The sequence below is a fragment of the Globicephala melas genome, chromosome 11, assembly GCF_963455315.2.
Source record: "Globicephala melas chromosome 11, mGloMel1.2, whole genome shotgun sequence".
Taxonomy (NCBI): domain Eukaryota; kingdom Metazoa; phylum Chordata; class Mammalia; order Artiodactyla; family Delphinidae; genus Globicephala; species Globicephala melas.
Window position 1 is genome coordinate 31,286 of NC_083324.2, and position 70,319 is coordinate 101,604.

At 54.4% G+C, this 70,319-nt stretch overlaps 1 protein-coding gene across 16 annotated transcripts; it reads right to left on the reverse strand.

Annotated features, from left to right (window-relative positions):
• Positions 1-626: 626 nt before the first annotated feature.
• Positions 627-55,146, reverse strand: CFAP100 (cilia and flagella associated protein 100). 16 transcript variants are annotated; one of them, XM_060308152.1, is made up of 17 exons: positions 55,058-55,146; positions 54,112-54,219; positions 45,919-45,996; positions 33,860-33,960; positions 31,903-32,089; positions 30,289-30,356; positions 30,053-30,216; positions 29,784-29,864; positions 29,221-29,402; positions 28,746-28,978; positions 26,466-26,743; positions 12,858-12,993; positions 11,531-11,736; positions 8,624-10,534; positions 7,117-7,240; positions 3,245-3,491; positions 627-2,574 (listed from the first exon to the last, which is right to left on the reverse strand). In XM_060308152.1, exons 2-14 carry the CDS (start codon positions 54,158-54,160, stop codon positions 9,913-9,915), a joined length of 2,385 nt encoding a protein of 794 aa, XP_060164135.1. In that variant the 5' UTR covers positions 54,161-54,219; positions 55,058-55,146; the 3' UTR covers positions 627-2,574; positions 3,245-3,491; positions 7,117-7,240; positions 8,624-9,912. The 16 variants fall into 16 exon arrangements, with proteins under 16 accessions (XP_060164135.1, XP_060164133.1, XP_060164134.1 ...); XM_060308156.1 differs by lacking the exons at positions 627-2,574; positions 3,245-3,491 and having other exon boundaries at positions 6,610-7,240; positions 26,466-26,617; positions 26,695-26,718; positions 28,832-28,869; positions 28,946-28,978; XM_060308155.1 differs by lacking the exons at positions 627-2,574; positions 3,245-3,491 and having other exon boundaries at positions 6,610-7,240; positions 26,466-26,617; positions 26,695-26,743; positions 28,746-28,869; positions 28,946-28,978.
• Positions 55,147-70,319: the final 15,173 nt, after the last annotated feature.

Here is a 70,319-nt window from a genome sequence, read left to right on the forward strand (position 1 = left end):
GGGCTGCGTTGTTTAGGGACGCGCGCTTGGGCGTAAGCTATGAGGACAAGTCACTGACACTACATCGGGAGAGCAGCTACCTCACGGCGGGGGGGAGGCTGGGACGAGGGAAGGGCACACCTGGGTGTCCACTCGTCAGGTTCTGTTTCTTGATGTTTATGATTATTCTTTACGTGTATATAACCTAATCCTTAATATGTACTTACAGCTTATCATTTTGGTTTATTAAAAGAGGGGTCTCCCCAACAAAGTAGAAGGACACCTGCTTCTCCCAGGGAAGAAAAGGAATAGTTTCTACCAGTGAAATCTCGATACCATGGCTGCTTCAACCATCAAGCCTGACAGCAACTCCCGTGAGAGGGGCACCGCGGCCACGACACTCAGAAGGAGGCTCTGGGGCCTCAATCCTGGGTCACTGCCTCTGCGGAGCCCACGGCACCTGGTCAGAGTTCTCAGTCATTCTGTGCGCGACCCTTTTGCCTTGGTTGCTCTGGCACAGCTCGGCCGGCACCATCGCTGGGAGAGAAAGAAGAACGTGCAGAGGAGGGAACCGGGCTTCAAGATGTCCCACCTCCTTCTACGGAGATGATGCCACAGTCCCTAAGAGAGGACAGCAAGGCCACGGAATCCAGCCTCTCTGCCTGAGGCCTGGCCACACTAGCGCCCCACGCTTCTGATGCCACAGGGAGAATTTCACAAGGTGCCCTCAAACCACCTGGTTGGACACACGGGGCTTTCAGACACGCAGGTCCTGTCCGACCCCGCACCTCTGGGGTCACATTCTGGAGGTGGGCCTGCAAGCCTCCAGGTTTTCGCTTTTGGTAACAGCTTTATTGAGACTGAATTTCTTTACCACACAGTTAGTTCACCCACCTTAAGTATTAAGCTCAGTGGTGCTTTGCATATTCACAGGGCTGTGCAGCCACCAGCACAATGCATTTGACAACATTTCCATCATCTCCCCAACCCCCACTCTTCAGAGGTCACCCCTCATTTCCCACAGCCCCGGCATCCCCGGTCCACGTTCTGTCTCTGTGGGCTTGCCTGTGCTGGATGTCTCATGTACGTGGAATCCCTAATTGTCTTTTCCTGTCTGGCCTCTCTCACTGGGCATCATGTTTTCGAGGTTCATCCTCATCATAGCCTCTGTCAGTGCTTCACTGCTTTTCTGTGGCTGAGTCACCCTTAGCCTCTCTGCTTTTAACTCTATAATTAATTGTGTCGCCCTGCCTGCACCACACAGGGCTGATGAGGATTTCACCTTCCATCATTCTTGGGCTGTAAGCTGAACTTTGAACCAACACCAAGGGATCTTGTGCAGAGGCTGACAGCCCAGCCCCACACGGTGCACGGTCGCCGTGTGTGACCAGAGCCCAGGAGGAAGGGTGAGATGGGCCTGCCTGTTTACGGGACCAGCGTCCTACGGTCTCATGGGAAAAGAACTCGCTCGTCAGCGTCTCGTGAGAGCTGCTCCCCACCGTGCCAAGCGGGCAAGACAGACTGGTCAGGGACCACGGTGCTGCCTTCAGTTCAGGCCCACTCCTACTAACTGTCCAGTTGGAAAGTGTTGAGGTTCCAGGGGAGGGTCCTTCCTGCTTCTTCCAGCTTCTTGGGGCTCCAGGCATCCCTGGGCTTATGGCTGCATCCCTCTCATCTCCGCCTTCATCTTCATGGGGCTTCCCCTCTGTGTCTGTGTCTCCGCTCATCTTATAAGGACGCAGTTACACAGGATTGGGACCACCCTAAGGCCCCTGTCTCACCTAGTTACATGACCAGGCCCTACTTCCAAATGAGGCCCTGGCCTGAGCCCCTGGGGTCAGGGCATGGACGTCTCTTTCCCTGGGGGGTACACAATCCCCCTTCAGTCTGAGGCAACAGTAATGTTGCCCAGGAAACAAGCAAGCCCCTTACCTAAGCCAGCGCCTCGAAGAGGTCTGAGCCCGCCTGGTCTCTTGGAAACTGACTGGGCAGGAGAGTGTGGCTCAGGACCCGAGTGTGAAGGACACCAGGAAGCACCCGTGTGAGGCTCCCCTTCACAGCGGCAGCGCTGGACCAGCTGATGAGGTCCAGCAGGGCAACCCCGAGCTCCTTAGAGGACTCGACCCACGTGGACTGGGGGCGACAGGCAGCAGTGAGTGGGCGTGTGATGAAGTGTATGTGACGGGCCTGCAGTGAGCAGGTGAGCTCATCTGCGTGTGTGACATCAGGCACACGTGATGGGTCAGCAGTGAGCACACATGTCTGAGATCAGGTGCGGTGCACACTCACGTGATCAGGTTCGCGTGGCGTCTTAGCGGGCAGGGCACCACAGGGCTGCAGTGCTGCCACGGGCTCGAGCCACAGACCCTGCCTGGTGTGGAGCATCCCTCCCCCACCACGTGCCCCAGCAGCTCCTATGTCCGCAACTGCGCAGTGGCTGCACCCGCTCAGAGTACTTCCCCTGGGCAAGTACTTCTTGAAGAGGGTCACCTCCGTGGTGACGGCGACCTTCCTCTTCTGCTGCTTCAGCGGTGGCACCCCTGCCAGTTCATGCTTTCACCAAGGCATCCGGCCGCAGAGGGCTGGTCGCTGCACCTGAGACCAAAGAGAAGGACTTGAGGGGCTGTGCTTTCTCCCACCAGGAGTCCCAGATCCAAGGGGACCAGCGGGGGCATGTCAGACACACAGGGCCGGACATTCTCGTTCATCTTCCCCCAACACGGTGGGCGAAAGGACAGCCACGTGGGACCTCAGGCTACGTGGGACCTCAGACTATGTAGGACAAGGCATGTGTCGAGGACCAGTGAGTGTCCGTTGTTGCAGCACGTCCATCCTCCCTCGGGCCGGCCTCTCTCCCCCACAGGCTGGGTCTATTAACACAGGGGACCCTGGAAGGGGGTTTGCTGTGTGGCTGGTTCACTGAAGCTGGGTGTCTGTGGGCACGTGGGCCCATCTGCAGTCCCGGTAAAGACATTGTTCTCTCCGGGGAAATGAGGTGGACACTCAGTCCCCGCTCTGTGGATGGTCTAGTCCTCTGGGTGTCTTCTCTCTTCTTGGGGCTCACTGGGGCTTTATCCTCACTCCATGGGGTACAGGAGGGGAGGGATGCCCACGCCCTGGGCTCCTGGGGAGGACCTCTCTGGCCCACATGTTCCCAGGCCTCGTTCACTCCTGCTTGACACCCCCTCCAGGGACTCGGCATGAGGACCTGCCCTGTGAAACGGGGCACCTGCATCAACAGAGGCGGATCATCCACCGGACATACGACAGGAGCGAGCGGGACAGCAAGGCAGCCCGACGCCCAGCTCGGGTGGGGAGGCGGCTGCGTGTCCTCCATCTTCAGCACCCAGACGTGTGTGTAGAGATGCTCGTGCAGATACCGAGGGGCTCTTTCCTCCGATGCCTCGTGTCTCATCATCTGGCAGGTGTGGGGGTCCTGGGGTGACCGTGACAACATGCCAAAAGCCGGGGGTGTCACAACAGCAGAGATTTCTCTCTCGCAGCTCTGGACGCTGGAAGTACACAATGAAGGTGTGGTTGGTTCCTTCTGGAAATTCAGGGAATCTGCCCTGGCCTCTCCAGGCTTCTCTGGTCTCCAGAAATCTTTGGCGCCCCTGGACTTGGGCCTGCATCATCCCCATCTCTGCCTCCATCGTCACGTGGCTTCTCCTCTGTGTCTGTGTCCAGATTTCCCTCTTCTTATAAGGACACCACCTGCTGGATTTAGGGCTCTCCCTAATCCAGCATGACCTCATCTTAACCACATCTGCAAAGACCCTGTTTCAGAAACAAGGCCTGATTCTGGGGTCAGAATGGATATAAGTTTGGGTGGGGGGGACACTACTGAACCCACAGCAGCGGGTGAGGTGTTAGAGGATGGAGGGAACAAGGAGTGCCCACCGAACTGACAGGGCACCGTGAGCCCGAAAACCAAGGCAGGTGGCTGCTTTGGGACCTGACTGCTCAGACCCCTGTGTGACCTCTGTGTGACCTCTGCGTGACCTCTGCGTGACCTCTGCAGGCCGACCTCAGCGGGAGCACGTTGTGTCAGGAGTCTCAGGAGGAACCTCAGGAGGCCTTGGAGGCCAAATCTGTTGGGGGAGGACGGAAGGGCTCAACTCCAACCACCGTGGGGAAAGTGAGCAGGGCAGCGGGTGTCCCACGTGGACGCGGCAGTGTTATCAGCTCGCCTAAGAAAATACCCTATCACGGCTCCTGTGCGTTATGTAAAACTCACGCTTCTACCATGAGGTTCTCAAGGAACTGGAGGTGCTCCGGTCTCCCTCTGCAGCCGCGCCCGTGTTCCAGCAGCGACCACGGACTGACGGCAGCGCCGTCCCTGGTAGGCCCCAGCCTCGGGCTGAGAGGAGTCAGGCCACAGGCCCCGGCGTCCAGGGCTGCGGTCAGTCAGTCACCAGTGCACGGCCACCGGCCTCACGAGGCTGTTTACACTTGATGATAAAGCCGGCCAGCCCTCCCAGAGGATTCTGTCCTGTGCTGCGGGGATGCGTGTACACGTGGGCTGAGCCCTGGGTCCGCCTCTGGACCGTCCCGGCGTGGGGTCGTTCACGCCCTCCTTTACACTCCACGGGACCCACATGGTCACCCGGGAACCACGTGGGCAAGCAGGCGGGATCTTTCAGCAGACATGCGAGTCCCCTGTGACGTCAAGTTGTCGATGTGATGAACGATGGGGTTTTTTAAATTGTGGTAAGAAGCCTTCTCAGCCCCCAAAGGAGAACCCATCCCCATCCCCATGAGCAGTCACTTCCCATTTCTCTTCCCCTCCCCCAGCACCTGGCACCACTAGCCCACTTTCTGTCTCTGTGGATTTGCCTGTTCTGGGTGTTTCCTATAAATGGAATCATACAGTTTGTGGTTGTTCTAGGCTGCGTGTTTGCGTCCCTCCAAAATTCACATGTTGAAATCCTAACCCCCAAGGTGATGGTATCAGGAGATGGTGCCTTGAGGAGGTGATAAGGTCATGAGAGTGGAGACCCCATGAATGGAATTAGTGGGGTTTTTAAAATAAATTTATTTACTTTTTATTTATTTTTGGCTGCACTGGGTCTTCGTTGCTGTGCAGTGAGCGGGGGCTACTCTTTGTTGCAGCGCGCGAGCTTCTCATCGCGGTGGCTTCTCTTGTTGCGGAGAACAGGCTCTAGGTGCACGGGCTCAGTAGTTGTGGCATAAGGGCTTCAGTAGTTGTGGCTCACGGGCTCTAGAGAGCAGGCTCAGTAGTTGTGGCGCACGGGCTTAGTTGCTCCGCGGCACGTGGGATCTTCCCAGACCAGGGCTCGAACCCGTGTCCCCTGCACTGGCAGGCGGATTCTTAACCACCGCACCACCAGGGAAGTCCAGAATTAGTGTTCTTATAAAAGAGGCCCCAGAGAGCTCCCTCTGCCCTTCCTCCACGTGAAGACACAGTGAGAAGTCACCGTCTGCAGCCGAGAATGAGCTTCGCCAGAACCTGGCCATCCTGACACCCTGATCTCAGACTTCTGTCCTCCAGAGCTGTAGGAAATACGTTTCTGTTGTGGAAGCCCCCAGCCTGGTGTTTTGCTATGGCAGCCCGAGCAGACTAAGAGAGTGTCCTTCTGTGCCTGGCTTCTCTCCCTGAGCATCGTTTTCAAGGCTCATCAGCATGGTAGTAGAAATTCCTTTTCATGGCTGAGTAATATTCCATTGTGTGGATGGACCACATTGTGTGTATCTGTTCTCCTGTTGATGGTCTGTTACCTGTCGATGGTCGTTTGGGTGGTTTCCATCTTTTAGGTGTTGTGAATCATGCTGCTATGAAGATGCGTGCACAGGTGTTCGTGTGGATGTGTTCCCCTTTCTCTTGGGTGTATACGTAGGAGTGGAATTGCTGGGTCACGCGGTGACTCCGTGTTTGACGCTGAGGAACTGCCAGCCTGGTGGCACCATTTCACATTCCCCCCAGGGCTGTCTGAAGCTTCCACTTTCTCCCCTGTTATTGTCTGTCTTTTCGATTCTAGCACCTTAGTGGGAATGAACTGCTCTGTCATGAGGGTTCTGTCAGCCCGTCAGACCCTCACCCCTTTTATATCAAGTACTTTGGAACACTCCCCTCACCTTCTGAAATCAGATGCAGAGGTAACATAATCTCTCTACACATATAATTTAAGTATAATTATGTATATTGTGTATGTATGCAGCTATAGTTACAACAGAGAGGAGAATTCAAGATAAATACATTTAAATAAAATAATACGTAATTTAGTAGGTGAGTGTTTGGCTTCAACTACACTAAGTAATCAGATGCTTGCTTAAAGTTTTCTTCAGTTTAGATTTAAGAAAAGGCAGATAACATTCAACTCAACTTTTATATTTAACATTTTTAAATGAGGACAAATAGGAAACTCTCTACAGAATTTGAATGACTGTGCTGACGGTAATACTGTTGGGGAGGGGGACCTTTTTCCCTCTCTCCCTCCTGAGTTCCTGTGGTTGGACTAATAATAAAATTCACACAAGACAGATCAACCGGAGAAAAAGAAACAAATTTAATTCCTGCACACAGAGGTCTCATAGAAATGGGGCCCAAGAAGTAGTCAAAGCAGGCAAAAAAAAAAAAAAAAAAAATTATCATTCCTGCAAGGAGATGGAAGGATGTCAAATGAAACAGGACCCAAAGGGAAAGGATCAATGGCCAAAGCAGGAATAAACAGCAACCAAAAACTCTAGTGCTGGGTTATAACCAAGAGCTTAAAACACCTACCCAGGTGTCCACACTGGGAGAAATAAGTGATTGCATAGGTTTCTTCTTTAAAATCAGATTGAATAAAAATCTCCTATGCAGAAGAATCCACGTATTTGATGCAGACACTCAGCCATCCACCAAGGAGGTGAAGGTAACTCCCTTCTGCAGAAGTGTGGGTTGCCCAAGCTAAGTTCATCCAAGAGAAGACACACAGTATGGACACAGGGAAGCAAGTGACTTCACTGTGGGAAACGCTGACGCATAATAACTTAGCCAGGAGTCCCAGTAAGAGGAACAGTGACAAGCTGCCTTGAGGTCTGTTGCCTTAACATAAAGTGATGAGAAAGCACCTGACCTCTGTGACCTGCCTCCTCAAGACACATAACCCGTCTAATCACAAGAAAAACACCAACCTGATCAGTCTTCCTCCACACTGTCAAGGTCACAGAAACAAGGTGAGTCTGAGAAACTGTCAAAGCCCAGAAGAGACTAAACAGACATGACGACTACATGTCACGTGGTGCCCTGGATGGGATACTGGAACGGAAAAGGTAGAATAAAGGGAAACTGAATAAAATATGGATTTCCGTTCATAATAAAGTATCAGTGTTTGTTCACTAAATGTGACAATTCTGTAGAATAAGAGAAACATACTGCATCAGACTAAAGATCTAGAGGAAACTGGTGATTTCTTAGCGAAAACACACATTCACAAAATGGACCCTAAAATAACAACATACAAGCGTCCCATTTGTGACCCAGAGCCCACTTCCCTCCTGATTCTCCTCTCAATGTTCTGGGGTTTCCCTTTCCTGGACAGGGAAGGGACAGGGACAGAGCTGTTTGGCTGCTCCTCTAAGATCTGACCCGCCCCCGTGTCTTCATGTTCCCCACCCATCCCCACCCAATGAGGACAGGCTGCCAGAGGGAGTCTCAGGACTTATTCAACAGCCACTGTTTGCACCCACGCTCTGCGCAAGCCAGCCTTCACGCCTTATGACTCACTCGATACCATTCAGGTATGCCTACGTGCACCCTCACCGTGTGCATTTAAAAACCGCTGTTTACAGAGGATGTGTGCAAATAACCAACTTCTCAGATACACTCACTCTGCAAAATCCAATTTTTACTCTTTAGAAAGAAAACTTTTTAATTCAACATTCAATCCAGGCACACTCAATGTCTGCAGTAAATACTCTATGTATATGCATTCCACTCCATCCAACAGACAGGTCTTGCCCGATCACTCTGGGCCAATCAACCATGTCTCACATACAGATGGACCTGGGGTGATCCCACACCTCACCCAGAGTGAAACTGGATTGACCACAGACCTCACGTCAAGGGGGAACTGGGCTTGTCCCACGTATCACCTGCAGGTGGAGCTGGAGCTGATGCGACACCTCTCCCCAGGGTAGAACTGGGGTCCATCCCACACCTCAAGTGAAGGTGGAACTGCAGTTGATTCCACACCTCACCTCAGGTAGAACTGAGGTTTAACTCATCTCACCCCACGGAGAACTCTGGTTGACCTCACATCTCGCCTCAGGTGGAACTGGGGTTGATTTCACACCTCAACTCCAGATGGTGCTGGGGTTGATGCAAAACCTCACCTCCAAGTGAGCTGGAGTTAATCCCACACCGCACCACATGGCAGAGCTGCAGCGGATCCAGCTCCCCTCAGGGTGGAATCTGGGTTGACTCAACACCTCATTCAGTGGGGAGCTAGGGTTGATTGACACCTCATATCAGTGTGGAACTGGGGTTGGTTCCACATGTCAAACAGGGTGCAGCTGGGGGTGATCCTACGTCTCATATCAGGGGAGAAACGGGGTGGATCCCATATCTCACCTCACAGAGAGAGGGGACTGATCCCACACCTCACCTCAAGGTGGAAACGGAGTTGATCCCACATCTCACCTCAGGTTAGAACTGGATTTGACGCCACACGTCACCTCCGGATCGAATCGTAGTTGATCCCACACCGCACCTCAGGGTTGAAGTGGGGTTGATCCCACACCGCACCTCAAGTAGAACAGGGGTTCATCCCACACCTCCGTCCAGGGTGGAGCTCGTGTGGATCCCACACCTCAACTCAGGTTCAACCTGGGCTGTTTCCACACCTCACCATGGTGAAAAGCTGGGGCCGATCCCACACCTCCCCCAGTTAGGGTGGTACAGTGTGCGACCCAACACCTCACCTCAGGATGGAGCTGTAGGGGGTCCCCCACCTCACCCTAGTTGATTCCACGCCTTACCTCGGGTAGAACGGGGTTTAACCTCACCATACGCATCCCACGTAGAACTCGGGTTATTCTCACACCTCAGCTCCGTGGGGACTAGGGGCGATCCCACATCTCACCTCAGGTTGGAGCTAAGGTTTATCCCACATTTCACAACAGGGTAGAGATAGGGTTGATGCCAAATCTCACCTCAGGGTGGAACTGGGGTTGGTCTCACATCTCGTCTCAGGTAGTTCTGCGTTTTATCCCACACCTCACCTCAGGGTGGAACCGGGTTGGATCCTACACCTCGTCTCAGGATGCAGCTGGGGTTTATCCCAGCCCTCACCTTAGGAAGGAACTCTCTGTCTCAGCAGCTAATTGAATTGACATGCAAAATGGCCTCCTCTCTCATTTGCTGATTTAGATGACGAACGAGGGGAGACTGACATTTTGCTAGAGCGTCTGCCTCCTGAAACAGGCCTCGAGGTACCAGAGCGACATAGCTTTTATTTCGCGTGAGACTGAAGGGACAGCGTGGGAGCGGGGGGCATGGTGCCAGTGCTGGCGTGTCCTGGGGCGTCAGCCCCGCCGCCTCTGCTTCTCCTTAGGCAGCAGGTGGCCCGTGGGCTATGTGAAGAAGAACAGCCATTCCACCTGGTCCTTGTCCACCAGCTCGTGCCTGGGCGCCTCCTTGCTCTGCAGGGCAGGTGGCCGCGAGCGGCACACCAGCCTCCTGCCCCTCTGTGGGGACGGGCACGCCATGAGCCTGCGCCCTGACCGCAGAGCCCCAGCGCTGAGGTCTGGACACCTGGCCCGAGTGCACCAGGAGCCCAGGGCCCATGCCAGCCTCTCTGGTCACTCGTGGTCAGCAGGCGGGCCGGGGCCACTGTGAGCGCTGCGGGGGAGGAAGTCTAACCAGCCTGGACCGGACCTGCCCCCCGGGATGAGCCAGGCGTCGGGAGAGAAGGGGGGAAACCTGGAAACTCAGGGGAAACGCCAGGCTGAAGGGCCCGTCTCTCCTGCCGCGAGGATTACGGGAGACCCCGCAGTGTCCTCGTTTGTCCTTGGGGCCGTGTGGATGCTCAGGCCTGCTTTAGGGACCACGCATCCTGACGCCGGGGCCGGAGGCCAGAGGCCACTCCAGCCCACTTGCTGTGGTGGAGGACGCAGCTGTTGGGGGGCCCTTACTGAGGGATGATGACCTTGGCCTGTGGTCTGGCTGAAACATAGGTGGGACCCTGGGGTGGGGGCTGAGCTGTGGGCGCCAGCGCTCTGGGCGGAGGGCCCGCAGCCGGGCAGGGCTGGGAGGGCTCCCAGAGGAAGCAGGTCCCGAGGGGCAGGTGGGGCGGCGGGCCTGGAACGGGAGAACTTGCTCCACCCTGACCCCGCTCTGCTGGCCCATCTGCCCCCGAGGACCTCAGCAAGAGCATCTGCAAAAGGGGGCGAGCCGGGGGGGCTGCAGGCCATCACCCCTCCCGGGCCCCGGCGCCTCCCCAGGGCCACCTCGCCCACCTTCTTCTTGACCTCGGCCTGGGCCCGGGCCCGGGCCCGCTGTACACGTTCCTCCTGCAGTTGCTTCTGCAGCATTAGCTTCTCTTCCCGGAGTCTCGGGGGCAGGAAGAGAGGGGTTCATGACCAGAGGCCCAGGGAAGGCCACCGAGTCACCAGCTCCCTCCCACACGGCCCTCAGGCCACAGCCCTCCATCTTCTGAGAAAACTGTCCACTCCTCTCCACCTCCCTGCCAGGGGGCAGGGCCTGGCTTCTGACCCTTGCTCCGTGCAGGTCGCGGCACTGGGCTCATGCCCCCGGGAGACCCGACTTCCTAGCTCGTCATCCCTGGTCACCGATCCACTCCCCCATCGCCGCCCTTGAAGGCCCAGGCCCCAGCAAGCTCTAGGGTCCCGTGTCGTCCTCTGTACTTGTGGCCGTCAAACCTCTGTCCAGTGCCCGCTCCAGCAGGGCCCACGGACACACAAGAAGAGCCCTTGTGCATGTGGCAGAGACATGGCTGCTTGCAGGTGACCGTGTCTCGGGGCTCTGCTAGGACCGAATGAACCAGGTGGCCAGGGACTGGCCTGCACCCCACTGGGCCTGTGGGGAGCTCCACGGGCCTCCCTTTGGAGCCGGGCGTCCCCTGCTGACCTAGGCTCCCTTCAGCTGCTCCCGAGCGGGCGCCTTCCCCCTCCACCGCCCCCCACCCCGGGCTCTGGCAGTGCAGCTCCTCTCCCCCTCCAGTCCAGCCAGCACAGTGCCTGCCACCGTCCCTTGTCTCCGGAGGCGAGGCCGGCTGGCCGCACCCTCACTTTGGCTCCCAGGCTCCCTGACGCCACCACACGCCCCACTCCCAAACAGGGACTTTCTCCGTCGGGCTGAGTGTGCCGTCCCGTCTGGACCCCCAGACGCCCCCAGACGCCCGCAGATGCCGGCTCCCCTCCCTCAGCATGCAGCACCAGGTCCTGCCGCTGGTTCGGGAGCTCCGCGGGCAGGGCCGCATCCGACCTCTGTCCTCAGTGCCAGCCCAGAGCCGGGGCAGGGGTGTGAGGGTCCCTCGCCCCCGGGCCCTCCCGCTGAGAGACAGCTGCACGACCAGCGGCACCTCACCTCAAATGGCGCTCCTTCTCCTTGGCTTTCTCGGCCTGCTCGACCCTCACCTGGGGCACCCGCTCCAGGTTCTCGAGCAGCTCGTTCAGCTGGTGCTCGATGGTGGCCAGCATCTTCACGGTGCCCAGGCTGGACTCCTGCTGGCTGCCGACACAGTGCTGGTACACGTCCAGCACCTTGCGGTTCAGGCTCTCCAGCAGCTTGTCCTGCGAGGTGGGAGGCCTCCCTCCAGTGTGGCCACGCGGGCCTGGGCCGGCCCCTTGCCCCAGCCTGCCAGACCTCTCACTGCGGCTTCTTTGACCTCCCAGGGCCCTGCCCAGCAGGCAGTGGGGCTCGGGAAGTGGGGGGAGGGGGCACAACTGGACGCCTGGACTTCTCTTGGCCAGAGTGCCTGACCCCTTGGCCCTCTTGTGGTCAGCCAGATCCTGGGTCCCGGCACCTACTGGGGCTCACGTCTGGGCCTCGGGGTGCCCACTGAGGCCCAGCCCCTATTCCAGGAGCCCGCCTTGTCCTGGCCCCGCGCTGACCTCAGCTCCCCCCAGGACCACGTTCTGTGACCTGCTTTCTGTGTAGCCCTGGGCAGGTGGACTCCCCTCTCTCAGCCTGTCCTGGCATTCAGAAAACTCAACGACCGCTGTCCCACGGGGTGGTTACAAGAGGAGCAGCAGGCACAGGCCAGGCACAGGGCACAGCCAGCGCCCACTAGTCTGCAGGAGGCACGGACGCCTGGCCTGCTCTCGGGGCATCCCAGGTACCTGGCCCGGTGCCTGGCGCACAGTAGGCATTCAACGGGAATTTGAATGAACTGGGAAGTCAGGTGCACACCCTGGGCCCCGGGCATGCTGTCAGGAGGGGTGTGCCCGGTCCCAGGACACATCCCTGGCCTCTGTGCCCTCAGAACTCTCCCCCCCGCCAAGCCTGGCTGGGGACGTGCCTGCCCTGCTCCTGGCAGGGTCACTTCCAGACACACTGTGTGTGTTTAAGAAGCTGATGTAGTCATTGAAGGAAGCAAGGGATAGAGGAGGTATGTCGGGGAGCTGCCTGTTCACAGGGCGTGAATACATGGCTGGTTCCGCTTTGAGGCCAACGGCCTTGTCCAGTGGTGCCCCTGGGTCAGGCCCAGAGCCTGGACGCTGGCAAGGGGCCACGGCAGCCCCAGAGCACCGCGTCCCCGGGGCTTCGCTCTCCCACCATCCGAGCTCTGAGCACTGAGCCCCGTCCCAGCAGGTGCCCATGAACGCCCCCACCCTCCCACCCTGGCCTGTGGCCACATGCCCTCTGCCCACCACCGCCCACGGGCAGCCATCTGTCCATCCAGAGGCCCTACCTCCTGATCACCCTTGTACTCGCCGAAATGGAATATGCGAGCTTTGAGCTCCAGCTCCGCGGCTGTCTCCTCCTCCCTGGCGACGGACATCATCAGCGTGCTGATCCACTGCTTCAGTTGGCTGACCTCCCGCTCCCTGGATGGGGGACCAGCACCTCTCTGAGCCTGCTGGCCTCTGCCGCATGCTGAGGGCTGGGTGAGGCCCAGGGTCAGAGGCGCTGGTGAGATGCAGGAGGAAAATGTAAGATCTTTAACAATCCACACTAAAAAAAACAAAGAAAGCAAAAACCAGCCTCACTGAGGCAGGTAATTCACCATAAAATTCTTCACAAGTGCACAATTCAGTTGTTTTTAGTAGAGTTGCAAAGGCGTACAACCGTCACCATAATCTAATTTTAGAACATTTTCACCACCTGGGGAGAAACCCAGGCGGTCACTCCCACTCTTCCGTCCCCCCTACTTTGCCTCCTGGATATCTCAGTAACGTGGAGCCACACGACATTTGTCCCTCTGTGTCTGGCTCTTTCGTTCAGAACCATGTTTTCAGGTCTGTCTGTGTTGTAGCGCGTACCAGAGCTTCACTCCTTCCTGTGACCGCTGTGGTCCATCTATGACTCTGCAGTAGTGCGCTGTGTGCAGAGCCCACACTTTGCTGATGGCTTCTTCACCACTGGACACCTGGGTACTGCCCACCTTTAGGCTCTTGGGAATAATGCTGCTATGGACATTGACAGGACAGGGCTTGGTGAGGACACGTTTTCAATTCTCTTAGGAATAGGACAGCAACGATCAACTCTTACATGAAATAATATACTGAGAAGTTTTTTAAATCTTTCACAATCATGGCAGACACTGACCATTGTATGTTGGGGTTTCTGGAGCAGGAATCCTGGCTCTTAGGGTGGTCGTGGGGCCGTCCTGTACGGGCGGCCGCATGCAAGTCCTGGCCAGGGTAAGCAGGACATCGGCCCCTCAGCCAGCAGTGCCGGGAGGCCTAGAGGTGTCCCTTACCCCTACGGTGATTTAGTGGCTCTGCACATTGGTTGATGGAACCTACTGACATTTTCTCCTTTACAGGCCAAGTGCCACGGGCTGCTGCTCCTTTGCCCACTGGGGGCCACCGGTCCGTCACACGCACCGCCACAGGGTTACGGGCCTCAGCCACCCGGTGCCCCCCCGGGCTGCAGCCCCATGGCTGTGGGGCTGAGGCCAGAAGCCTGAGCATGAGGGATCCTGACCTGGTCTGGCCAGCTCTCCTGGGCTCTCAGAGGCAGATGGTCTGACAGGCCACACGCAGCTCCCACATACCCTCCCCCCGGGCCCTTGTGGGGTGCACGCAGGTTGCCCGGGACAACAACAGAGGCCGGACACCCCTCCAACCCTGAGTGCCCACCAAAAGGGCGGGTGCGTTCGGGGTCAGTGATGCATCTCCTAAGGGTACGTGATTGCACTCGGTTCTAGCCTGTTTTGTAAAGCTTCCTCTACGTCCAGCGCCTGGACCCATGAGTGACCCTAGAGCCGGCACCTCTGCTACGTGGACCAGGTTGGGGGCCGGGGGGTAATTTTGATGTCCTATTTCTTCTCCAGGTAATTGGGATAAAAAGGTACCTTTTCCCCACTGGTTCTCTTTAAATGTCAAGTTGTTGGGTCACAGGCTTTTCTCTTCCACCAGATCCCACTGGTAAAGGAGAAAAGCCTCAGGAAATGCAGGGCATGAGGGACACACTGCTCAGTGTCGGTCCTTTCAGACCAGCGTGCACATCACCGGCACATCTGTCAGAAACGCAGGGTCCGGGCTCCACCTAGGACCTGCCCAACTAGAGACTTCACTTACCAAGATCCCCGGGAACCCTCCTACAGTGTGGGAGGGAATGCAAGCTTCTGCAGCCACTGTGGAGAGCAGTGTGGAGGCTCCTCAGAAAGCTAAAATAGAGCTACCATAGGATCCAGCAGTCCCACTCCTGGGCATATATCCAGACAACAGTCTAGTCCAAAGAGACACACGCATCCCCATTTTCAGAGCAGCACTGTTCACAACAGCCAAGACATGGAAACAACCTAAGTGTCCATGGACAGACGAATGGATAAAGAAGATGTGTTGCATATATACAAGAGAATACTACTCGGCCATAAAAAAGAATGTAATAGGACTTCCCTGGCGGTCCAGTGGTTAAGACTCCGTGCTTCCAATGCAGGGGGCACGGGTTCAACCCCTGGTTGGGGAACGAAGATCCCACATGCCACAGGGTGCAGCCAGAAAGTAAAAAAAAAAAAAAAAGAATAAAAGAATGCCATTTGCAGCAACATGGATGCAACTAGAGATTGTCCAACAAAGTACAGTAAGTCAGAAACAGAAAGACAAATATATGACATCATTTATATGTGCAATCTAAAATATGACACAAATGATCGTGTCTATGAAACAGAAACAGACGACAGACAGAGATAAAAGACTTGTGGTTGTCCAGGGGGAGGAGGTTGAGGGAGGGATGGAGTGGGAGTGTGGGGTTAGCGGATCTAAGCTATTATATACAGAATGGATAAACACCAAGGTCCTGCTGTAGAGCACAGGGAACTATGTTCAGTATCCTGTGATAAGCCATAATGGAAAGAAATATTTAAAAAATATATATATATATATATATGTTTGTGTGCCAGAATCACCTTGCTGTGAAGCAGAAATTAACACAACGTTGTAAATCAACTATACTTCAATTTAAAAAAATACTAAAATTAAAAAAAAAAAAGCAAGATCCCTCGGGGAATCCAACGCACAGCACCTGAGGAGCATTTTGCCACCGGAAAAGTGATCACACAGGGAGGGAACCTATGGGTTGAAAGGGACTTAGAGATACAACTGATTGCAGAGTATTGGTCTCATTTGGACTCTAATTCAAATTAATGATTGAAAAACTCCGTTTATGGATTTTGAATATTCAATATTAAGGATTTCTTTTTTTAATGCTATGATGGTATTGTGGTTAATTTGAAGAGGCCTCATCTTTTTAGAAGTACCTATTGAAACAGTTAAAGATTAAATGATACAATGCCTGGAATTTGCTTCAAAATAATATGGGAGGGACTTCCCTGGTGGCACAGTGGTTAAGAATCTGTCTGCCGATGCAGGGGACATGGGTTTGAGCCCTGGTCTGGGAAGATCCCACATGCCGTGGAGCAACTAAGCCCATGCACCACAACTACTGCACCTGCGCTCTACAGCCCATGAGCCAGAACTACTGAGCCCACGTGCCACAACTACTGAAGCCCACACGCCTAGAGCCCATGCTCCGCAACGAGAAGCCACCGCAATGAGAAGCCCATGCACCCCAATGAGAAGCCCATGCACCACAATAAAGAGTAACCCCTGCTCACTGCAACTAGAGAAAGCCTGCACGCAGCAACGAAGACCTAATACAGCCAAAAATAAATATATAAATAAATAAATTTATAAAAATAATATGGGACATAGGGAAGTGGGTGGGTTCTAGGTGAAGGGAGATTGGCTACAAGTTGATCACTGGTGAAGCTGGTGATGGGATCCTGGAGACTCATTATACCATCCTCTCTACTTCTGAAGATTTTTTTTTTTTTTGATGTGGACCACTTTTAAAGTCTTTATTGAATTTGTTAAAATATCGCTTCTGTTTTACGTTTTGGTTTTTTGGCCCCGAGGCGTGTGGGATCTTAATTCCCTGACCGGGGATCGAACCCACACCCCCTGCACTAGAAGGCGAAGTCTCAACCACTGGACCTCCAGGGAAGTCCCACCTCTCTACTTTTGTATATGTTTATGTGTTTGAAATTTTCTTAAGAGCCACTGGGCTGAACTGGAGAAGTTATAATAGGTTTTTCAGACAGTAACAAGAAAGAGAATCCCTTCATAAATACCTGGGGACATATACTCAGAAAGTTTGCTGAACTGGTATTAAAGCGACAGAGAGACAGAGAGAAAAGCGAGCAGAACCAAATGTGAATAAAGGTCATTCAAAGACCAAGCAAAAGAGAAGGAGTTACCATTTTCCTGCAGAAATAGCAGCAAAAAGAACAAAAATAACATATTTTGAAGTCGGGGAAGATGGTAGAGTAGGAAGCCCCAGGAGTCTACCTCCCCATCCAGACCACTGTTGCACTGGCAGAACTGTGATGGAGCTCTTCTGTAACTCTGGAGTCTGTTGAGGCTTGCAGTTTCTAAGGGAAGACTCTGATGTAAAACTGTGTTCATTTCTGTCCATTTCAGCACTGAGCACAGTAACAGCTACCTATCCCCCACCTCCATCCCTGTGGCAGCATCCACAAGGGAAAGTCTCAGAAAAGACCTGAGACCTTAAGTTTACACCTCAGGCTGATTCTCAGCACAAAGATAGCGTACAACAATCAAAACAACCAAAACCAACAAACAATGGCAGCAATAAACAGAAAACCCTGGGGAAGAGACAGAATGTGATTTCCAGAGTTAACACATTATTAAACTCAAATATTCAGGGTTTACCAAAAATTCACAAGGCACACATAGAAATGAGAAAGTATGGCCCATTGACAGGAAAAACAAACAAACTGTTCCTTAAAAAAACATGATGGCAGGTATACTACCAAGACTTTTAAAAAACTGTGTTAAAAGATGCTCAAAGAGGGGCTTCCCTGGTGGCGCTGTGGTTGAGCGTCCGCCTGCCGATGCAGGGGACACGGGTTCGTGCCCCGGTCCGGGAAGATCCCACATGCCGCGGAGCGGCTAGTCCCATGAGCCATGGCCACTGAGCCTGCACTTCCAGAGCCTGTGCTCCACAACAGGAGAGGCCACAACAGTGAGAGGCCCGCGTACCACAAAAAAAAAAAAAAAAAGATGCTCAAAGAACTAAAAGAAGATGTGGAGAAGGTTGAGAAAATGATGTGTGAACAAAATGGAAATACGCACAAAGAAGTAGAAAACTTAACAAGAAATCAGAAAAGAAAACCCGGAGCTAAAAAACACAATCATTGAAATAAATAATTCACTAGAGGGATTGAAAGGCAAACTTGAGCAGGGAGAAAAAACAATCAGTGATCTTGAAAAGAGGACAATGGAAACGATGGAGGCTGAGGAACAGAAAAGAAAAGACTGAAGAAAAGCAAACAAAGCCTAAGGAACCTGTAGGACAACATCAAGAGGACCAGTATACGCATTGTGGGCGAGAAGAGAGAGAAAGCGGCGGAGAATGTATCTGAAGAAATAATGGCTGAAAAGTTTGCAAACTGGATGAATATAGACATCCAGGAAACTCAAGGAACTCCAAGTATGAGGAAGTCAAAGAGACCTACACTGAGACACATTATAACAAACGATCACAGGGTAATCGAAAGCCAAAGAATCTTGAAAGCAGCAAGAGAGAAGCGAATCCCCACATCCAAAGGACCTTCAATAAGCTTTTCAGCACATTTCTCATTAGAAACTGTGCAGGCCAGAAGACAGAGGCCAATATACTCAAAGTGTTCAAAGGAAAAAAACAAAAGAGTCAACCATGAATCCTACATCTGGCAAAAGGGTCCTTTAAAAGTGGAGAAATCGAGACATTCCCAGATGAACAAACGCTGAGGGACTTGGTGACCACTAGAGCTGTCCTGCAAGAAAGGCCCAGAGGAGTCCTGCCAGGTGAAAGGAAAGGTTACTGATAGTAACTTGAAGCCACGTGGACAAATAAAAATCTCAATAAAGGTAAATACATCAGCAAGTACAAAAGCCAGTATTACGGTAACAGAGGCTTGCTAAAAAAAAAAAAAAGAAGAAGAGATCCTTCTCACCCCTCAAACTTGAGAGCCGTGCTCACCTAGACCCTGGCATTAGGATTCTGGAGGAAACGAATGACACACGCTTGGCTCTGGTTCCTTTACAGGACCTGGGTTTTGTTTGTCTTCCTCGTCTGCTCCAGCATCGTAGCTTTTTCTTCTCGGTCTTATCCCTGTGGAGGTGTCCAGTGTGAGCTCCTGTCCCTGCACCTGGGCCTTGGGTTCAGTCCAGGGCGGTTTTCACCTGCCAGCGCACTGGCTTCTGCCTCTCCTGCCTTCCGTCTGTTGGCACCTGGAATTCCTCCCACTCGTCACCTGCAGGCGTAGCCCTGGGCCCTGCCCTTTCTCCTGCAGTGCCACCTTGTTCTTCTCCTTGGAGCTCTGGTAGCTGTCCCAGCCTACTGCCCACTTTGCCCGCCTGACTGCCGGCCGTGTTCAGTCCTTATCACGCCCTTAACCCCGGTGGGCTTTCCTGTGCCCCGATGGTTCTTTCCCCGGCGGGGCTGAAGCCTCTCCAGAGAGGAGTTAAGACGTTCTCCTAATTCTCACAGCGTCTACGTTTACTAGGACTTCTCAAACTCATCCCCTTCGTGAATGTTTTCTCTCCTGTTTCCGATGACAGTTTTCGTTGGCTTCTCTGTAGAGCTGGGAGTCAGTGCAAGTCCAGTCCCGGGACCTAAGGTGAGTTGTGTCGCTTTAATCGAGTGTCGGGATGGAGCCTGGGCTGGAGGCTGACATGCGGGCTGGTGTCTACTGGGCCGTGGAGGCTCGTTTCCATGACTGAGCGGCAGTCGTGGGCTGCAGGTGCCTCGCGTGGCTGCCAAGACTCAGCCTACACGGCGTGTGGCCTCAGCCGAGGCCGGCACGGGCCAGTACTTCCTGCTGGGTGTGGCTGGCCTTGGCCCGGTGGCCCCAGCTACTGCAGGGCTGACCCTCACCTCCAGCGATGGTGTCTGGGGTTCTGCTGGATTCCTTCCTGCATATTCTCTGACTTCCTGGTTGGGCTGGTCCTTCTTGGAGGCAGGTTTGCGCGGTTTCCAGGAAGGGACGGAGGCTTTCTCTTTCCTGCTCCTGTGGTCACTATGGCACAGCTGGGAGGGGCTCGGGTTCCCTCTGGCTTGAGCACCTCCGCTTGGCTCCTCTCTGGTCCCATCACCTCTGCCCTGTCTGGAGACACAGAACTGACCCTGGCGCTCAGGCTCTGTCCTTACCTCAGCCTGTCCTGTGTCTCTTGTGTGTCTCAGGCCCATCTTCCTGGTCTGGGCTCTCCTTGACCCTGAATGGAGGGCCCAGGGAGTGAGCGTCTCAAGCAACTCACAGCAGGGAAAGGGCTGGGACCTGAGGGAGGGAGCCAGGGAGCCAGCGTGCGATTCAAGGAGGTGTTCGTTCGCCCTCAGGGTCACATGCGACTCCTCACATGCGGTGCCCTTGACAGAGAATATATGATGCCCTGTCGGCTCGTCCTGCAACCTTACGCGCCCAGTCAATGTACAGGGGCGACTGGCCAAGTCAGCCTTAAAAGGTCCTGAATTCACCAAATAATATTTTGTGGTTGCGGTTTAATTTACGTATCAGAAATGTACCATTTTGTGTATACGGCGGGGCTAGACAAACGTACATGCTGTGTAAGGACCAGCATAATCGAGGCACAGGGCCTTTTCACACCCCCAAACTTCCTCGTGCCCCTCGGTCTCCTCCCTCCCCTTCCCCCACCAAAGGCACCTGATGGGCTGAAGTCTCCATTCACTTCGGCTTCTCAAAGATGCTCACACCCTGAACGCAGGCTGAACTCATCGACTTGCTCTCACCAGTGCAACGTGGACAGCACGTCCCTTCTGTGACCAGGTTACAGAGGATCCTGACTTCCGTCTTGCTAGGAGACCCTCTCCGCTGGCTTTCCGGCTTGCACACAAGCTGCCCTATCCAGGAGCCCACGTGGCAGGGACTGAGGGTGGCCTCTGGCCTAGAACCAGCCAGGACCCAAATCCTGACAACAGCCGCGTGCACGAGCTCGGAGCTCAGAGCCTTGGGACGATTGCAGCCCAGCCTCCACCTGGACAGCAGTCCCCGTGAGGCCCCGGAGCAGAGAAGCCAGCCCAGCCGTGCACAGGTCCCTGACCCAGAGAAAGCCTGACATAATACATGTGTGTTAGACTGAGCCACCGGGTTTTGGGGTAATTTGCGACGCAGCAATGGATCACACACACAGTTGGTTCTAGCCTCCCGATTAATAAGACAGTCGGTGTTCTCTGGTGCCTGGCTTCTCTCCCTCACCCGCATCACTGGCTGGCGTGATAGTCTGTTCCTTCTTACTGCTCAGTAGATTTGTACGGCGCGTAACGGCCCCCTTTACATGTCCGCGCCCTAACCCCACGAACCTGTGAATACGTTACATTACCTGGCAAGGGGGAACCAGGGCTGCAGTTGGAATTAGGGCTGTTAGCCAGCTAACCCTGAGATAGAGAGATGGTCCTGGATTATCTGGTTGGACGCATTGTAATCACAAGGGTCCTTGTAAACGGAAGACAGAGGCAGGAAAGAGAGTCAAGCAATGTGAGGGGAGGAGGCCTCCGCTGGCACTGCTGGCTTCCAAATGCAAGGGCAAGGTGGCCTCTGGAAGCTGGAAAAGGGCTCTGCCTCAGGGCCTCTGCCGACACCCTGATTTTAACCCAGCAAGACCCGTGTCGCCATTCTGGCCTCCAGAACTGTGAGAGGATAGCTCTGGTTGCTCTAAGCCCCTCGGTTTGCACTAATTTGTCACAGCAGCGGTGGACACCCAACGAGAGTGCTGTGGGCAGGCCGCACTGTCCATCCGCTCGCCTGCTGGTGACATGGCGTGAGCCCAGCCCTGGCGGCTCTGCCTGGCTCCACTGTGGCACTCCTGAGAGTTTCAGGACACTGTCTCTAACACGGCCACCTTGCTTCCACTGTGGGAATACACTGCTCATTTGCTGTTGTATATATTTTTTGAATACAGACTTCATATTTTAGAGCAGTTTTAGGTTCACAGCAAAACCGAGTGCAAGGTACAGAGATTTCCCGAATTTCCCCTGCCCCCCACCTCCCCCACTATTGACATTCCGCGCCAGGGTGGTCCGCTTACCACAACTGATGAACGCACATGGGCCCATCATTATCACCCAGAATCCACAGTTAACACTGGGGTTCACTCTCGGTGGTGTACATTCTATGGATGTGGGCTTTACCCATCATTGTGGTGTCACATACAGTATCGTCACTGCCCTAAAAATCCTGGGTTCTCCCTATTCATCCCTCCGCCCCCCAACTCCTGGCAACCACTGATCTTTTTTGTGTGTGTGTGGTACGCGGGCCTCCCACTGCTGTGGCCTCTCCCGTTGCGGAGCACAGGCTCCAGACGCGCAGGCTCAGCAGCCATGGCTCACGGGCCCAGCCGCTCCGCGGCATGTGGGATCTTCCCGGACCGGGGCACGAACCCGCGCCCCCTGCATCGGCAGGCGGACTCTCAACCACTGCACCACCAGGGAAGCCCAACCACTGATCTTTTCACTGTCTCCATAGTTTTGCCTTTTCCAGACTGTCATACAGTTGGAATCATACGGTTTTGTAGCCTCTTCAGATTGGCTTCTCTCACTTCGTCATATGCAGTTGAGTTTCTTCCATGTCTTTTCACGGCTCAACAGTTCATTTCTTTTTAACACCAAATAACATTCCACCGTCTGGTTGTATCTCCTGAAGGCCATCTTGGTTGCTCTCGGGTTTTGAATAAATTATGACTACAGCTGCTATAAGCATCTATGTGCAGGTTTTGATGTAGACCTAGGATCTTAACGCCTTGGGTAAACACCAAGGCGTATGACTGCTGAATCCTAAGGTAAGAGTACGTTTGGTTTCGTTAGAAACTGCCCAACTGTCCTCCAAAGTGGCTGCACCTCCATCGATGATGAGCGTTCCTGTTGCTCCACCACCTCACCAGCACCTGCTGCTGTCAGTGCTCTGAGTTTGGTCATTCTGATGGGTGTGTAATGGTAGTCCGGGGTTTTTTTGTTTTTTTGTTTGTTTGTTTTTGGCCACGCCTCACAGCTTGTGGGATCCTAGTTCGCTGAACAGGGATAGAACTCCAGCCCTCGGCAGTGAAAGCTGGGAGTCTTAACCGCTGGACCGCCATGGAATTCCCTCTCGTTGTTGTCTTAATTTGCATTTCCCTGAGGACCTATGACTCCGAGCATCTTTTCATGTGCTTTTTTGCCATCTGACTATTTTTTTGATGAGGTGACAGTTCAGATCTTTGGCCCATTTTTTTAATCAGGTTGTTTATTCCTTATTGTGAAATTTTAACAATATTAAAATTTTAACAATTTTTTAACAATATTAAATTTTTAACAATGTATATTTTGGACAACAGCCCTTTATCATACATTTTGTACATATCTTCTCCCAGTCTCTGGCTTACCTTCTCATTCTCTTGACATTGCTTTTCATAAAGCTGAATTTTATATTTTTAATGAAGTCCACCTTATCAATTCTTTCTTTCACAGACCGTCTTCTTTGGCGTTGTGTCTGAAAAGTCATCACCGTACCCAAGGTCATCTAGGTTTTCTCCTATATTTTCTTCTAGTTTTATAGTTTTGCATTTTAGATGTGCGTCTGTGATCCATTTTTGAGTTAGTTTTTGTGAAGGGTGTAAAGTCTGTGTCTAGATTCCTATTTTTTTTTTCCATGTGGACATCCAGCTGTTCCAGCAGCATTTGTTGAAAAGACTGTTTGTTCCATCGTACGACCTTTGCCCCTCTGGGAAAAATCAGTTGATCACATTTACGTGGGTTTATTTCTGGGTTCTCTATTCTGTCCCATTGATCTCTATGTCTTTTCTCTTGCCAATTAAGTCTTGGAGTCAGGTAGTGTCATTCCTCTAACTTCGATCTTCTCCTTCAATACTGAGCCGGCTCTTCTAGGTCGTTTGCCTCCACATAAATTTTAGAATCAGTTTTTCAATATCCATAAAAAAAACTTGCTGAGATCTCGGTGGAGAGTGCACTGAATCTGTAAATCAAGCTGGGAAGCACCGATACTTTGACATATTTGAGTCTTCCTACCCATAAACATGGCTTGCTTTATCAGAATTTTGTGGCTTTCCTCATATAGATCTTGTACATATTTTGTTAGCTATATAAGCATTTCATTTGGGGGGACGCTAATACATCTTCAGTTTCAAATTCCACTTGTTCATTGCGAATGTATAGGAAGGTGATTGACTTTTGTATATTAACCTTGTATTCTGTAACCTTGCTATAATAGTTTACTAGTTCCAGGAGGTTTTTTTTGTTGATTCTTTCATTTCTTCTACACAGATGACCATGTGTTCCGTGAACAAAGAAAGTTTTATTTCTTCCTTCCCAGCCTGTATACCTCTTACTTCCTTTTCTTGCCTTGTTGCATTAGCTAGGACTTCTAGTACGATGTTGAAAAGGAGTGGTGACACAGGACATCCTTGTCTTGTTCCTAATCTTAGCAAGAAAGCTTTAAGTATGACGTTAGCTGTAGGGCTTTTGCAGACATCTTATATCAAGTTTAGGAAATTCTCCTCTATTCCTAGTTTATTGAGGGTTTTTATGATGAATGAGTATTAGATTTTCTCAAATGCTTTTTCTGCATCCATTGATATGATCATGTGCTTTTTTCTTATTTAGCTTATTGATGTGGTGGATTACATTAATTGATTTTCAAATGTTAAACTAGCCTTGCATACCTGGGAAAAATCTCACTTCATCGTGGTGTATAATTCTTTTTATACGTTGTTGAATCCAATTTGCTAACATTTTGTTGAGGATTTTTACATCTCTCTGTTCACGAGAGATACTGTACTTTTCTTGTAATGTCTTTGTCTGGTTTTGTTACTAGGTAGGTTAACGCTGAATGCTGGTCTTAGAGAAGGAGTTAGGAAGTATTCCCTCTGTTTCTATCATCTGGAAGAGACTGTAGAAAACTGTTATCTCTTCCTTAAATGTTTGGTAGAATTCACCAGTAAATCCATCTGGCCCCGGTAACTTGTGTTTTGGAAGGTTTTTTTGTTTTTTTAAATTTTTATTTATTTATTTTTGGTTGTGTTGGGTCTTTGTTGCTGCACATTGGCTTTCTCTAGTTGCAGCGAGTGGGGGCCACTCTTTGTTGCAGTGCACAGGCTTCTCATCGCGGTGGCTTCCCTTGTTGTGGAGCACGGGCTCTAGACGTGTGGGCCTCAGCAGTTGTGGCACACAGGCTCAGTAGTTGTGGCATGCGGGCTCAGTAGCTGTGGCTCGCAGGCTCTACAGCACAGGCTCAACAGTTGTGGCACACAGGCTCAGTTGCTCTGCGGCATGTGGGATCTTCCCAGACCAGGGCTCAAACCTGTGTCCCCTGCACCGGCAGGCAGACTCTCAAACCCTGCGCCACCAGGGAAGCCCATGGAAGGTTATTAATTATTAATACAATTTCCTTAAAAGACAGGCCTACTCAGATTGTTTATTTGTTGTATTTTTAAAGTTTTTTTTTAAAGATTTTTTTGATGTGGGCCATTTTTAAAGTCTTTACTGAATTTGTTACAATATTGCTTCTGCTTTAAGTTTCTGGTTTTTTGGCTGTGAGGCATGTGGGATCTCAGCTCCCTGACCAGGGATCGAAGCCACACTCCCTGCATTGGAAGGCGAGGTCTTAACCACTGGACCGCCAAGGAAGTCCCGAAGTTTTCTTTTTCTTTTTTCTTTCTTCCTTATTTTATTTTAGAAACGATGGTTGAGTTCATGTAAGTTAAATGCATATGGGCTGTGACTCCTCTGGAAATAAACTGTTGGTGATCTTGGGGGTGGCTCAGCTGGCTGAAGACCAGCTACCAGACAGCCCCTCCAGGATTCTGCCGTGAGGCCTATGGGTGCATGTGTATGTCCTCTAGCAGGTTCTTGGAGTCTGGGAGGCCACCTGCCTCTCCCCAGCTCATCTCGCTTTGTATCTCTGCCACTTCCCAGGTTCCAGGAAACAGTCCTTCCTGAGAGCCTACGTTTCTGTATGATTCTGGAGCCCCTCAGGAGGAAATTCTCCAGGGTAGATGCAGCCCAGCAAGACTGAGCCCTGAAGAACATGGTTCCCCCGGGACTTCACAGCCTCAGGCCGGCTCCCGCCTCAGGGCTTTTACACGTGCCTTCCCCTGGCGTGCAGCCCTCTTCCTCCGAGATCCCCACGTGGCTTCCCGCTGCTCAGGAAGTGCCTGGCTTAAAGGACGCCTTCCCCTGGAAGCCTCCCCTCCCCTCTCCCATCTGCTGCGACCCTCCACTTCGGCCTCCTGCTTACGTCACTCTTTCTTTTCCTCCTAGCATGTGTTACTACCTACAAGTCAAATCTGCGAGCCTCTAAGTCTGCTCCCACGGGCTGTCAGCTCACGAGGCAGGGCCTTACCTTATCCCTGGAGAGCCTAGACCCCAGCCTGACCCAGAACAGGCGCTCAGCCACTGTCTGGGAATAAACGGATGATTCCTGGCTCCCAGCAGGCCTCACGTGGTGCCCCGGCCTGACCCTGCCCAGACCAGCTCTGGGGGGCCTAGTGTCAGCAATAAGGCCCTGCGCGAGAGGGCCTTGGAGATCTCCCCCTCTGCGTACAGGCTGCTCCAGGGTGGGGAGGGGCCTGACCCGCTCCCAACCCCAGCCCCCCACCCAAGAAGACACACCCTCTTCCCAGAGCCAGGCCTTAAGTCTGCAAATGGAGCTTTCCAGAAAACTGAAGCCATGCACAGGGCGGGGAGTGCACAGCCCAGCTCCCAGTTGCTGTGGGAGGTCCCAGGAGGAAAGCCAGTGACAGAGCCCCCTCGCTGCCCGGGCGCCCGGCGGCGTGAGACCTACATGCGGATCTGGGTGTTTTTCAGGGTGAAGCTCAGCTCTTCCAAGGCCTCCTCCATCTCCTGGGTGTTCTGGACCAGTAAGAGGTTCTGCTCTTCCAGGTTCACGAAGACATCCAGGAGCTGCTGGGGCTCCGTGAAGTACAGCTGCAGCTCCTGCAACCAGAGCCACGTGGAGCTGCTGGACGGCGCGGGCCCGGCTCCTGCGGCCCCCGCCCAGAGCGGGCACTGACCTCCCCGTCGCTGTCTGGGTCCTCCTGCACGGGGAGGGTGGAACAGGCCCTGCGGAGACACGGGGTCGGGGAGGCCTGAGGGCGTGACGCCCGCCCCTCGCCCCCTCCTCTGTCCCTCAAGTTGCCGAGAAGGTGGCGCCGGGCTCCTCTCGGCCCCCAGCTGTCACACGGCAGCCAGGGGGAGAGGGTCAGCACCCAACTAGCTCCTCTCATTCCGGCCAGACTACAGCTCGTGCCCTCGGGGCCTGTGAGCCCCCATCCCGAGGCGGCTCTGTCCCTCCCCACCGGCTCCTTCCCGTACTCCGGGTGCTCAGCAGCTGTGCACCTGCGGCTCCCCATTCACCGTGCGCCTTTTCTGCCCACCTCCTCTGTCAGATTCGGCCGTGCCACGTGTCCTTGCTGGTCCCACGCACAGCTGTTGTGACACGCATGCCACGGGGCAGGGGCCATGCTGGGCGGGCCCAGAGGCCACAGGAAAGGCTGCTTGGGCCGCAACACTGCAGGGGGCCCTGGACTGACCTCAAACCCGCTTTCGTCACCCCTCCTGGCCTGCTCCAGCCTGCACCCTATGCAGACACGCAGGTTCTGCTGGCCCCGGAGCTGGCGAGGGGGGCTTGCAGCCGGGGAGAGCTGGGCCGAGGCCTGAGAGACTCCAGGCCCCGACCATCGTGAAGTACGGAGATGACAGCGCAGGGCCCACGCCGACAGCTCACACACTCCCAGGCCTGCGCCCCACCCCGTCTGCACACTGTTGCCCATTCGGCAAATGAGAAACACGCTCCTCAGAGAGCCAGTCACCTGCCGAGGTCACCGCTAGGACACTCTTGGCCCAGAAGGTGCCGTTCTAAGAATCCTCCTTCCAGGAGGACAGAGCCTGGGGCTGGGCTGGACTTTAGCCCCCACTTGCCCTCTCGGCCGAGTGCCTCGTGCAGCCCGCAACCTGCCCACACGTGCTCAGTGGCCCTGGTCACATGGCTAGTAGAGGGCGGGGCCCAGACCTCTGTTCTCAGGGTCTGTCCCGACAGAAGCCTGCTGCTGGGAGCTCCAGGGCTGAGGGCAACGTAGGGCGAGGAAGCACACACACGTAACCTCTTCAGCTGGAAACAGCACCCCCGACAGGGGTTCCTGGGACCAGAGTCAACCTGCTGCGTGGCTTGTGCAGTTGGTGATATGTCCACAACACTACAGTATCAGCGAAGGAAGTAGCAGGAGACCCAAGTGCAATCATGGCCGTGCTTTGCTGAAACTTCCTGGACTCTGCAGCCCTGGCCCCGAGGGCAGGTGCTGGAAGCGGAGCCAGGGCTCCAGCTTCGCCTGGCTGCTCAAGGCCCCAGTCTCCTCTCCGCTGCGTGGGCAGCACTGCAGGAGGGGCTGGGGTTTGGGGTGGCTGGGCTGGAGGAGCGAGGGGACACGGAGGAGGGAGTGGGGCAGGAGGTCTGTCCCATTGTCACCTGTCACAGCTGGAGAACAGCGGGCATGGAGGGGGGGTGGAGAGGCACTGCAGGAAGGGACCCAGGAGAGCCCGGGGGGCTTGGGGGTCCTAGAGGTGGGTGTCGGAGGGACCACGGGGCAAGTCACCGGGTCTGGATCTGTTTGATTTGCTTGTCCCTTACCATGTTTTTTTAAAGACTTAAAAGTAACTGTCACAGTTAAAATTTGGGACTTCCATATGAAAATCCAGACTTCCTGATTCTCTTGAAAGGCTCGGAGGCTCTGCCAGCCGCCAGCCGGCACTCCTGCCACAGAGGGCGTGGGCAGGTGCGTCCTGTCCCAGGCGGCCACCTAGCTGCTTCATCTGTGTACCTTTGACTGTCCCACCAGCGCCCAACTGGGCCACCCCAACTCAAGTTCACCAAATCAGACAAAAAGAAAGCTTTGCTTGGGAAACATCTCGCTTTTCAGGCTTAAGTCTGACTCCAGACCGTCCAGGCTAGAAACAGCCCCTCCTGACCCTCTCACCCCGGCTGGGGTGCCTCTGGCCGGAGCCACTGGGGGCCGCTCCGCAGCAGGCCAGTCACCTCCATCACCCGCCCCCCACCAAGCCCACTCACCTGGGGCCCAGCCTGCCAGGCCCACTGGGCCGGGGGCCCCCCTGGTGGCTGACAGTGCTGGGCCGGTCCTGCCTCAGCTGCGGCACCTGCAGGAGCTTGGTGGCCTTCTCTGGGCCCTGCTCCTCTGGAGGAAGCAGAGGAGGGCTGTCCATCTGCCCCAGCCCGGAGCAGGGCCCCTCCAACCTGGGGCAGCCACATACCTCTGAGATCTGTCTGGCCCTTGATCTCTGGTCCTACAGGAAGCACAGGAGGATTCTCAGATGGCTCAGGGGCACAGAGTTCCCCAGGACCCTCCCCGAGGTCCCCCTCAGCGGCAGGAGGAAGGTTTGCTTTGACAGTCGGCGATTCTCCCAGGAGTGTGTGGGCTGAGCCCGGGGGGGGGGGGCGGGGAGGGCTCTGCGAGCAGGGGAAGGGGCCTGGAGCCAGCTGGACACAGGCTCTAGGAGCACCCGGCACGCCCTCTCTCTCCTGCTACCTTTGTCCCCGAGTGTAGAGAACAGCACGTTCTCCTCGGAGGCCTCGACCGCCTCCCTGGTGCTTGTGAGAGATGAGCGCTTTCTCTCCTGTCCCTCCAGCCACTCCTTGGGCGACAGCTTGTACAGGAAATCCTTGTAGATCTTGTAACGCTGCAGAGTGTCTTCAAATTTGGAGATTTCACTAGACCCGGGAGGGGACGGGCAAAGTCAGGCTCCGTCCCTGGGCCCCTAGGAGGGGAGGCCGGGCCCAGAGCTCCCAGGCCTCCCGAAGGACAGGCGCCGGAACTCCGTGTGCGGGGAAGGAGGCCGCCCTGCCGGGACCAGCGCGGCTCACACCCCGAGTTGCAGCCGCTCTCAGGGTGGAGCGAGCCCTGCCCGGTGGTGTGGCCTCAGGAAGGCCCCCGACTCTCTCCTGGCCTCGGTCACCTCATCTGAAAAGCCCCACAGGGCTTGGGGTCCCTAGAGAGCCGAGGCTCAGAGGTGTGTGTTGTGTGGGGCTCCTCCGGCTCCCGGAGGTGTGCTGGCCCGGAGGGCGCAGGGCCAGCTTGGCGCCTGACCTCACCTCTTGACGATCGTGATCTGGTTGGTCAGATCGCGGATCTCCAGGATCGTCTCCATCTTCGCTCTGGTCTCCTTCTCAGCCCTGGGGGTGGGGCGGGGAGGGAGCCAATCACAGGGTGTGCAGGAGGGGCGTGCACTCTGCCTTCAGTTAAGGCGGGAGGCGGGGGAGCTGCCAAGGAGGGGCCTGGCTGGCTGGGTGGTGGGTGTGCCAGGCTGGGGTCGGGCTGGGTGGGCGGTGGGTGTGCACAGGCTGGGGTCCGGGCAGCTCACGCTCTCAGGGCCTGCAGGGAGCTGCGGTCGTTTTCCCTGAGGAACTCTTCAAATCGAGCAGCGTCCTTCTCCAGAAACTTCTCCGCCCGCTCCAGCTTGGCCTCCTCCTTGGCCGCCAGCCTCTCCAGCCGCTGGATCTCGTTCCGCTTCATATCCAGGGCGTACTGAGGGCACCGAAGCGGGAGTCACGCTCCGCACAGGGACAGCCCGCTGGGCCCGCGGGGCAGCCAGCCTACCTGGAGGAGGAATGTTTGCCGCTTCTGGGTGATGTAGCTGTGTATGTCATCAGGTTCCATCTTCCTTTCTGCAACAAGAGGCACGAGGCATCTGGGGCGGGCAGGAAGTGGGAGAGAGACCCAAGCCTGCAGCCTTGGGTGGGCACAGCCAGGCAGTGCGGAGCCGGCCTGCCGGCCTGGTGCTACACCTGGCTGTGAGGCCCAGATTACTACAGGGTTTGCGAGAGAGCCAGCTCTGGCTCCAGCAAACGGAAAGCAGGCTCTGCTGACATAGTACAGCCTCCATGGCTAGAGACTGGCCAGGTGGGAAGTCCTTCCGTATGTCTGACTCGAGTCTCTCTTGCTGTAGCACCCTTCTCACCTGGAATGAAGCTCTGGACACGCCCACCCTGGAAGTTTTACCGGGCTGGACTTAATAATAAAAGGTCTATGGGCCAGGACAGCGAGAGAATGGGGGCGGTGAGAGAAAGGTGGGGCAGCGTGATCTCTCCTTGGGGTTCCCTAAGCACACAATGTGGGCAGCAGCTAAGTCTACCCTGGCAGGGTTTCAGCCAGGCGGAAGTTACGTGTACCTTCCGGAGTACAAGTAGGGAGGCATCGCAGCTGGGCTCAAGGCCCATGCGGGCCTCCTTCCCTGCCTTTCTGGAGAGGAAGGCCTCCAGCTGTGGATGGAACCGCGGGGCTCTCGGCCTTTTCCCTCAACTCCTCTCCTTTCCCGGAGAAGCCGGTGTGTACACAAGTTCCGTTTTCAGTCTTGAGGTCTGGCCTGGCCTCCCCGGGCTCCTCACGGGAGGTCAGACCTGCTGGGTCCAGCTTTCCCCACCCAGGTGCCACTTGCCGCTCCCACGCCTCAGAAACGGACAGTGAGGCAGAGACAAAACACACGCAGCGCTGCTTCCCTGGTGCAGAGCTCCACACACAGAACGTCCAAGCAAGCTCAGGGCCTCCTACCCAGAACAACAAGCCTCGGGCGTCAGGGGTAGAGGCTGGCGGTCTCTCCACGCTCAAATTCCCATTCAGGGCCCCTGTAGCCCATGGGGTCCAGGGCTCTCTGATCTCAATTGCTTCTTTCTAGTTTACTGGTTTATATTTCACTGGCAGAGTATTAGTGCATTTTTAGTACTTCAGATTTCCTACAGGGTCATAAAAATAATAACAGGTCACACACACACATAGCTTCCTCTCACTACCTGCAGTGTCTGAAGACGTTGAACCCGACCACCCATGAGTCTGGTGCTGTTACCAGCCAGGAGCGGAAGCTGCGGTACAAAGCCGACTTGTCCGGGACAGAGAAGCCATTCAATGCTGAAGCTCAGATGCTCGCCGCCAGGGGAAGCGCCTACGTTTTATACATTGTCCCGCCTGCGTTCACTGCAGGTCAGCATTCAGAGTGCGTGCAATGCTGGGATTCAAAGGCTTTTAGAGCAGCAATCCATGTGGAATTCATCCTTGTACCCCGGGAGGCAGAGGTCAGGCACAGAAAAGACCCCGGCCACACACGCACACTGCACCACAGCCCCGCATCTCCCGAGCCCTTTAAACGCACTGCTCAGACCGCAAGGGCGAAGACGGGATTCTGGGGCGTCAGGGCTGCGGGCGGGGGGAGGGGCACACCTCGGGTCATGGAGAGCTTCCAGGCCGTTTGCTCGTGGAAGATGCGTAGCTGCTCTGCACGCGCCCCCTGCTCCGCCACCTCGTCCTCCAGCTGCAGCTCGCGCCGCAGGCTGGCGTGCTTGGCCGCCACGTTGGACGAGTAGGTCATCTTCTCGTGCACCCGCTGCTTCTTCTTCTGCTCCCGATCCTGGGGTGGGCCGTGTAGGGCAACGGGGTCGGGCGGGGCCGGGCGGGGCCAGCCACCCACCCCTCTCCCGCCCACCAGTCCTCTCCTCGGCTCCCCGTCCGGGGCAGCGGGGGCGGCGGGGGCTTCGGAAGCGCGCACGGCGCGGAGGCGCGCACTTGGCCGGTGTGGCGGCGCGCACGTGCGGAGTGACTTGCGGAGAAGACCCTGGGGCTGTGAGCCTGCGGGAACTTCTCTGGGTACCTGAGCACAGCTACCCAGCGGTTGACAGGGAGGCGGGGCGCCAGATGAACCACAGGATGCCAGCTCAGATACGCATTCCAGATCAGTGGTGCAGGGACACACTCACTAGACATGATCCTCGTTTGTCTGAAGTTCACACTTAAACTGAGTGTCTTGTACTGTGATTTGCTAAATCTTGACAAACCGACGTTGAGGGAAACCAGATCCTCGGAGTTTCCAAAAGAAACTGGGAATCCCAAGTTTGATCTGCAAGCTCCCTACTCACTGTGGGCAGCCCGTGGTCACACGCGGGGCTCTGCACCGCCCTACCTATTCTCCACCCTGCCTGGCCTCTGGCCAGCCACCCCCAGGACTGCACCCGGCCCCAGCCCTTCACGGGGAGGCTCTCGGGATAGGGCGGGGCGAGGGGCTCTTCTTCTGAGGCCTCGTGCCCAGCCCTCCTGCTGTCCAAGTCCTGGGTATCTTGCTACCCGATCAGATAAGCCCTCACGTGGGTCTCCATTTGGCTTCCTGCTGGCCCTGCCGCGTGCAACACCTATTCCACCGCTAGTCTGTGGCGGGACCCTACTTTGCACGTCCGTGTACAATGAAGGTGGGAAAATGTCACGCGCTAGAATTCCAGTGGCAGAAGGTCTGCAATTTAAAGGCACGGGGCAGCTGCTTGGGGTCAGTGTGAGGAGGTCGGGGCTGTGCTGGGCGGAGGAGTGTGAGGTGGCGACAGGGGCTTTGGAAGGAAGGCAGAGGCTCCCTGAGGCTGCGTCAGGCTGGGAGAAGAACGTCCAGGCTGTGCAGGCACTGGTGGAGAAAGGGGAAGTCCTGTGTGCGCGTGTTGCCATGAGTGCCGCTCAGAGTGGCTCTGTGCCTCTGTCGCTCCGCCTTCCAGGCAGGAGGTGGGGAACACCGACGGCACCGCCTGGATCCTAGGCACAGGGGCGGGGCTGGAGGACCTGCATGTCCCTGTGTGTCCTTGGTCCTGCTCGGGGTCACAGAGGGAGCCACTGCTCTAAGGAATCTCACATGCTGAGCCCTGAGTCGGGGTGGACACAGTCAGCCCATGAGGGAGCCCGGGACGCAGGCCTTGCCTGTGCGTGTGAGAGTGTGTCCCAGAAACACGGCCTGGGGCGTGTGCGTGTGTGTGTGTGTGTGTGTCTGGCCTCCCAGAATCCCAGTGAGGGGGACTGTGCAAGGTTAGAGCATGCGGGAGGGTTCCTAGGGCCTTGAAGGTCAGGGAGAGTCTCAGGAGGGGACAGCGCCTCATGCAGGGGACAGCAGAAGTTAAGGCATGTTGGCTGAGGCTGTAGCCACAGAAACTCCCCCACCCTGACAACAGCCCAGGAACAGTGGTGATGAAGCTGGTAAGACAGTGGGACAAGAGACCTGGGGCCAGGCAGTTGCGAGTGGTTTTCATCGCAAGTGGTGAGCCATTGACTATTCCAGAGTGAGAGAGTGACCTGAGCAAAGGGCAGTGTGGCTGCTGCCGTGTGAGGGAGGAAGGAGCTGCGGGCAGGCTACTCCTCGACAGATACTCACTGATAGAGACTTATTCCGCTCCTGGTGTCTGAGCAAGAAGAAATCCAGGTCCCCAGACACATGGAAAGGATTAGCTGACTGGTCAGGAACAATCGCAGACCCTGGGGAGGGAGATGCCTCGCTGGAGAAACAAGCCAGCTCTTCCAGCCGGTGATCTGGGCCTCTGGGGTCCCGGCACCCTCCCAGCCCAGCAAGGGAGTTCCACGAAAGCACAAGCGAGCAGCGAATGTTCTCTTAGATCCAGCTGTGCCTGAAGTCCACCCCTGGACCTTCCAGCTCTGGTTTAACCTGTTTGGACTCGGGCTTCTGTCCCTGCCATCTGAAAGAGACCTTGTGAACACAGACCTTCCTGTGTCTCAGACCTGTGCTATGTTCCTGGCCCTCTGTCCTCTCTCGCTTAAAGTCTCGGGAACCCCCAGTCCATAGGGGAGAGAAGCTCCACCTGCCCTTTGTAAGTGACGGAAGCAGCTGACCCTGGAGCTGAGGCACCTGCCTGCAGGGGGCAGGGGGAGCCCTGCGCTTTGTCCTTGCAGGGGTCTCCCTGAGCCTCCCAGGGGAAGGCTGAGACTGGGAGCTGGTGAGGGCAGAGTGCCTGAAGTCTGGGAGGGCAGGGCAGGAATCTGGGACGTGAGGGCTGCCACGGATTCCAATCCTGCTGCCTCCCTCCAGTAGTAAGGGGGAGATTCCCACAGCACAGCTCACCGGGGGAGATTCCCGCAGCACAGCTCCCGGTGTCAGAGAGGTTGGGACCCGGTAGTAAGGGGGAGATTCCCGCAGCACAGCTCCCGGTGTCAGAGAAGATGGAACCCAGGGCACCAAACTAAGGGCGTAAAACTATGTTGCTTCCTCCCCCACTACCCTTGATTTAGAAGAAACAGGGTTCATTGTTAAAAAAAAGGAAACCTCGGGCTTCCCTGGTGGCGCAGTGGTTGGGAGTCCGCCTGCCGATGCAGGGGACACAGGTTCATGCCCCGGTCCGGGAAGATCCCACATGCCGTGGAGCGGCTGGGCCCGTGAGCCATGGCCACTGAGCCTGCGCGTCCGGAGCCTGTGCTCCGCCACGGGAGAGGCCACAACAGTGAGAGGCCCGCGTACCGCAAAAAAAAAAAAAAAAAATTCGAAAGTAAAAGAAAATATCATATATAAAAAAGAACTCCTCCATTTTAAACAACTGCTGATAACATTTCTGGGGGTATTTTTTTCCTAATACTTTTCAATACACATTTTTGATAATTCTATATCTTCCTTAAAAAAAAAACCGAAACACTTTAAAGTTACTAACTCTTTGTGGACAGCATAAGGAAATAATAAGGGCTACCGTAACTCACTGCTTCACGCGGCACACTCACATGGCAAATGCGGGCCCCACGGCACCGCCCTGGACATCCTGAGTCCTCCACTGCGCCATCGCTGACTGGCCCTCGGAGTGACTTTCCGAAGGGAGGCTAGAGGGCTGTGAGCAGTTTCCAGGCTTCAGAGACTTAGGTCGACCTGCCTTCCTGGAGGTCGGTCCCATTTTACGCCCTCACCCCCAGAAAGAGGATGCCGTTAAAGGGACATGAAGTTATGCCCTGAGAGTCTCCAAGCACCTCCACACAAGACGTGTGTCAGTTCCCACAGCGCAACGAGCTTGCGGTGGAGAAGCCTGGCAGCCTCCACACCAGCCCGGGTGAGAGGAGTCTGCATGCTGACCCCGGACGTACCCAGGACGTGCATCCCTCATGAGGAGGGGTCAGAGAAGCCTAAATACGGGCACGCTACAAAATGTTTTTTCAGCTTTTCTGTAAGAATTAGCTCCTATCAGAAAAGAGTTTTAAAAACTGAGTTGTGCTCAGGCTGAGAAGAATAGAGAAAACTTATCTGCTCCTGGCCCCAGCCCACGGGAGGGAGTCAGCAGGGGCTGTGTCAGTTCCACCCTGCTTTCTGGCAGCGCAGCCCGCCTCTGTGGAAGAGGTTAACTGCAGTAGTTAGCAAGGACTAATGTTCGTAACGACCCAATGAGGTGGGAAACACTGCGACCCCTGTGAGGAAACAGAGGCACCGAGAGGTTAGAAGCTCCCCAAGGCCACGCAGCCGTAAGTAGCTACTCCGAGACCAGCTTCCGAAGCAGAAACTGCAACTGCATTCGGGGAAGAGGGAACGTTTAGCACTAACGCGAAGGGAATCAATGGGTGATGTGAAGACGAGCCCCAAACCCAGAATGGTGATCATTCCAGGCAGACTGTTCCAGAAACTCAGTCGGTTTAACATTTACACATCAAGCAACGTACTACACCCCATTAACAGAATGAGGAAGAAAATTATATGATCATTTCAATAGATGGCAGGAAAAGTGTTTTTTAAGATTCAAAACTTACTTTGAATAAAAGTCTTAGCAACCTAGGAACAGAAGCAGACACCCCTGATCTGATCAAAGGAAGAATGGTGAGCTGACTCATGGTCCCCAAAGACGTCCGTGCCCTAGTCCGCAGCCTGTGACTGTGTTCCCTTATATAGAAAGGGGGTTTGCACATGTGATCACAGACCTTGAGACAGGAAGATGGTCCTGGATTATCCACATGGGCCCAATGTAATCACAAGGGGCCCTACAGGACGGAGGTCTGGAACAGCAGCAGGCAGAGTGGCAGCAGAAGCAGAGCTGGGGAGACGCCGCGGAGACGGGAAGAGGCTGCTCTCGGGGGTGGAGGAGCGCAGGCGCCTCTAGAAGCTGGAGAAGGCGGGAAACAGATTCTCCCCTGGAGCCCCAGAAGGAGCCAGCTCTGGAGGCGCCTTGATTCCAGCCCTGTAACATTCATTTTGGACTTCTGATTTCTAGAACCCTAATAAACGTGTGTGTTTTAAACCACGGAGTCTGTGGTAATTTGTTACAGCAGCAATGGGAAACCGATCCGTGTAGCCACAAGAAACCGCTAGGTAAAATACTTCCCCCCAACATTGGAAACAAGGCACGGATGCCTATCTTAGCAGTGTTGTAATGAGGGTCCTCAGGATGCCACAGGCGAGAAAACGAATAAAAGGTGTAAGGATTGGAAAGAAAGGTGATGGAGTAGGGTAGAAAATCCAAAACACCTACAAACAAAATGGACACAGTTCGATCAATTAGAGATGGTTTGCAGATCTTCTTGTGAAATGAAACAAGAATGCAGAGAAGATACAATAAACCTATGTCTTCATGACCCTGGGGGTCAGCAAAGAGTTTTAAAACAGGGCTTGAAAAGTACTAACCATAAGGAAGTGATCGGTAAATTGAACTACAAAAGTAGAAACTTTTGTTTATTAAAAGGCACCACCAAGAGAGGGAAGGCAACCCACACAGCAGGGGGAGGTATCTGCAATACTCAGAACTGGCGAATGATTTGTAATCAGAATATGTAAAGAGCTCCTAGGAATCATTAAAATAAGGAGACAGACAACCCCATAGAAAAGTGGGCCGAAACAGGAGGAACAGGTGCTTCACAGCACAGAGTCATCAATGCCCCATAAACATAAGTAATTCCCCTCGCTGGTCACAGGGAATGTGAGATACTAATGCACACCCAAAGGATCAGGTAATACAGAAAGGAAGTATGTGTGCCTGGTGTTGGAGAGGTGTGGAGCAACTGGAACCCTCACACCTGTGGGTGGGCTGTGAACTGCTACAGTCACTCTGGAAGACTGTTCAGCAGCAACTACGAAAGTTTAGCATCCAGCCAGCAATTCCACTCCTCCCTACACACCCAGGGGAAACAGCCCCAGAATGGCACACACAAGAATGTTCACAGCGGGGGGCCCTCGAGATGGCAGAGGGGTAGGACAATGTGGAGTTCACCTCTCCCCAGAAACGCATCAAGAATACATCTACGGGGCCTCCCTGGTGGCACAGTGGTTGAGAATCCACCTGCCAATGCAGGGGACACGGGTTCGAGTCCTGGTCCAGGAAGATCCCACATGCCGCGGAGCAACTAAGCCCGTGTGCCACACTACTGAGCCTGTACTCTAGAGCCCGCATGCCACAACTACTGAAGCCTGCACGCCTAGAGCCCGCGTGCCACAACTACTGAAGCCTGCACGCCTAGAGCCTGTGCTCTGCAACAAGAGAAGCCACCCCAGTGAGAAGCCCATGCACCACAACGAAGTGTAGCCCCCGCTCGCCACAACTAGAGAAAGCCCATGCCCAGCAACAAAGACCCAATGCAGCCAAAAATAAATAAATAAATAAATAATACATTTTAAAAAAAAGAAAGAAAAGAAATGAGGACAGTCTCAGAGACCTCTGGGACAACATTAAATGCACCAACATTCGAATTATAGTGGTCCCAGAAGAAGAAGAAAAGAGAAAGGGCCCGAGAAAATACTTGAAGAGATTACAGTCAAAAACTTCCCTAACATGGGAAAGGAAATAGTCACCCAAGTCCAGGAAGCATAGAGTCCCATACAGGATAAACCCAAGGAGGAACAAGCCAAGATACATATTAATCAAACTAATAAAAATTAAATACCAAGAAAAGTATTAAAAGCAACACGGGAAAAGCAACAAATAACATACAAGAGAATCCCCATAAGGTTATCAGCTGATTTTTCAGCGTAAACTCTGCAGGCCAGGAGGGAGTGGCAGGATATATTTAAAGTGATGAAAGGGAAAAAACTTACAACCAAGATTACTCTACCCAGCAAGGCGCTCATTCAGATTCAACAGAGAAATCAAAAGCTTCACAGACAAGCAAAAGCTAAGAGAATTCAGCACACCAAACCAGCTTTACAACAAATGCTAAAGGAACTTCTCTAGGCAGGAGGGGAAAAAAAAAAAAGAGGCCACAAGTAGAAACAAGAAAAGAACAAATGGGAAAGCTCACTGGTAAAGGCAAACATACAGTAAAGGCAGGAAATCATCCATACACAAGTATGATATCAAAACCAGCAACCATGAGAGAGGAGAGCACAAATGCAGGAAATGGGAATTGCATTTGAAATTAAGAGACCAGCAACTTAAAACAACCTTGTATATAATACACTGCTCATGGGAAATGCAAGCCAAAAAACTACAATAGATACACACAAAAAAAGGAAAAGCAGGGACTTCCCTGGTGGCACAGTGGTTAAGAATCCGCCTGCCAATGCAGGGAACATGGGTTTGATCCCTGGTCCAGGAAGATCACACATGCCGTGGAGCAACTAAGCCCGTGCACCACAACTACCGAGCCTGCACTCTAGAGCCTGTGTGCCACAACTACTGAGCACGTGCTGCAACTACTGAAGCCTACACGCCTAGGGTCCATGCTCCACAAGAGAAGCCACCGCAATGAGTAGCCCCTGCTCGCCGCAACTAGAGAAACCCCCACGTGCAGCAACGAAGACCCGATGCAGCCAAATATAAATAAATAAATGAATTTATTTTTTAAAAAAAGAAAGAAAAAGCAACCCAAACACAACACTAAAGATGGTCATCAAACCACAAGAGAACAAAAGAGGAAGGGAAGAAAAAAGACCTACAAAAACAAACCCAAAACAATTAAGAACATGGCAATAGGAACATACGTATCGATAATTACCTTCAATGTAAATGGATTAAATGCTCCAACCGAAAGACACAGGCTCGCTGAATGGATACAAAAACAAGACCCGTATAAATGCTGTCTACAAGAGACCCACTTCAGATCTGGAGAGACACACAGAGACTGAAAGTGAGGGGATGGAAAAAGATATTCCATGCAAATGGGAATCAAAAGAAAGCTGGAGTAGCAATAATCATATCAGATAAAATAGACTTTAAAATAAAGACTGTGATAAGAGACGAGGAAGGACACTACATAATGATCAAGGGATCAATCCAAGAAGAAGACATAAAAACTGTAAACATATATGCACCCAGCATAGGAGCACCTCAATATGTAAGGCAAATGCTAACAGCCATAAAAGGGGAAATCGACAGTAACACAATAATAGTGTGACTTTAACACCCCACTTACACCAATGGACAGATCAGCTGGACAGAAAATTAATAAGGAAACACAAGCCTTAAATGACACATTAGACCAGATACACTTAACTGATATTTCCAGGACATTCCATCCAAAAGCAGCAGATTACACTTTCTTCTCAAGTGCACACAGAACATTCTCCAGGATAGATCACATCTTGGGTCACAAATCAAACCTCGGTAAATTTAAGAAAACTGAAATCATATCAAGCCTCTTTTCTGACCACAACATTGTGAGATTAGAAATCAATTACAGAAAAAAAAATTGTAAAAAACACAAACACCTGGAGGCTAAACAATATGTTACTAAATAACCAATGGATCACTAAAGAAATCAAAGAGGAGATTTAAAAATACCTAGAGACAAATGACAAAGAAAACACAACAATCCGAAACATATGGGATGCAGCAAAAGCAGGATCTAAAGGGAAGTATTACAGCAATACAATCTTACCTTAAGAAAACAAGAAAAATCTCAAACAAACAACCTAAACTTACACCTAAAGCAACTAGAGAAAGAAGACCAAACAAAACCCAAAGTTACTAGAAGGAAAGAAATCATAAAGATCAGAACAAACATAAATGAAATAGAGACAAAGAAAACAATAGCAACAATCAATGAAACTAAAAGCTGGTTCTTTGAGAAGATTTACAAAATTGATAAAACTTTAGCCAGACTCATCAAGAAAAAAAAGGGAGAAGACTCAAATCAACGAAATTAGCAATGAAAAAGGAGACGTTACAATGGACGCCACAGAAATACAAAGGGTCATAAAAAACTACTACAAGCAACTCTATGCCAATAAAATGGACAAGCTGGAAGAAACGGACAAATTCTTAGAAAGGTACAACCTTCCAAGACTGCACGAGGAAGAAATCAAAAATATGAACAGGCCAATCACAAGTAATGAAATTGAAATTGTGATATAAAATCTTCCAAAAAACGAAGTCCAGGACCAGATGTCTTCACAGGAGAATTCTATCAAACATCTAGAGAAAAGTTAACACCTATCCTTCTGAAACGCTTTCAAAAAATTGCAGAGGAAGGAACACTCCCAAGATCATTCCACGAGGCCACCATCACCCTGATACCAAAACCAGACAAAGATATCACAAGAAAAGAAAATTACAGACGAATATCACTGATGAACATGACACAAAAATCCTCAACCAAATACTAGCAAACTGAATCCAACAACACTTTAAAAGGATCATACACCATGATCAAGTGGGATTTATCCCAGAGATGCAAGGATTTTTTCAATATATGCAAATCAATCAGTGTGATACACCATGTTAACAAATTGAAGAATAAAAATCATATGATCATCTCAATAGATGTAGAAAAAGCTTTTGACAAAATTCAACACCAATTTACGATAAAAACTCTACAGAGAGTGCAAATACAGGGAACCTACCTCAACATAATAAAGGCCATATATGACAAACCCACAGATAACATCATACTCGATGGTGAAAAACTGAAAGTACTTCCTCTAAGATCAGGAACAAGACAAGGATGTCCACTCTCGCCACTATTATTCAACATAGTTTTGGAAGGCCTAGCCATGGCAATCAGAGAAGAAAAAGAAATAAAAGGAATCCAAATTGGAAAAGAAGGAGTAAAACTGTCACTGTTTGCAGATGACATGATGGTATACATAGAAAATCCTAAAGATGCTACCAGAAAAATAGTGGAGCTCATCAATGAATTTGGTAAAGTTTCAGGATACAAAATTAACACACAGAAATCTCTTGCATTCCTATACACTAACAACGAAAGATCAGAAGAGAAATCAAGAAAACAGTCCCATTTACCATCACATCAAAAAGAATAAAATACCTACGAATAAACCTACCTACAGAGGCAAAAGACCTGTACTCAGAAAACTATAAGATACTGATGAAAGAAATAAAAGATTACACAAACAGATGGAAAGCTATACCATGTTCTGGGATTGGAAGAATCAATACTGCGAAAATGACTCTACTACCCAAAGCAATCTACAGATTCGATGCAATCCCTATCAAATTACTAATAGCGTTTTTCACAGAATTAGAACAAAAAATTTTATAATTCGTATGGAAACACAAAAGACCACGAATATCCAAAGCAATTTTGAGAAAGAAAAATGGAGCTGGAGGAAGCAGGCTCCCTAAATTTGGAATATACTACAAAGCTACATTCATGAAAACCGTATGGTACTGGCACAAAAACAGAATTATAGATCATTGGAACAGGATAGAAAGCCCAGAGATAAACCCACACACATATGGTCACCTAAACTATGACAGAGGAGGCAAGAATATACAATAGAGAAAAGACAGCCTCTTCAATAAGTGGTGCTGGGAAAACTGGACAGCTGCATGTAAAAGAATGAAATTAGAACACTCCCCAACACCATACACAAAAATAAACTCAAAATGGATTAAAGACCTAAAGGTAAGGCCAGATACTATAAACTCTTAGAGGAAAACACAGGCAGAACACTCTTTGACATAAATGACAGCAATATCTTTTTCGATCCACCTCCTAGAGTAATAAAAATTAAAACAAAAATAAATTAATGGGACCTAATTAAAAGCTTCTGCACAGCAAAGGAAACCATAAACAAAACGAAAAGACAACCCTCAGAACGGGAGAAAATATTTGCAAATGAAGCAACCGACAAGGGATTAATCTCTAAAATATACAAACAGCTCATGCAGCACAATATCAAAAAAAAAAACCCAATCAAAAAAATGGACGGAAGATCTAAATACACATTTCTCCAAAGAAGACACACAGATGGCCAACAAGCACATGAAAAGATGCTCAACATCACTAATCATTAGAGAAATGCAAATCAAAACTACAATGAGGTATCGCCTCACACTGGTCAGAATGGGCATCATCAAAAACTCTACAAACAATAAACGCTGGAGCGGGTGTGGAGAAAACAGAACCCTCCTACACTGTCGGTGGGAACGTATCAATAAATTGGTGCAGCCACTATGGAGAACAGCATGGAGGTTCCTTAAAAAACAATCCCAGGCAATCCCATGCCTGGGCATATATCCAGAGAAAACCATAATTCTAAAAGATATGTGCACTCCAATGTTCATTGCAGCACTATTTACAATACCCAGGACATGGAAACAACCTAAATGTCCATTAACAGAGGAACGGGTAAAGAAGATGTGGTACATATATACAATGGAATATTACTCAACCATAAGAAGGAATGAAATAATGCCATTTGCAGCAACATGGATGCAACTAGAGATTGTCATACTGAGTGAAGTAAGTCAGAAAGAAAAAGGCAAATATATATTGCTTATATGTGGAATCTAAAAAAAGGGTACAAATGAACTTATCTACAAAACAGAAATAGAGCTACAGATGCAGAAAACAAAACATATGGCTACCAGTGGGTAAGGTGGGGGGAGGGATACATTGGGAGATTGGGATTCACGTATACACACTACTACATATAAAATACATAACTAATAAGGACCTACTGTATAGCGCAGGGAAGTATACTCAATACTCTGTAATGGCCTGTATGGGAAAAGAATCTAAAAGAGTGGATGTATGTTTATGTATAACTGATTCACTTTTCTGTACACCTAAAACTAACACAACAATTGTAAATCAACTATACTCCAGTAAAAAATTTTTAAAAAACTGAATGTTCGCAGCAGTATTATTTGGAGTAGCTAATAACTGGAAGCAACCTAAATGTTCACCTGTAGAAGAATACACACATTGTCGGCGTATGTACACAGCAGAATACGCACCACAACAGCGAAGGACTCCTGCTACGTGCATGTCCGATGTGATGCTGAGACAGAAGCCGGAGGCAAAAGAGCACAGGGTGTGATTTCACTTGCACAAGGGTCAGGAGCAGATAAGAGGATTCCATGGTGAGAGCAGAACATGGGCTGTCCTTGGGGGAATGGACGGAAAAGTTCTAGATGGTGAATATGGGGTGGAGGCTGGACACAAAATTGTACACATTTATCAAAACTTATCAAACTGTAGCCTTGAGATTTGTGCATTTCACTGTAATGAATGATACCTCAGTGAAGAAACACAGACAGACCACAGTGTGCACCCCTGACCCTTAACGTAACGTTCAGTTCAGTGCAAACATCACAGGTAGAAGAAACTGTCAGGTGGATGGCTGGTGGGATGTGCGATGCAGGGTCAGGCTGTCACACCTGAACCCGCAGGTCACTGGGTGGTCCACCACGAGACAGCTGAAAGCACAGAGCCCACCCAGGAAGGAGTCTGCAGACACAGGGGAACACGGATCCTATCAATCATCCTGGGTTAATGTCCAGCCAAAGGAAATGGGGGGCCCAGAGAAACAGCTTCAGTGACACCATCAGGAAGCGAACAGACACGTTTGTCTCGGGGACGTTCTATAGGATAATTAACGCCATTTCTCTACAAGCACAGAAGATGAAAAGACGTGGAAAGGGGCTCAGCTTGATTCAAAGAGACCGAAGATGCTCAGGTCTCATCTGACTCCCGATTGGAGTAAGTGTTCTATGGGAAGACGTTTTTGAGACAATTGGGTAAATCTGACGATGGCCTGGTTAACTGCTTACGGGCTTGTAAGAAAAGATCCCTACATTTGAAAAAGGCACACTGTAGGGATGAAATGACGTATCTGGAATTTACTTTAAAATATTGTGGCAAAATCTGCAGCAACGTGGATGCATCTAGAGATTGTCACGTAAGTGAAGTCAGAAAGAGAAAGGCAAATACCATATGATATCACTTATATGTGGAATCTAAAATATGACACAAATGAACCTCTCTATGAAACCGAAACAGACTCACAGACATAGAGAACAGACTTGTGGTTGCCAAGGGGGAGGGAGTATGGGGGAGGGACGGACTGGGAGTTTGGGCTTAGTAGATGCAAACTATTACATATAGAATGGATAAACCAAAGGTCCTACTGTATAGCACAGGGAACTGTATTCCATATCCTGGGATAAGCCACAGTGGAAAAGAATATAAAAAAGAATGTATATATGTGTATAACTGGGTCCTTTGCTGCACAGCAGGAATTAACACAACACTGTAAATCAACCATACTTCAATAAAAAAATAAATTAAAAAAAAGTAAAATATTCTGGCAAAGACAAAAAAAACAGAGAAAAAGGACAGATGAAGCAAATGTGGCAAAACCTTGTCTGCCTCCAACCTGGCAATGAGCACACAAGTTCATGGACTTCAGTCTCTACTTCTGGGCAGGTTTGGATTTTGGTAACTGAAACGAAGAGGAATTGGGGTTGGGGCAGGGTGGACTGGGAAGCTTGGCCCCAGGGTGGGAGCTCAGCCTGGGAAGGGCAGGCTCGGGGAAAATGCTCACATCTGCACATCTCTGCAGAAGGATCAGACTGGCCTGTAAGGCCGGGTTGGGGGTGGGGACAGCAAAGGAACCAGGAGGGAGTCCAGGAAGCCAAGGCGTGGAGGACACAGCAGGGGCTCAGAGGATGAGGCACATGCAGCCAGCTGCCTCCTCTTCCTTCTCCTAACAGGTGGCAATCACGTGCCTCATTGAAAAGCTACACTTCTGAGACTCCCTTGCAGATACTGATGGGCCCATAACCAATGGAGTGTAGGCAGAAACTGCTGGGTGGGGCTTCTGGGGAAGAGGTCTTCCAAGATCTGAGTTAGCAGGTGGGCAATTTTGCCCTTCCCTTTGCTCCTTCTCCCTGCCTGGAATCAGATATGATGGCTGGAGCTGCCACAGCCATTTTGTGACCATGTGACAACCTTGTGGTTGAAAGGCCTGAAAATAAAGATGGTGGATCAGAAAGACTTGGGACCTGGTGACCTGGAAGATTTTGTAGAACTGCCGTTGGTGGAGCTCCATGGAGCCCTGGTCTGCCTCCCACGTTTCTCATTACAGGAGGAAAAATAAACCCTACTTTGTGGTTTATGTTCCTATCATTTCACGTTTCAGTAACCCAATTCCGAATGGAAACAGAAGCATTTCTCTCTGTCTGTCACACTGAAAACTAGGTCTGAAGGCATCTGGGTGCTGAGGGAGAGAGTCTGCCTCCCACCAACTGGGACCTCAACTCCCAGCTGCAGAATTACCTTTGGTTTTTTCCCCATGTTTCTTTTTTTCTTCAATGACTGAAGAAGAACTATTGTCCACGGATTCCGGGCTCTTCTCTGGGGAGACACAAAAGTAAGGGCCACAGCAAATGACTCATTGGCTTGGTACAGCTGTGAACACAGTGTGAGGCTGGGGAGACCCCAGATACTAGGACTCCAGTCCCACGGTCTCCCCTACCAGCTGACCCTCAGTTTCCACATTGGAGAGGATTATGCTGACTTTGCCAGGAGGCTGTGAGAATTGTGCAAGAGAATGGCCACAAAAATTCCTAGCACACGTGCCTGGCGCACAGAAGGCGTCTTGTGCGGCCCTTTCGGCACCCCTCTCTTTGCTCCTAAGGGCAGAGCGGGACTGTTTTTCATGGAGGCCACGGCCCGTAAGCCTTTGATGCCCACCCAGCCAGCCCTTGGGCCGCAAGCCTCCCAGGGCTTCCGAGGGCTGCAGCGGAAGACGCGGAGACCCCCTGCCCACTGCTCTCTTGTCCGCTGACCCCACAGCACCAGCGGCAGGCAGGCAGCAAAGGGACTGCTGGAGCCAAGGGGATGACGAGGGGGAGAGGGACCTGCTGGTCTGTTGGGATGACGCTCCCACATCAGCACTGAATCCCCCAGAGCTCCTCTGCTCGCCAGGCATCCCCAGAAGGTCCTGCAGATGCCTGCATCTCAGCAAAAGCGGTGCCCCAAGCTTCCCCCAGACGTGCCCCCGGGCCCCCTCCTACTCCCCTCAGCACCTGCCCCTCACCAGCCTCCGCTGCCCCCCAGGCCCTGCTTGACCCCCGAGGCCCAGCGCTCATCCTCGACGTGCCTTTCCCGCCACCGGGGCCCGCGCCCACACGCCCGCCCTTCCCACGTCCTGCCCCCGCCCGGCTTCTTCCCGGCATCCGGCCGCCCTCTCTCCCGTGGGACGACGGCAGCTCACACCGCCCGGCGCCTCCCCAGGCTCAGCCCCAGACCGGTCGCCACGTCCAGTCCCCACAAAGCTCGGGAGACCGGTGCTGCTCCTCAGGAACCGAGGAGACAAGACGCGAGAGTTGGGTGTCACCCGAGGCCGAGCGGGGACGTCACAGGCCCGACGCCTGCCGGCCCCGACCCCCTGGGCAGTGCTGCCCTCTGGAAACGCCCGTGGCCCCGGTGCCACGAGAGAAAGGCGTGGATCTGTGCTTCCCGACGGGGCTGTGAATGGGGTCAGGCCCTCCCCATCCTTGGGCTGGGGCTCCGCAGGGATCAGGGCGAGACCCTCGAGATAGCGGGTGCTGCCCGGTGGCCCCCAGCTCCACTCTCCCCTCTGGCAGAACCAGAGAACGAGGGGTGCGTTCCAGGCGTCCTCCTGCCACCCCCAGCGCCGCCCTGAGCTCTGCTTCCTGGGTGCTGTTCCGAGCGGCCAGCCTGGGTCCTGTGCCTGGCCCTCTGACCCGCCATCCCCCTTCTAGTTTATCCCAGAGACACGTGGGAATCACGCACAGGTGTCAACTGCCGCGCCGGAGGAAAAAGCGAACACTGGGAAGGGAATTAGCCCTCAGTAGAGGAGGTGTGGTGGATGCTGGTGTGTCATTCCGTGGGCACAGGGGGTGGATGTGGACGGTTAAATGGATGTGCACGTGGAGGGCGGCTGCCCAGATCAAGCCCCGGGGGGTGCTCACTGAGCCGCTCTGCCTCGTCCCCTGCCCCCCGCACTTCAGCCACCCAGCCTCCCTGGGCCCCTCACACAGGACGAATGGTTCCTGCCCCCAGGGCCTTTGCACAGAGGGCCTCCCCGACTCCCGCCACACCGGACAGTGTGAATTTCCTTCTCTCCCAGCTCCTGTCTTCCTCTCTGAAATCACCCGAGTCACCTGTTGCTTCCTTCTGCCTTCCACCCCTGAATCCCAACCTCACGAGGCTGGTTCGGCCCACAGCCGTCCTGGTACCCAGTGGAAGCAGTTGAGGAACTGGCACAAACGAAGGAGAACGTGCAGGGGTGTGAGTGTTCCCTCACAGCCCTCGGGTACAGGAAAGTCACAAGCCTTTAGCTCCTGGGATGCCCACCCTTCCCCTGCAGGCAACTGTACACCCGCCACCAGCTCCCCTGCCAGCCTGGGCTCAGTGGGGCACGGGGAGCGCCAAAGCAGCCACGCCCACAGCCCAAGAGGAAGGGAGCGGGGAGCCCCTGCCAGCGACGTGTCTCTGCCTGCTGTGTGCTCGTTGGCCACCTGCGCCTCTTCTGTGGAGAAGCGTCTATTAAGCTCTTTGCCCACTCTCTAACTGGGTTGTCTGTTTTTACTCGTTGTTGAGTTTCAGGGCTCTCCGTGTATTTCGGATATTAACCTCTCATCAAAGCTTTCCTTAAGTGTCTGGCTCCCAAAGCCGGGGAAGGGGCCCCGTTCCTAAATCCTCCGACAGACATGGCTGGGAAGTTATGGCAGCTGTGGGGCTGAAATAATGACCAGCCTCTGCGCGGCCCCTCAGCAATGAAACACACAGCCCCCATCTGGGACGACGAGGTCCTTGCTGCCCACCCTGGCACCCACAAGCCACGGCGGGAACTCAGGCCACCCTCCCCACTGCTCCGGGACCGGAGACTGGGGACCGGCAGCCCCTCCACCAAATGCCAAAGGTCACCAGGATCTCCCAGCCTCTCCATTTAGTTCTCTCCTGGAAGCCGCGGAGCTCGTCCGGGGTTCTGACAGTTCCTGCCTGCTCAATGCTCGTTTGTGTGGAGAGCGTGACTCCCAGGTCTTCCTGCTGGGTCGCCTCCCGTGACGTCACCCCATTCACAGATATTTTGTTCTTCTAGACGCCAGTGTGGACGGAACTGCCCCTTAATTTCCATGTCGGATGGTACACTGCTGGTGTATAGAAACACAACTAATTCCCGAGTGCTGACCTTGTACCCTGCAATGTTGCTAAATTCATGTATTAGCACAGGTAGCTTTCTTGGGGATTCCCGGGCATTCTCTACATATAGGATCTGTGAACAGAGTCTCCCCTCTTCCGTCCCCATCTGAAGCCCTTTTACTTCCCTTCCTTGTCTGAATGCCCTGGTGAACCTCAGCACGGTGTTGAAAGGCACTGATGAAAGCGCCTGGTCTTTGGGGAAACCTTGCAGCCTAACGGAATTGTACTGAAGGCTTTTTAGGTGCCGGGTTCCGGAGACGCAGCAGCGTAAGAGGTACAGAGCAGCCCCTGCCCTCACGGAGCCGACACTCTACTGGGGAGAGAGAGAAACAAGGTAAGTAGGGAAAGGCCAGGCAGGTCGGGGACGTGCTAAGGAGGGAACAAAGCCGGGCACAGCGAGGAGGAGCGCGGGGAAGGTGCGGCCGCCCCGTGGCTGAACTGCACGCGGGGCTCACTGCGGGGCCTCACGCTGAATAAACTCCTGAAGGGAGTGAGGGGGACGGAGCCTCAGGGGGAGGGCCTTCTGGGCAGGGGACCCTGCAGGTCTGTCCCAGCAGCACAGGCGGCCAGTGGCGCGAACGGGACGAGCACAGAGAGGACAGCTGCCTATCACCCTCCCCCCAAACTCTCCGAAAGCGGGCGACGCCTCCGTGTCCTCGACCTCTGCACCCCAGCCCGGCACAGAGCAGCTGTGCTCATGCCCGGCCCGATCTTGCAGCTCCCCAGATGAAGGTTGGGTCACTTAAAACCAGGGCTCCTAGGCAGGAATGTACAGTGGAGAAAGGACAGCCTCTTCAATGAGTGGTGCCGGGAAAACTGGACAGGTACACGTAAAAGTATGAGATTAGAGCACTCCCTAACACCATACACAAAAATAAGCTCAAAATGGATTAAAGACCTAAATGTACGGCCAGGAACCATCTAACTCTTAGAGGAAAACACAGGCAGAACACTCTATGACATAAATCACAGCAAGATCCTTTCTGACCCACCTCCTAGAGAAATGGAAATAAAAACAAAAATAAACAAATGGGACCTAATGAAACTTCAAAGCTTTTGCACGGCAAAGGAAGCCGTAAACAAGACCAAAAGACAACCCTCAGAATGGGAGAAAATATTGGCAAATGAAGCAACTGACAGAGGATTAACCTCCAAGATTTACAAGCAGCTCATGCAGCTCAATAACAAAAAAACAATCAACCCAATCCAAAAATGGGCAGAAGACCTAAATAGACATTTCTCCAAAGAAGATATACAGACTGCCAACAAACACATGAAAGAATGCTCAACATCATTAATCATTAGAGAAATGCAAATCAAAACTACAACGAGATATCATCTCACACCGGTCAGAATGGCCATCAACAAAAAATCTAGAAACAATAAATGCTGGAGAGGGTGTGGAGAAAAGGGAACACTCCTGTACTGCTGGTGGGAATGTGAATTGGTACAGCCACTGTGGTGAACGGTATGGAGGTTCCTTTAAAAACTACAAATAGAACTACCATATGACCCAGCAATCCCACTACTGGGCACATACCCTGAGAAAACCATAATTCAAAAAGAGTCATGTACCAAAATGTTCATTGCAGCTCTATTTACAATAGCCAGGACATGGAAGCAACCTAAGTGTCCATCATCGAATGAATGGATAAAGAAGATGTGGCACATATATACAATGGAATATTACTCAGCCATAAAAAGAAACGAAATTGAACTATTTGTAATGAGGTGGATGGACCTAGAGTCTGTCATACAGAGTGAAGTAAGTCAGAAAGAGAAAGACAAATACCGTATGCTAACACATATAATGGAATCTAAGAAAAAAGTGTCATGAAGAACCTAGGGGTAAGATGGGATCAAAGACACAGACCTATTAGAGAATGGACTTGAGGATACGGGGAGTGGGAAGGGTAAGCTGTGACAAAGCGAGAGAGAGGCATGGACATATATACACTACCAAACGTAAGGTAGATAGCTAGTGGGAAGCAGCCGCATAGCACAGGGAGATCAGCTCGGTGCTTTGTGACCGCCTGGAGGGGTGGGATAGGGAGGGTGGGAGGGAGGAAGATGCAAGAGGGAAGAGATATGGGAACATATGTATATGTATAACTGATTCAGTTTGTTATAAAGCAGAAACTAACACACCATTGTAAAGCAGTTATACCCCAATAAAGATGTTAAAAAAAGAAAACAGGGCTCCTAAACCGCCAAAGTCAACGACTGAACCCGGCCCCCATGCCCAGGGTCAGCAGCGGCAGGGGAAGGCACGTGCACACGCGCTGGCGGAGCGCGCAGGCCGACAGCCAGGCCTCAGCAGGGAGGACCCCTCCCAGCAGCCCCCTCCCCCCACCCACACGGGGAAATACACTCGGCGCTCAAGGGGTGGCCCCCAGGCCCCGCCCCCGCGAGGAGCCCCAGAGATGCGGGACCAGCTGCAGGCCAGGTCTCCCGGAAGGGGCTCTGCACTGGGCTCCTGCAGCCCTGCCCCCACCAGTCCCGACTGGGGAGCCTGGGGCCCACTCTGGCGTTGCTGGCCGCTCTGCCAGGCCAAGGTCCCACCAGGCATCCTCTACCCTCCGTGCCAGGGCCAGGCCTTGCCCAGGGTCTCGAGGGAGCCGCGGCCAGTGGCCCCCTGCCCAAGGGGGACGGAATGGCACCCCAGCCACAGAGTCATAAAACCCAGACACCGGGCTGTGTCCTGCTCAAACCCTCTCCGTCGTCCCCACGGAGCCCAGCGGTCCCCCTACGCCCACAAGGCCCTGCACGCTGGTCCACACTGGCCTTCTGTCTCTTCCGCCAGCCCTCATGCCCATTCCCATGTCAGGGCCTCCGCTGGCCTCGCCCACTGCCTAGGACACCCGTCCACGCGTTCATTTTGCAGGACAGTGACCCACTGGTGTCAAATGTCGCTTCCTCCCAGAGGCCTCCCCGCCCCCTGGGCTGCAGCAGATACAGAACGATCGCCCGATTCCCAGCGTCTGCGTCCCTCGCCCCAACCTAAGTCCCAGGACGGGCAACTCCATCAGCGCTACTCACCTGAGTGCCCAGGGCCTAGGACCCATGCCCACGCACAGCCGGCACTCACTAAGCACGTGCAAATGAGGAACAAACCCAGAGCCCACTCCTCCCGTGTTCCATCCCAGCTAAGTCCTTGCCCACACCCCCAGCCACCCCTCATCCTGCAGCCTGCAGCATCTCGTCCAACTCCGGCCCCACGCATGCAGACGCAGCCCAGGCCCTGGAGGACGGGCGGTGGGCGCGCTAACAGCAACGGTGCAGACACTGCACCAGCAACAGGGATGCGCCTACGGTTGGCAGAGCTGCACGTGTGCCCAGCCCTCCCGCCCCACGGCAGCCCTCGGGAAGACAGGCTGTTCCTCCTCCACAGATGGGGCAGCTGAGGCTGACCGAGGCGACCCGAGCAACTAGGTGTGTCTGACGCCAGTGCCCCTGCCCGCGGCCTCTGTCTGCGGCTGGGGTCCAGACGCCCTGTCCGCACCTGGCCCAGACTCGGAGTTCAGTGTCCCCAAGCCCCTCCCCCGAAGAGGGCTCAGGCTGTTCCTGGCCCCCACCGTGGTCGCCAGCCCCTGTGGCCGAACCCAGGATGCCAGGCTCAGCAGTCTTCCTGGCTCGAGCCCCAGTCGACACACCCTCACCCAGGTCGACTTCCCTCACCGGCCTTGCTCAGCTCCCGCGCCCAGCCCAGCCTGCCAATGCCCTGGGTCTGTCGGCTTGGCCGTGCCGGCCTGGCCTGGTTTCCTCCCTAATGCACAGACCCTCAACCCAGCTCAGGGACGCCTCCTGCTTGCTTGTCACCTCCACGGGTATGATCACAGAATCTTGAGGGCCACAGGATGCCCTCCATCTAACCAGCCCCTGGGACCGTAGAGTCGATCGGCATCGTTTATAAAGCTCTCAACTGTCTCGTGAGCGCACCTGTGTTGCATTGTTTTGGGTGCGCATTTAGAGTTGATTTGTTATCTGTCGACATTGCAGAGCTATCTTTTTTTTTCTCTTTTTGGCAACCCCATTTCAGCCTTCGTTTTTCAATTTACTAGGGAGCAGAGGAAGTGAGAGGCAGAGCACACGGTGGAAACGCGCGACCGCTGCTGAGAGCAGCCCACCAACAGCGAACTGGTTAAAGAATTCTGCTACCTGCACACGGGGGTCGCTCTTTGCCGCAAGCACTAAGGGTGTAAGGGAGCTCGACGTGGTCATAAAGAGCTGTCTCCACCACGTCTGGGTCAACGGGAAGCAAGGCCCGGGAAGCGTCGCTGCTGTGTGGCCGTTTGTGCGAGAAAGGACAGGCCGCCTCTGCGCATTTGCTTGTACGTGCACAAGGCGTGAGCGTGGCGGGTGTCACGCGTGGAGGGAGACGGAGACATAGCAGCCGCCACGTTGGGAGGCAGGTAGGGCTTTTCACAAGGGCGGCTATCGACACACTTTTGAATCCGAACCACAGGAAAATTAAACCAAAAGCTGAAGAAACGCACAGCGTGCAGACAGCGGACGTTGTGCCCCTCCCGCCCCCTCAGCCCCAGCGGCCTCTCACGCGCCACGCAGCGGGAGCACCTGGCCGCGCACGTGTGCCTCCAGAGGGGGAGGGGCTTCGCACGGGGGCGGGTCTGCGCGAAGCTGAGCCCCACCTCCGCGGCGGCGCTTTCCTCAAAGCCTGTTTGGGGTGCATTCTGTCCCCCCCAAAACGAATGCTTTTGAATATCTGAAATCCTAACTCCCAGGACTTCAGAATGTGAGCCTGTCCAGAAACAGGGTGGCCGCAGATGTAACTAAGACGAGGTCATGCTGGGCTACCGTGGTTGCCTAATACCATATGCCTCCTGTCCTCAAGAAAAAGGGGCTATTTGGAGCACACACACGTAGAACGCCACGTGAAGACGAAGGTACACGCTGAGCTGATGCTTCCACACGCCCAAGAACCCCAAAGATCGCCAGCACACCCCCAGAAGCTGCGAGAGAGCATAGGACAGAGTCCCCCCCTCGCGGCCGCAGAAAGGAACCAGCCCTGCCCACGACACCTCGATTGTGGACCTCTGGGCCCCAGAACTGTGAAAAGACACACTTCTGTTATTTAAGCGCCCGGCCTGGGGCGGGGCTTTGTCACAGTGGCCCTAGGAAGCAAAACATGCAGTTTCTAGGGAACCTGGCAAACCTGGGATTTCTGGTTCGCGGCCTGATTTAGAATCACTGTGGCCCTTGATTACATCTAGACCTCACTGTGCAGACCCGCAAGGCTGCCTTTGACGCTGAGAGAGCCCACCCCAGCCCAGAACTTACTGTTGAAACTTATGCCCTTGGAGACCAGAGGAGGCAGGACCTTTGACATCCGGGCGAAGGAGGGAGCGCTCACCGATAAGCTTGCAATTGGCTAAAGCAGATTCCAACCTGGGGAGAGAGACGCGGCCTGAGCCAGCTGGGCCCGCCCCCAGCCCCCGGCCCACGCGCGGGGTGGCTGGGAACAGCGGCGCTCCCTGAGGGCGCGCCACGAGGCCCACACCTGCAGTTCCTGGCGTTCCGTACGACCTCGCTCCCCTCCTCGGCTCGGTTCCAGCCGCCCTACCTAGTCTTCCTGTTCCCAGATCAGGCCTCCCCCACACCCAGACCTGAGCTCAAGCGTCACCCCTCCGGAGAAGCATCTTCTCAACACCCCATCCACTCCCATTTGACCGATTACCAATACTTGATTTATCACTTTGACAATCGGTTGATTGCCTGTCTGCCCCTAGAACGTAAGCTCCACGAGGACGGGGTGAGGCACTGATTCGTGCCTTCTCAAGCGTCTGGCCCCGCCGTGGCGCTTCTTAAGTACTGAACGAGTTTGCATTTTGCAGAGGCGGAGGCAAAGCGGCAAGCTGTCCGAAGGCACACAGCCAGGAAGGGCCCAGGCTGGGACTCCAGTCCAAGGTTCCTCGACTCCAAAACTTGCACCCTTCCAGCCACATTCCGGCTGCAGCCCCCACGAAAGGAACCGTGTACTCGGGCAGGACGGGGTCCCCCCACACCCCTGTCTGGGCCGTCGAGCCTACGGCAAGGGTGACCGGGCCGAGAGGCAAGAAGGGTGCCCAGATGGCTGGGTATGTGATAAGGCCAGTAAAGTACGGGCAAGGAAGGGGCAGAGCGTTGCAACGGGGGCTTGGAAGGGCGCCCGAGGTGTGCGGCCCCGCCCCGCACACACTACGCCCCGACCCCGCGCGCCCCCAGCCCGGGTCCAGCGCGCACTCACGGGATCCGCACGACCGCGCTCGCTCCGAAGCCTCTGCGCACCTGGACTCGTCTCCCCGAGCCCGGGCCTTCGGTTTACGTCGCCATGGCAACCATTCTCCCGGCAGGCGGGGCTGTGACGTCACAAAGGCTCCGGGGGCCCTGCTGCCCACGAGCCGCAGGGGGGCTGCGCAGCTCAGAGCAAGCGCCCGGCCCAGGTTTCTTTCCTTTCTCGGTCTTCACCATTCCGCCCCCCTTCTGCTCATTTTCCTTCATTCTCTGATTCATTTTTTCACCGGGCACCAGGTTGCTCGTGGTACGAAAATATACCTGGTCCTTCCTGCGGAGTGGACCTCACTTTCTAGAGGGGCGGCTCTTAAAAGTGTGGTATCGGGCGGCAGCATCACACATGCTGGGAACTCGTTAGCAAAGCAGATGTTCTGCCTGGCCGAAGCAGAAGCTATGGGGGCTGCGGGGCCCGGAGATCTGGGCTGTAACAAGCCCTCCAGGAGGTGACTGCGGTGCTGGCTCAGGTTGGAGAACCACCGCTCCAGACGGTGCATGAGACATAAAATAAAGGCAGAGTGACAAATCTGTCAGTAAAAAGAGGGAGGGATCCCGGTTAAATCGCCCAGATTCACCAGCTGTTGTGGCCACGGGCACCAGGGCCTGCCCTCTGCCTTCCCGGCTGAGGGCCCCCTTTCCCCCCAAAACAGCAGGAGGCCCCTCCTTGAGATTTGACCGTGGCCACCGTTTCTGCCCACGCATCTCGGGGATCTATAGATTGACAAGGGCATGTGGGGCCCTCTGCGGTCCTCTGGACAGTCTGCAGACAGGCCAGTACTGTAGTGCCAGTGGGAGTCCCAGCAGCTCCTGGGTCTGCCCAAGGCGGGATTAGTGGGTGGGGAGACCAGTTCCACGAGTGGGAGGGGGGAAACCCGCGGGTGGAAGGAGCGAGAATCCCTGAATCACCCCTGGAGGGGTGGGACCCAACAGGCAGTAACCACGGTGTTCTTCGTACAAGGCAGGAAGTTCTATTGTGTTAAGCCACACATGGGATTTGTGTGTGTGTGCACACGCGTGTACGTATGGGGGAGTATATGTTACAGCAGCTGGTGTCGGGTGCCCTGAGCAGACAAGTGTCTCCCCCACCCCCGGGACTCTCACAATCTACTGATCCAGCCGCTGCCTGACTCTGCAGCCCAGCCTCCTTGCTAGCTGTCAGAGCCACGGAAGAGAGAGCTGGGCACTGAGTTTGGGGTCTAGAAGCCACAACAGGCTCTGTGAACCAGCGACTGAGATGGGAGAGCACAGAGTTCTGAGAGGGTTCATCTCAAGCAACACCTGTTCTAACGAGACTTTAGGAATCTGGAAAAAAAGGCAACCGAAAGGAGAAAATCCAATCCCTTGTTAACAACACGTGAGCTTATTTTCCTCGAAGAAGGTGTGGCAGTCAGAGCTCTTGGGAACAGAAACAGAAATCAACAGTAGCCGGTTAAAGGGGAAAGGGGCAGGGGGGCTCCCCGAATCTGCAGGGCGTGGGAGCCAGGCTGAGAGATGGTGTGACCAGGAGCGAGCCCAAAGCCGGCTGCAGGTGTGTCCTGGAGGAGACCCCTTGGCTGTGATGGGGGTCCTGATGTGTGATTTTCATCCTCAGAACCTGGGTCACCTGCCCACACTTCATGTCTCATAGGCAGGAGCCTAAGGGTCCCACCTCCGCCCTGACTGCAAGAGAGGCGGGAGAGAGATCTTCTAAGGTGGGAAGTGGGGACTCCTAAGATGGGGCCCCCAGCCCAGGAGGGGTGTCAGAGGTACAGGTGGTCCAGCCTGAGGACAGGAGCTGGTGTGTTTCCATGGCGCCAGGTCTCAGGTCACTCCTGCAAAACCGACTCTGTGCCTGTGCTTCTAGCCACCCCTTTCTTTGGAATGACCTTTATTCTCCTGTCAAACTCCTAGTGTTACGAAACCCAGGTTCACTGCTTGCTGCTCAAGCGTCCAACACTGAGAGACAAGTGTTGCATAAAAGGAAGGGTGGCTTTACTGAGGAGGCCGGCAATCCTGGGGAGACAGTGGACTCACGTCCCAAAGAACCAGCTCCCCACTCCCCAGGTTTTGCTCGGAGATTCTATAGGGGAAAGAGGAAGGGGTTCCGTGCTGAGGAGAGGGCTGTGGGGGCGTGGTCAGCTCGTGGACATCCTTCTGATTGGCTGGTGGTGAGGTAACCGGGAGTCGGCATCATCAACCTTCTGGTTCCAGCTAGTCTGGGCCTACGTGCTAGTGGGCAGCAGACAGTTAACTTCTCCCACCTGGTGGGGGCTTCAGTATCTGCAAAACAGCCCAAGGGACATGGCTCAGAATAGTGTCTATAGCCCTTGAGGAGGGACTAAAGGTCCTTGACTCTGTTTAATGGCTAAACCATCATTGTTTTGTCTTGCTTGACTGTTTTCCTTCCTTTCCGCATTCTCTCATTTCTCTGATTAAATATATTCTTCGGGTAAAGTTTTTCTACAGACAAGAGGCAGGTGGAGGACGTGGGGAGGGGGGTGTTGTCCCAGGAAGGCCCTATAGGGTCCTGCTCGCTGACACTACATTTCTCAAGACTCAGTTCAGGGCTGGCCTCCTAGGAGGCATCCCTGGAACAGAGCATTTTGTTGCTCTGTGCAGTCACGGCCTGCATCCTCCGGGTCCATCCGCCAACACGTCCTAGCCCTGCCTCCTCTGGATCCTGGGTGGGTCCAGCGGGGGAGAGACTGGGGGGCGAGAGACGCGGTGGAGCCAGAGCATCTGTCCCCTCCCTCACAATTCATCCCCATTTTGGTATCTAGTTACTTCCATCGTGTGTGTGACAAATTCCCTGTATTAAATTCCCTCTCTATGAAACCCCCGAGGGCTTCTGTTTTCTGAGTCACACCTATTTGACAGGGGCAGGAGACCTTGCTGGCCAAGGGGACAGGCTGTGGCATCAGTCCAGGCTGGGTCCAAATCCTACCTCTGACCCTCACTGGCTGTGTGACCTTGGGCAGGTTACTCTAGTGCTCTGGGTCTCAGAGTCTCCACCTAAAAGGTGGGAACAATAACAACGACCTGGAGGGATGTTGTGTGTTAGCACAGAAGCAGCACCCAGTTGGGCCTCAAAAATGCCAGTCTGCCTGGATCATAGTGTGGCCTGAGGGGTTAGTCTGACTGCAGAGGTCTACAGGGCATCCCAGCAGAGTGGCCGAGATCTCCATGCGGAAGCTGAGGGTCAGAGACTTGAAGCTGTTTGCCCAAGACCACAGCCCATAAGAGGCAGAACTGGGATTCAAACCCAGGCAGTGTGGCTCCACAGCCCAGCCCGTCAATGCCGCCCAAGCCTCTTCCCACCTGCCTGGCGAGAGACGGTGCTCGGGCAGCTGCGGAGGGCCAGGTCGTGGGGCCTGCGGCTGGAGGTGGACTCTGTGGGTTACCCAACCAAGCAGCGTCCCTCCCCAGCCCCACCTGTGCTTGTCAGCCTCGGGGAGCCTCCTAGACCCTCAGAACCCCTCTCCCAGGTGTGGCACAGCTCCTGCAGTAAACAGATGCAGACCACATGGGACACATCCACTGATACCCCTGGGGTGTCTGTAGGCTTACAGTGGAAGCAGGAAGGAGTAGCCACGCAGCCAGCAGAAACACAGGGGGATTCTCGGTGACCCCCACTCGGGACTGGATGGGCGCCACGGCGGTCAGACGCCTGACTGCCCAGGCCTCTTGCATCTGGATTTCCTTTTCTTCCTCCTTCAGTCTCAGAGGTTGCAGGGTGCGGAGAAAGTCTACCCCGCGGTGAGCCGGGGTGTTCGTGGGCCATATGGCCCACGTGCGCTGCTTCCACTTCACCTGCCATTAAGCTCCAGTCCGGCTGTGGTCTACACTACTCCCGTCTGCCGGACCAGGGGAAGCTGCCAGGTCCTGGAAGTGAGTCTGAAGCAGTATCCCACCTCCCCTCAGGGCCCCCTCCCCACCCCAGTGCCCTCACGTGCCCTTGTGGTGCCCTGGCCTGGCATGCTTTTTATGTCACTGTCATCAGACTGCTTTCCTGACAGCTCAGATGGACAGATAATTCGATTGGCGTCTGGGGAGAAAGCGGGGTGATTTCTGGCATCCACATTTGGCTACAGTACAAGAGAAACAGTGTTAAGTGAGCCGTAAGGAAAGTCTTGGAGCCCGGAGTGAGATCAGCTGGCCGGAGTTGAATCATCAGGGGAGGCCTCCCGGGGTGACTTCACTGGGAGCTCGTTAAAGGATGCACAGGGTCCACATAGGGCACTGGAGGAGCAGGGAAGACTGTGGAGCTCAGGCAGCTGCAGTAACCCTCTGAGGCTGGGGTGCAGAGAGTGTGGTGGTAAAGGCAGTGGCGGGAGAGCGGAGGCTGGAAGGTAGGCCGCAGCCCACCAGGTCACGGAGGGTTGGAATGTTGCTCCTGCCGCGACTGGGGTCTTTCATCACTCCCCAGGGACACAAAGAAGGCAAAGCACGATCCGATTTGCTGCAAGGAAAGGAGGCCGATGCGCGTAGGGGTGGTTAGAGCCCAGGTGGGCAAAGCAGGAAACGGGCGGAGCGGCGAGGCCGCGCTGTCCGAATCCACCGCGGGGTGTCGCCCTGCACCAGTTTGAGTCCCGGGCCCTGGTGAATGCCCTTTCTGCCCAAGGGGACTTACAGGAGGAGAACCTTTTGTGCCAGGCAGCGGTCAAAGGTTCCCGGGTGACTCAGGCTGGTAAACAAGCTGCCCCGAGAGCCCGCGTCAGGCGCAAACGGAGACCTTGTCGGCGGGCGAGCGCGCGTCCCGCGGCTCTGCTCTCGGGCTGGCGGTGGGAGTGGCGCGGGGGTCCCGCTCGGCGTCCTGCGCGCCCGCGGGCGAGGACGCGGCCGCCTCCGGGCAACCCTCCTGGATTGCTGCAGACAGCCGCAGGCAGATGCCGGAGGGGGTGCGGGGGACATCAAGGTCTGGGCAGCCCCTGCGCCCACATGCGAACACCCTCCCCCGCCAGTTTAAACCTTGCTGGGAGATCTGCAGCCTACCTCAAACTCCAGCACCGCCGCAGCCTGGGCGCCATCCGAAACTTCATTGATTCGGAATCCTCTTTCAGGCTCACGTTTTCAACCCCGTCCTCCCCAAACACTAACCCGAGGCGTTTTTACCCCAACTCTGCTGGGCCTTTTAGTGAAAACCTCATTTCTAACCCCAAACCCCCATCTACCAACAGCAAGGAAACCTAACCCAACGCGGATGTGACCAACTCCAAACCCAACCCTGGACTCACAGACATTTTAAAGCACTCGATAAACAGACAAGAAATGCACAAATATGTTATGGGTGTAAAAATCCCAGTGACACCAATGAAGGGGGGCAGGCGTGGATGGTCAGGGGTCTGCCGCACTCCCATCTCTCCAGAACCCTCGGCTTTGCAGGGGGCGTCCATCCTTTGGGGAATGGGATCCTCCCACCCCCACTGTCGCGGGACTTGCTGTTCAGACGAAGTTGTCGCCAGGCAGCCGATTCGAGGGGCCTGGCCTGGCACGTGGTGGCCACTCGCGTTTGTGTGGAACGGCTGGCCCACCGGAGATCCGTGCACCCCCCTCCGGGTTTCCCCTCTGTTATCAGCAAGGGCTGTCCCTGTACGGAAATGCGTAAGGAGTGCTGGGCTCACCTCAAGTCCAGATCGGTGCTGCCGAGTTGCCCTTTGGTTGTGTCCTCTTGTTCTGTTCTTTTTTCGCCTGTGCCAATCTCACGGCCACCAGTGTCGCTGGAAACTGTTAGCTTCTTCGACATTTACCTACACTGAGTGTCACCAGCCTTTCTCATTTTTGCCAATCTGATGGGAAGCAAAATCGCAAATATCATTTTAATATGCATTTCTCAAGGACCTGTCTGCAATCTCTCCAACAACTGTTTATTAAGTGTTCAACAAATATTCCTTTATACCATATAATAAAAATCAGCACTTCCTTGCCCACTTTGCACACTCTTCGGGCTGCCTCCTCTGGTTTATTTCTCCATATTCCTAAATAACCTGTTTAAGCTTTGATTTCTCAATCTATCAGTTTCAGATACGTGTCAGTTGAGTCCCCACAGTTGCTTCAGGGTTGGGGAGTCAGCCTTTTCCAATTTATGCCTAGATCAGTGTGGTTCCCTTGTGAGACATTACGTTTTTGTCTGTTCTCCCTGAAATTAAATCCTCCATTTTCCTCCACCTTCCTCATTTGTCCACTTTTTGAATTATGAAATATATAAATTATACAGAAGACTGTATAAAATATATGTACAATTCAAAGAATAAAAATTTTACAAAGGAACAAATACCCAGGTCAAGAGCCAGGCTGTGGCCAGTTCCTTAGAAATCCCTGGTCGGGCCCCATCCTGGCTTTTGGGCTGTGCTCCCCCCGGCTGTGTAGTTTGTCCTCCACCTTTGTATTCTGAGAGAGTTTGTTGAGTCTTCCCTGGCACATGGTGGGTGAACTTTGTGGAAATGGAAGCATTTGTCCTTATTCTTGGGGATTAGCTTTCCTTTGCAGCACTGGGAGGGGGTATGTCCACGTGCCTGTGGCTCGCCCACGTCCACTGCCACGTGGCCGCATTTCTTCGCATGAACACAGCACAATTTATTTATCTATCTTACCGATGGCATTAGTGTTTTGTTGTTGTTGGGGCCACGCCTCGGGGCATGCGGGATCTTAGTTCCCCGACCAGGGATCGAACCTGTGCCCCCCCGCAGTGGAAGCGCGGAAGCTTACCCACTGGACCGCCAGGGAAGTCCCTGCCGATCGCATTGGGATTCTGTGCAGTTTTTTCTTGTACGAACAATCAGAACCAATCCTGTACGTGCCGCCTGATGCACAGGTATGGGTGGAGCTGCTTGGTCCGCAGATGGGTGTTCGTTCTGCTCTACTGGCTAACACCAGACGTTCCCACAGTGGTGGTACCAGTTCACACTCCACCAACAGGGATTCTAAGGTCCCTGTGATCTGCGGCCTTGCCAACACTCTGAATTGTCGTTTTTGCCGTCTGATGGGAGTCCCATCTCAGTGTGCTCTTAGTCTGCATGTCCCCGTGGACGAGGATGCTGGGTGAAACCCCTTTCCCTGTGCTTCTGGGCGCTCGGCCTCCCTGTTCTGTGCAGCGTCTCTGGAAGTCGTTGCTCATTTTCCTGTGGAGTTGCTGTCTTTTCCCCGACAGTTTGCGGGAGTCCTTCGGTACTCATCCCTTAGACGCTCATCCCTGGTCCGATGTACGTGTCGCAAATATCTTCATTTTCTAGAGGCTTTTATAGATTTGCTTGCCACACACTCGTCTTTAATCCACCTGGAAACTACTTTTGTACAGTGTGAGTCAGAGGCTCACTCTCACTTTTCCCCTGTTTGGCTAGCGCATCACTGCAGTGCCATATACTAAGGTCTATCCTTTCCTCTATCTGCACTTCGACCGTGGCCATATATGAACTATCTGTACATACCGTGTCCAGGCCCCATTTTATTCCGTTGGTTCCTTTATCATCTGTTTGATTCTATATGTCATGATCACTCATCATTACAACAGCTCTAACTATCACTTCTTTTTTTTTTTTTTTTTTTTTTGCGGTACGCGGGCCTCTCACTGTTGTGGCCTCTCCCGTTGCGGAGCGCAGGCTCCGGACGCGCAGGCTCAGCGGCCATGGCTCACGGGCCCAGCCGCTCCGCGGCACGTGGGATCCTCCCGGACCGGGGCACGAACCCGTGTCCCCTGCATCGGCAGGCGGACTCTCAACCGCTGCGCCACCAGGGAAGCCCAGGTGTGTGTGTTTTCTTGCACAGATCCCTCCTGGGACCGCCTGCCCTGCTACTCTTACCTTGACTGCCTGATTTCTTGCCTCCTGGCTGGTTGTCACGTTAGGACTTCCCTTCCTCCCTCCTTGCAAGAAGGCGCCTCCGGCTCCCGGGTCTACGTTCTTGCCTTGGTGAAGCATTCTTCTAGTGGCTTTCTGAGAGAGTCACGGGAGGAAGACTTGCATTTCCAGACGGTCACCTGCTCGACAGTTGGGCTGGGCACAGAATTCTAAGCAGGAGTCATTTTTCTCCCGGCATGTTGCACGCCTTTTGCAGCGCCTCTTGACAGATAATATCTTCCAAAAATAGAGCAGGATGTCCAGGCCCGAACGCGCATCCATAACCTTGCTACTCTTTAGCAGGACACCCTAGAGCCTCAGCAGGTCCTCGGACAGCCCTGACGAACAGAAGGCGTCAGATGTCAGGTGGTGTGACTTTCCAGGCTAGGTCATGAAACGTGATAGGGCTTCCTCCGGACTATCGCTCCTGGACTCTCAGTCCTGTAAATCAGCTTCCTTGTTGTGAGGAAGCCCTGGCCACGTGGAGAGGCCACGTGTGGGTGTCCTGGCTGGGAACCCCAGCTAAGGCGTCAGCCAAGAATTAGCATCAATCCCAGACTCGAGTGACCAAGGCTTCAGATAATTTCAGGTTCCAGACTTCAAATCACCCAGCGGATGCCAAGTGGAGCAGAAGCGTACTGTCCACACTGAGCCTACTTAGATTGAAGATTTAAGGGCAAAATAACTATTGTCATTGTTTTTTTGTTTTTTAACAAATTTATTTCTTTATTTATTTTTGGCTGCGTCGGGTCTCCGTTGTTGCGCGCGGGCTTTCTCTAGTTGTGGCGAGAGGGGGCTACTCTCCGTTGTGGTGCGCGGGCTTCTCATTGCGGTGGCTTCTCTTGTTGCGGAGCACAGACTCTAGGTGCGCGGGCTTCAGTAGTTGGGGCACGTGGGCTCAGTAGTTGTAGCTCGTAGGCTCTAAAGCGCAGGCTCAGTAGTTGTGGCACACGGGCTCGGTTGCTCCGCGGCACGTGGGATCTTCCCGGACCGGGGCTCGAACCCGTGTCCCCTGCATTGGCAGGTGGATTCTTAACCACTGCACCACCAGGGAAGCCCCCGCTGCCATTGTTTTGAGCCAGTCAGTTGTGGGGTATTTGTTATGTAGCCTGTGTGACTGGAACGCCCCTCTTCATGCCAGCTACTGGCTAAGCAGACTTGAAGACATGACGGTGAGCCCTGTGCCTGAGAACATGATCTAGTCAATCAATTTAAATAAATTTTAAGATACTGTACCAGAGGGTGGGCATCCCACATGTTCCCAGCGCCTGACGTTTGTTCCTGTTCACAGCAGCGTACGTTGACGTGGCAGCGGGCAGCCTTCCCGAAGGCTGGAAGACCAGCGGTGGGTCTGCTTCTCTGGGTGCGTTCTGCCAGACTGGGCTGGTGACCTGGGTGATGGGAAGTTGGAGAGCAAAGCCCTGTGAGGCCTGTGCTGGCCCTCGCTGTGCCGAGGCCACGAGCCGCTCCGAGTCGCCAGGGACCCAGATGGAGCAGGAAGGCGAGGTCACCCGGGGAGTGTGTGGAGCAGCCCGGAACCAGGCAGGGGGCGCAGGAAGCCCGGGCCCAGAGGGGCCCTTTTCTGCCCCGGCCATGGGTCCGAGCGGGTGCGGGTGCTGGCACCGAAGAAGGGGCTTTGGACTGCCTCCCGGGGGTGGGCCGCAGCCTGAGCAGGGTGAGATTATTCCTTCAATCGTTCAAGAAAGAGTTACTGAATTGTCACCCCCCACACACCGGGCATGCTGGGAACGAAGCAAAGAACAGAAGATGCAAGAGTCCCTCCCCTCAAAGAGCTGACCTTCTCTGGAGAGAGAGACAGCGCCTAACAGCCCAGTGGGCCGCTGGCCAGGAGAAGGGGCAGTGGGTCCGAGGCAAGCCTGGCGGGCGCTGGGATGGTGGCGGGGGACGGGGGTGGTTCTTTGAACACTGGTCAGCGAGCGGAAGTTGTCTTTGAGACAGAGGCCTGAGGAGGTAAGGGTGGCGGCAACAGCCCCAGGCAGAGGGGACCCCGCCACGGGGAGCAGAACAGGGAGGGCGCTGGGTGTGTGTAGTGAGAGCGAGCCTGGAGGAAAGGAGTCAGGAAGGAAGGGGCTGCGTGGATCGGAAAACACCCCCAGTGCGCCGGTTAAAATGAAGGTGAAAACTCACACGCGGGGCCTTTTTATGTATTTCGAGATAAAACACTGAAACCCTAAAAGCTTCCTGGGAATTAGAAATTACTTTCAAAGACAAGAGCTTCACATTGACCCTCAAAACCCAGCCTCAGAGTGATAGAAACGTTCTGGGGGAAGAATAAGACAAACGACTCCACGACCAGCGAGCAGGTCCCTGTCTGCCAAAGGCAGGGAGCTGCCCAGATCTGCACCTCTCAGTGGAGATCCAGCCCGTTGGCCCGGAGGCTCCTCTCAGGGAGCCGGCGCTTTCTTCTCTGTTTCACAGGGACTGAGGCCCAGACAGGTCAAAGCATGTGAAGGCCAGACAGCCGGGGAGGCTCTGAGCCAGGCCTGGGGGTCCTGGCATCGCTCCACCTTCCCAGTGGTCACCAGCCCCCAGAGGCCCTGAGCGCAGGCCCACCTCCTCCAGGGCATCCCTCCATGGCCAGTGCTGTGCTCCCCGCACCCATGGCCCCATCTCCAGCCCAGCTGCCTGCAGCATGCTCCCACCCCGGACCGCTCCCTATCTGACACTCCGACCCATGCTGGCCCACCTCTCTGATGAGACCCCAGTGTTCCAGTTTCTTTACGAACGTCTTCGCTCAGGGCGGGAATTGTGACTTTTCCACCTGAAAAGTGTGGCTTGTCAAGGGCCTGGGCTCCGGCTTCAGACGACCTGAAGGATCAGATCAGGATTCAGCTGCCTTCGAGCTGTGTGTCCTGGGGAGAGTCACTGCACCTCTCTGTGCCTCGGTCTCCTCCACACAAGGACCACGAGGGGACCAGGCTGTGTGAGCATTAGATGAGTTAATACTGGCTCAGCACTGGGAAGGCACCTGGCCCTGCCTGTGCTCCCGGCCCGCTGAGGGGTCTGTTATAGATTCACCTGCGGTGCTGCTTTGCTCAGACCTAAGAGTCTCCACCTGGTCTGGCTCCTCCCTCCCCACCCCTGCCCTCCGGTGGCTCTCCCCGGGCTGCTGCTGTGGCCGCACTGGCCTCCCTGACTTCTCAGCTTCTCCGGGCTGCCGGCCTCAGGACCTTGCTACTGCCTGCTTCCTTGCCTTCAAGGCTGCCGTCACCTTCTCAACGGGGCCTGCTCCCGCTGCGGGTTCCAAACTGCAGCACACGCCTGCAGCTGGGCCCCCAGCAGACACTCGCCCCCACCTCTCATTTCTCCACAGCCTGTCTCCCTTCTGACCTGCCCTCTCCTCTACTGCCTGAGCCTTTCCACTGTCTGTTTCATTTTTCCTGAGGACAGAAATCTTTGCCTGTGTGTTTGCTGCTGTGGCCCAAATGCCTAGGGCGCCACCTGGCACACAGCGGTGACTCTGAGGAGTGGTGACGGAGCTGTGGATTTCAGAACCATCTGGGTGTCTCCTGAAATGCAGATTCCCAGGCCCCGAATCAGCCTTTCTGGGGGTGAGGCTTGAGACTGTTTGCTAACCTCCTGCTGCCCAGCTGGGACTGATGCAGGCACATGTTAGACAGCCGCTGCACTGACGGGGGCGGCCTGCACCCCAGATCCCCACGCCCCGGTGCCCAGACCACAGACCACCTCTGACTTCTGAGGCCCTAGCTGTCCAAGCCCCTGGATTTCCGTGGCCTTCCAACAGTGGCAACTTGCCCAATGCTGTATGAGAAACATTTGCTTTTGCAAAACGTGGCCAGAGGCATGGGAAAAAGTCCAGCCAGGACCGGGACAGATAAAGGGCCATTTCCAGGTGGTTGAAGAGGTCTTGGTCTTGAGGAAGGAGCATGGCCTGAGGCTGGCTGGGGCTGGGCCGGAGAAGAAGATCGGAAGAACTGGGCGCCGGACCAGCAGTTACCCAAGCAGGGCGGGGAGCACACCTGGCAGGGGGGAGGCAATGATTCCCACCCCTCAGCCCCTACCCCCCTGCACGAGGACTGGAGCGGGTCTTCCAGTGCGCGGGGTGTGGCATCAGTTAACCGGCTCTGCCTTTGGGTCTCCCGTCAAGCATCAAGGACTCCTCGCCACTAATCCAACTTTAAAAATGCAAATATCCTTGACCTGATCCCCCACCCGCACCTGCCCAGACTTTCTGCTCCCACAGGGCACCCGCTGCAGGCGTGGCATCAGAGGGCACGCCCAGGAGCAGGGGCTGGCAGGGATGACGGCCCGCAGGGTGGAGCTGACTGATGGGTCAGGGAACATCCCCACCGGCCCAGCTGGAACAAGCCTGGAGAGACTGTGAAGCCAGGAGTGTGCGTGACAGTCCGTTTTGTGTTTTAAAAATGCACGTGCTTCTCTGCTCAGCATATCCTGGGACTGGCCTCCGGGAAGGGCGATGGGGAGGGTGGCTGGTCGGGGACAGCGGCTCTTCTCGGAACGCCTTTCGTACGGTTTGGCCCGCTGGCCGTGCGTCGATTGCACAGCCGACTCCGCTGCGCTGAAAGCAGACTAGCAGCGCGCGCCCTGGCGGCCGCTCACGCCTCGTTCCCTTCGCGGCTGCTCCCGGCTGCGCCCAGGGCGGACGCGGGGCGTTCGGTTTCCAGCCCGGTAGAACCCACTCGTGAGCCGTCGGGAAGCAGAGTGTGAGAGCAGCCGGCGGTGCTGGACCGTGGCGGACCCAGGACACGGATCGGGGTAGCTGAGGGTGGGGCGGCCGAGAGCCCCGCACGGCCCCCACTGCCCGTGCTGGAAGCAAGCCCTCCCGGCCTGCGGACCTCCACTGCGCTCCCTGCGGCCGCCCGCCCGGGTGGCCGCGCTCCGCACGCGCCGGCTTGCTCGCAGTCTGTCTCACCTCAGGGCCCTGGCGCGTGCCGGCTCTGCACTCGGCCGGGCCTCATCCTCTGGCCCATGTTCATGGTCAGGTATGCACGGAACTTCCAGGAGCAGGGACCGTGCTGGTCTCGCTCGCTGCCCTCCTGCAGCCCCTGGAACAGAGCCTGCTCTTGTTGCTACAACACACAGTCTCCCTGATGCCTTCCCTTTCTGGCCCTTTCACCCCAATTCTCAGGGCCCAGAGCGCCCCACCCCCGCAAGTATCCTCCCTTCCCTCAGACTCTGTCCCACACAGGTGCCCCTGGGGACAGTGCCTGCGAGTGAGCAACACAGAGGGGTTTGGGGTCCGCCTCTGTGGCCAGGATAGGTCCTTCTCCATCCCTGGACTTCAGTGTCCCTATCAGTAAAATGGAGACAGAAACAAGTGGAGAGGATGATGTTTTATAGAGGGAGCTGAGAAGTCAGAGGCGGTTGCATTTGCAGGGTGCCAGGGGATGGGATGCCAGGGGATGGGGTGCCAGGGGATGGGGGTCCCAGGGGATGGGGTGCCAGGGGATGGAGGTCCCAGGGGATGGGGGTCCCAGGGGATGGGGTGCCAGGGGATGGAGGTCCCAGGGGATGGGGGTCCCAGGGGATGGGGGTCCCAGGGGATGGGGGTCCCAGGGGATGGGGTGCCAGGGGATGGAGGTCCCAGGGGATGGGGTGCCAGGGGATGGGGGTCCCAGGGGATGGGGTGCCAGGGGATGGAGGTCCCAGGGGATGGGGGTTCCAGGGGATAGGAGTCCCAGGGGATGGGGTCGCAGGGGATGGAGGTCCCAGGGATGAGGGAGGGACTGTGCTGGGAGCTGCCCTTCTGGGGTACAATGTGCAGATGGAGAAGGAAGTGGGGGTCCTTGAGTGCCAGCACAGTGCCTTCCCAGCTCTCTTGGCTGTGAACCAAACAAAGAAACCCGCTGCTCAGCGCAAGCCTGAGAGGAAAGTTTCATGCACGGGCCTTGTTGCTGTCCGCGATGAGCGCCGTACTTCCTTTCCTCTCCCTTTTGATTTTATCCTCTTTTCTGATTTTTGACTTAACCATGCTGATAGCACTTTCCTGAGTGGATCCATGACCCGCTCTTGCTTCCAGCTGGCAGACGGAGATGGTGGTAAACACATCTGGCTCGTGTCCATGGAGGAAAAGTCCCTCCTCCAGGCCTGGCGTGCCCCTGCCCCTTCCCGTACTCCTTGGGTGGGAGCTGACGAGGCCATGTGTCTTCCTCCCTCCTGCTGGGGGCGGGGACTGTCCGTCCCCCACAAGCCACCCCAGGCTGAGCTCAGCCTCTGCGATGTTTTTTGCCTTTGTCTTCAGAATATCCCAGCATAACCCACCTTAACCCAGATGGCAGCCATGGGTGGTGATGTACCCAGGATGCCCTGGCCTGGATGGACCGGCTAGGGAAACATTCAACTGTGAGGAGAGAGCCCTTCCTAGCCCCCAGGGCCCTCTACTCCCAGCCACTCCACTGGCCTGCACCCAGCCCTGGCACCCCTGGGCTGTCTGTGGCCCCGAAACGGAAGGGGCCACCTCACACCTCCAGCTCTGCTCCGATCTGACCAGTGGGGCCTGTGCCTCCCAGCAGGTAAATACTTTGAGCGTCATCCCTGCCCACAGCATGCGTGCTGAGCCGGGCTCGGGTCCAGGCCCGTGCTCCCTGAAACCTGCTCTCTCCACCCCACTCTGCCTCTCTCTCCACCACAGTTTTGCATCTTGTTTTTATCAAAGAGCCACCACGAGGAGATTCCACTTTTTCCTGACCCACATCCAATCCGCCAGCCAGTCCTGAGGTCCTGCCGCTCACCCCCACGTCCGCCTGGCTCAAGGCCTCAGCTTCCTGTCAGTGCCTCAAACATGCAGGCCCGTTCCTGCCTCGGGGCCTTTGCACCTGCTGTTCCCTTGGTCTGACTGCCCTTCCGTCTGCTCTTCCCAGGGCTCCTTCTCACTCCAACATCACCTCCTCAGAGAGGTCCTCCGAGCTTGGCCCACCCGAAGCAGGTTCCCCCGTCTTCTTTTTTCTATCACGAGACATTGTTTCATCAGAATCTCCATGAGGACACAAAGACCTGTTGTGTGGTACTGACCGTCCTAGCATTTTTCCTCATCTGTAGTTACCTGTCTCCTGCCTTATCCCCCGGGAATAAAAGCTCCCAGGAGGTAGGCCCTGGTCTCTACAGTTAACCGCACTGTCCCCAGATAGTTCTGGGCACACAGTAAGTGCTCAGTACACGCCTGTGAGTGCTGCCGGGACAGGGCGGCTTTGTGACCCTGTACTCCCAGGGTGCCTGGCATGCTCGCCAACCCAGGATGCGGGCTGGGACTCAGAGGAGGCTCGAGGGCCCTTGGAATCAGACCTGCGGCCCCCCCTGCGTGCCCTGGGCCCCGTGTGCCCTCCGCACCCTCCCTGCACCAGGAGACCCCCATCCGCCTCCGCCGCTGGTCCTCTTGACCGTGGAAGTCGAGGCAGCACCGCCTGG

Coding starts and splice junctions, on each gene's coding strand:
- CFAP100 (XM_060308150.1), bottom strand. CDS start 54,160: ATGTCAAAGGTCCTGCCTCCTCTGGTCTCCAAGGGCATAAGTTTCAAC. Junction 33,961..45,918: donor ACATGGGGAAAAAACCAAAG/GTAATTCTGCAG, acceptor CTCCCTCCCCAG/GGTCTGCGATTGTTCCTGAC. Junction 10,535..11,530: donor GAGAAGGAGCGCCATTTGAG/GTGAGGTGCCGC, acceptor CCTGCCCCCGAG/ACTCCGGGAAGAGAAGCTAA.